Here is a 69796-nt window from a genome sequence, read left to right as displayed (position 1 = left end):
TATCCACAGCGCAGCCGACATCAACGGCTGGACCCAAAGCCCTTTGAAGGCACTGGAAGTTTTTCTGTTGTCCTCAGTGAGCTTTGGGTCAGGTCCTAATTGTCCTCTTTGTTGGCACTCTCAGCAGAGAGGTCAAAGACTGACTGGGCCATGGAGGCCAGGCTCCTTCCTCACCCCTCACTTCCTCCAGGGCAGGGCTGAGTCGCGTTTCCAGGGCCGGGGATGTCGAAGGAAAGACACCCCCACTGGCCTCTGTGGACTTCCCCGGCACAACACTCGCCGAAGCAAAAACAGCCACGTGGATTCCTTTTTTCTGTTCAGACCCTTTTATTTGAAAGGAATTTAAATAATCAAACCGTTCTGCTGGGTTGCAATAGAGTGAGTGGGGTGTGCGTGAGGCCCTGAGAGGGCAGCATCTGGCACATCTGGATCCCAGCAGTGCCAAACGTTTTCAAACAGGAGAGGGCAGGGGGTGGAAGAGTCTGAGGCCCGGTCTGCGCCTAAAACTTAGGTCGGTTTAGCTGCATTGCTCAAGGCTGTGAAAATTTCACACCCTGAGCACTGTAGTTGGGTCGACTTAACCCCCAGTGTAGGATTCTTCCGATGACCACTGGAAAGGTGGATTACCTACATCAACAGAAACCCCCCTTCTGTCGATATAGGAAGTGTCTACACTGCAGTGATGCAGTGCCATAGCCCAGCTGCTGTAGCAGCAAGAGTGTAGACATGGCTTCATATTTCCTAAATCAGTCTTCTAGATGTTTCCCACGAGCAGAACATTCTGGTCTCCCCAGGGGCTGGGGCAGCTGGATTTATAGGGACTAGAAGGTTTTCCCCATCTCCCATGTATATGACCATGTGAAATATATTTCACTGGGTTGCAGGGGGAATCTCTTCCCCAGGGGAGAAAAGTGTCTTTGAAGTCACGTGTGTTAAGCAAGTGGACGGCAGGTGAGGAAGGGAGCAGCTGGATGGGTTTCCTTCCTTCTTCCTGGCTAATTTCCCACTTGGGAGAGCTGATGGTAGAACATTGAGTGTCTGACAGAACTGTCCTCTCAGGTGATTCTTCTAGGGAGTGGGGGTGGGACTGCTTTTCATTGACGTCAATGGTAAAACTGCCAGTGACACCAACAGGGAGCAGGATTGGGCTGCAGGGGTGTGATAGTGAAACTTTAAAGTGCCACACGCACCATGGGGGGGAAAAAAAGTCATGCCAGGGAATAGTGGCGCAGTGGGAAGGGAACAACTCCCCCCCCCCCCCCCCGATGCGAATACCCTTGATTTATGGTGTGGGGGTTGAGCATCTGGACCCAAATGTTGCATTGTGGTTCGTACCTCTCTCTAAAATCATCTGGCGCACGTGTTTAAATGCAATGGCATGAGATATCTGTGGACGTGCCTTTGAGTTACAAGCAGCCTACCGCAGGGTTGCAGCCATCTGGCACTAGTCATGACGGGATTTAGTAGGAACCAGAATGAGCAATCTGATCTTCAAAGGAGCCTCAGCTGGCTCCTGTCTGAGTCAAAGGGCATTTTCTCACTGAATTAAGTGGGAGCAGGAGCAGGGTCGAAGTGTGGCCTTCTCACGCCAATGGTGCAAAAGTGCACCTTGCACGTCCTCTCTGAAGAGCCAAACCCAGCAGTGAGCTCGGGACCCTGCAAACAGCACTTCATTGTCCCAATGCCGGAGCAGACAGTGCAGTCAGAGGTGGGGTTTGGGATCTGGGGCCTGTAGGAGAAACAGCTGGAGCCAGAAACAGAGAGTCCCAGCTAGATAATCAAAACTACACTGCGCATTTTAACCGCTGCCTTGCACTGATTGTAAAGGACTCTTCAAGGTGCACTGGGACAGAGAGCAAAGGTGGCAAAGTCTCCAGCTGGGGGCAGATATGTTTGGTTTACTAGGATGAGTTCCTTTGGCATGACGAACTTTGGGCCAGCTCCTTAGCTGGTGTAAATCAATGGAGCTGTGTGAATTTACACCCTTTGAGGATCCCCCATATATTTTGGGGGAGGGGTGTCTAAAATAACTCGCAGGGTTTCTACCTCTAAAGCTGGATCAGGGCCTGAACCGGAGTCCCAGATCCAAACTGGCTTGGCTTTGAAGCTCAGAACCACCGCAGAACTCTGGCTGGTCTCTCGCTGCATTTGAAATATTTTGTATCCTGTGGAGTTTCTTAAGCATCTATAAAGCCACTGCATTGAGGCATTAAGAACATTGGACTGGCTCTTCCACTGGTCCCTTTGGCAGTCAGCGTGGCTATGCTGATTTCCATCCGCTGAAGCCTTGTATCTTGCGGCATGTGGGAAGCTGAGTTGCCCTATCACATGTGTGCAAGCAGTAGCCACTGGCTGGATGCACAGCCCTGCTGGGCACCCCTGAGCCAGGCGCTCTTCCAGAGGGTGCCGCTGTTTCACAAACAGTGGTGATGGGAAACAAAGTGATTTGACACGCGGAGGACAAATATGCCCCTTTAGGAGAACCAGCCCTTCAGACAGGTCATGCTGCTGTTGCTTCCACCGTGGGCATGCGGTCCGTCTTGTTCTCCTGATTGGACTGTTCATTGGAAAGTGCGCTTGCTGGCCTTGGTGCAAAGAGACTTGCTCCTTACAGCTCGGCTGGGCCTGCACCGGGGAGGCTCCCCTGTGCTGTAGGTGAAGGGTGCTTCTGATGCTCCCTTCCCCTGCCCCGCACCCCCATGACCTGTGGTTTTGAAATCTGTTGACTGGGGTTGAATTTTCTCCCAGTAAAGGCAGGGACTTTCTGCAGGTGGGGCGTTCCCCTGACAGGAAGGGGACCTGGTTCCCAGGGAGATGGGCAAAGAAGGAGGCAGGGAACCCAGGAAAGGATCAAAGATCCATGTTTCCAGTGGTTGAAGTAGATTGAAACTGGAGGGGTAGTTTCCTTGCCCCAGCCGTGGAGGAGGGGGAATGGGCAGGGAGTACTGCTCCCCCACGCCGAGGCAGCTCCCCTCTCTTTTAGCATGGGAAGGGTGCTGTGTTCCCTGTTGTTGTAACCCTTGCTGAGTGTTCTCTGGAGGGGAAGTGTCCCCTGGCCCCACTCACCAGGACCGGGGCGTTTTGTTTCTCTTCCACAGATCCGGCGGACTGGAGTCCAGGAAACGTCCAGAAGTGGATCTTATGGACCGAGCACCAGTACCGACTGCCCCAGATCGGGAAATCTTTCCAGGACCTGTCTGGGAAGGATCTGTGTGCCATGTCAGAGGAGCAGTTCCGTCAGCGCTCCCTGGTGTGCGGGGACGTGCTGCATGCTCACCTGGACATCTGGAAATCAGGTACATGCTGGCGGAGTTGGAGGAGGTGGGGTGAGCGTGGCAAAGTTTCCTCAACTGAAAAGCTTGGGGGCTGATGCCCAGTTAGCTGGGACCCATTCATGCTTCTTTGGGACATTTGTCTCTCTCCCCCCTTGTTACCCGTGGGAGTGAGCTTTGTAGTGGGTGGATTCTGTTCCCCTCGCGTGACGCTCGCGCCCTCTCTGACACCGACCGTGCTTCCCTTCCAGCTGCCTGGATGAAGGAGAAGGCTACGCCCGGAGAAGTGCGATACTGCGGTGAGTTCCCACCTTTGCCAAGGACAGGAAGTGAGGAGGGGTAGGAATGGTGGTGAGCGGGAGCCGGTTCGCGCGAACCGGTTGTTAAATTTTTCAGCCAGTTTAGAACCGGTTGTTAAATTTTGCAGCTGGTTGAGAAAAGGTTGTTAAAGGGGTGGGCAAACTCCTGTCCTGCCCGTCCCACCCGAGCTCTCGGCTCCCCCTGTGAATTTGTACTCACCCGGCGGCACTGGGCTCCTTCGGCGGCATTTCGGCGGTGGGCCCTTCAGTGCCGACGAAGACCCAGACCGAGTGAAGAACGTGCCGCCGAAGACCCGGAGTGACTGAAGGAACCGGATCTTCAGCTTCTGGCAGCTCATCACTGGGCAGGAGGGAAGCTGGGGGTCAGTGAACCTGTTTCTCTCTTACGATTCAGTGACTGGGCCTCCAGTTATTTCAGGGGTTGCTTCTCTCTTAATCAGGACCAATATGTTAATCATAATTAATTCTCAGAGTGGTAATTATAATACACTATTTATTAGTCAATAACAGCCTGGCTAATGAGTCAAAAATGAGTAAAAAGAAAAGGAGGACTTGTGGCACCTTAGAGAATAATCAATTTATTTGATCATAAGCTTTCGTGAGCTACAGCTCACTTCATCGGATGCATACTGTGGAAAGTGTAGAAGATCTTTTTATATACACACAAGGCATGAAAAAATACCTCCCACAACCCCACTCTTCTGCTGGTAATAGCTTATCTAAAGTGATCACTCTCCTTACAATGTGTATGATAATCAAGTTGGGCCATTTCCAACACAAATCCAGGTTTTCTCCCCCCCCCCGCCCCACACAAACAAACACACACACACACACACACACACACACACAAACCCACTCTCCTGCTGGTAATAGCTTATCTAAAGTGACCACTCTCCTTACAATGTGTATGATAATCGAGGTGGGCCATTTCCAGCACAAATCCACCCTGGATTTGTGCTGGAAATGGCCCACCTCGATTATCATACACGTTGTAAGGAGAGTGGTCACTTTAGATAAGCTATTACCAGCAGGAGAGTGGGGTGGGGGGAGGTATTTTTTCATGCTTTGTGTGTATATAAAAAGATCTTCTGCACTTTCCACAGTATGCATCCGATGAAGTGAGCTGTAGCTCACGAAAGCTTATGATCAAATAAATTGGTTAGTCTCTAAGGTGCCACAAGTACTCCTTTTCTTTTTGCGAATACAGACTAACACGGCTGCTACTCTGAAACCTGTCAAAAATGAGTCCGGTTAATAACAAGCCCAAAGGGGACATGACTATCAGATCTATCCCAGATACATATCCCTGATATTGGAGTGCCTGATAATCCGGTGTGTATTTATTATTAATGTATTATTACTGTGGCACTCAGGAGTCCCAGCCATGGACCAGCACCTCGCTGTGCTCGGCGCTGTACAAATACAGAACAAAAAGATGGTCCCTGCCCCAAAGGGCTGACAAACTCAGTCTTTACAACACTTCTGGGAGGCAGGGCAGGGCTATTATCCCCAGCTTACAGCTGGGGCACTGAGGCACAGAAAGGCTAAGTGACTTGCCAAGGGTCACACAGGGAGTCTGTGGCAGAGTAGGGAACTCAGCCTGAGATTCCCAAGTTGCAGGCTATTGCCCTGCCCACTGAACCATCCTTCCTCTCATCAGATGGCAGCAATTTTTGGCCAGTGATGAGTCGCAATGACTTGGGCAAGCTGAAGGGGAAAGACTCCCTCTGTTCCCAGTCTCCAGAGCCACTCGCTCCTGTGCTGATAGCGACTGACTAACAGCTGGCATGTGCTTCCTTTCTGCCGCAGCGGGTGACGAGAGCTGGACAGATAGCGAGGTGGACTCCTCCTGCTCGGGCCAGCCCATCCACCTCTGGCAGTTCCTCAAAGAGCTTTTGCTGAAGCCTCATCACTATGGTCGGTTCATTCGCTGGCTCAATAAGGAGAAAGGTGGGGGCCGTTGACTCCTCCTGGGGAACTCAAAGCCACTTTTTGTATCTGCGGCACAACCCCCGCCCCCCAGGCCCCACAGTGTCGAGTCTCATAGCACGAGTATTCACCCAGGCAGGTCCTCCGTCACAGAGCTCTCTGGGCCGGATTCTGCTGTCGTCATTCCGTCAATCCACAGGGCCAGATTTTCTGCTCTGCTCTTCTCTTTGCACCCAGAAAATCAAGCCCAGTGACTCCCAGTTTACACTGGTGTGAGCAAGATCAGAATCAGATGGTATGCTTGGGTGTCTCCCTGTCTGTATGACTAAGGTACCCATTGCCATAGATACAAATCTGAGTCTCCCATTATCTTTCCCAAACTCCATCCCTCAGTGGGTTTGTGGGAACCCAAGCTCTATTTTCCATTCCCTAAACTTCCCTCCTGGTGAAACTGGGCTCCTGATCCTGGATTCCTGTCGCGCCTAGATCAAAGCCCGAGCATGCTCAGCTCTGCACATGGCGGCTGTGTCTATCCAGCACACGGCAGCAAGCCTCTGAGCTCGGGTCGACAGGCGAACGCTCATGGGGCTCACCCTGCTGTAGACGTGTAGCTATGTAGACGTTGCAGCCTAGGATCTGACGCTTATGCCCCCTGCCCCAGGCGTCCGAGCCCGATGCTGAACGTCCTCCCAGCTGTTCTTAGCATGAACCCCGTGAGCCTGAGTTTGCTGAGCTGGGCTCAGAGGTTCACTGCCGCTGCCTGTGTTCGATGTGCCCACAGAGTCCCTGCCCCAAAGACTTTACAAGGCAGACGAAGGGTGAGAGGGGAAACAGCCACACGGAGAGTGGGAGTCACTTGTCAGCATCCCCCCAGTGGAGCGGTGTCAGACCTGGGACTAGAGCCCAAATTTCCCGAGTCCTGTGCTCTGCCCACTAGATTACGCGGCCTCTCAGTGACCTTGGGTCCTCATCCTGTATTTTTGCCTCCTTTTTCTCTGCATGTTCCTCTCTCAGGCATATTCAAGATCGAGGACTCTGCCCAGGTGGCTCGTTTATGGGGAATCCGGAAGAACCGGCCCGCCATGAACTATGACAAGCTGAGCCGCTCCATCCGGCAGTATTACAAGAAAGGGATCATCCGGAAACCTGACATCTCCCAGCGCCTGGTCTACCAGTTTGTACACCCCGTCTGAGAAGGGGGCAGGAGCAGGGGAACGGACTGACCTCCTGGTGGGATCCCTGTAACCACAGCACCTCCCACCCGCTTCCAAAAAGAGATCCACCTTTGATAATAAAGCTGAAGTCTAGGATTGTGCAAGAGGCTGGAAATGCATCAAACTTCCCGGATGAACTTCAGAGCTTCCAACCTCCCCCAGTCTACAAAGCGTGTGTGCTGGGGGGAAGAACCCCTGCCTAGCAATGGACTGCCTGTGAAATAGAGTGTATACATTTAATTCTGGGGCCAATGAGTTTGTGTAAAAAGCCCCTTTCTCCCTCTAAAGCTGCGGTGTGAGGGAATCAAGTGTGTGAGAGGAGGGTATAACAATTGGGTGGGGTGCAGGGGCTGAGGGGATGCTGCCTGCAAGCAACATCAAACCAATAGAAGTTACGTCTGGCTGTTGTGGATGAGGTTAAATTTCCCCCCGCAGCTTTTCAAGTCTTTGGCTGTGTGAGAGGCACCACCAGGCCAGATGCCACTTAGCAGAGATTTATGACACCCTGGAGGTCACGCAGCAAAGCAGCTGGGGGTAGCACCCAGGAGTCCTGCCCACAAGTCCCGCTGTGGGAACATAGGAGTTGTCATACTGCATCAGACCACTGGTCCTTGTTTCTGACCCTGGCTGGCCACCCCTGCTTTAGTGAAAGGTGCAGGTATCCCTGCAGTGATGGGTAACTTGCCCCCAGGGGAAGTTTATTCCTGATCCCCATCAGTTAAAGACAGTTGTGTGCCCTGAAGATTGATAAGAGACCCACCCCACACACATACCGCACAACATCTAGTGATAATCAGATTCAGTCTCCCTTCGGCAATGCTTTCCCCTTCCAGGTGGGGAGCTTGAGTTGTCCTGAAATATCCCAAGGATATTGTCATGGCAATTCTACTGGTCTTGCTTTTTCCTGGTCTAAAGCCGTTCTCTGGGCAGGGAGGAGAGGTAATCCCCTCCGCCCCTCCCGTCAGCCAGTCCAGAGCCTTTCTTTAATGGGACAACTCCCTCACTAATACCCTAACTGAAATCTGTTCCTTAAAGGGGTGATCTTCTATCCTTCTCTGAGCTAGAAAAGTAGCTGGTCAGTCTAATAATTAACTGGCAATCTCCCCCCACCCCCTTGCTGTATGCACGTGATCAACTAGGCAACGCCCCCCAGCCTTGTGGGGTGGTATAGGGATAACCCAGTGTGGAGGGGCGCTGCGAGCTGGCAGAGAGCCGCAATGCTCTGGTGTAGATGACTGCCAGAAGAACTGAGGGTTATTGCCTGGAGATGCTGCAGCTGAAGTATTCTCCTCCCTCGTGGGCTCGTTTGGAGGTGGGTCAGCAGTCGGAAGCAGTGGAATCGTCCTGTAGCGTGTGATGCTGGGTAGCAGCTGCATAACTGGCTGGGGTGTCCAAGAACCTCTCAACTGTCCTGCTTCTCTTCCTTACGGAAAAACAGTTCTGAAGCATGTGCCTTGCTATATCTGGAAAATCGCTCAGCCAAGTTCATTGTGTCCAACTGACCCCTGAGACATGCAGTGGGCTGCTTCCCTTTTTCTGGGTGCCTTATTCCTTAGCACCATTATCATACTTCAGAACTAGATTCTGAACTTACTTAGGCCGGTATACATCGGGAGTAACCCTCTGAACTTCAGCTGGGTTATTCTGGATTCACATTGGTGTAAATGAGATCAGAATCTGGCCCAAATGTTGTTTTGGAGTCAAGTTCTGCTACTACCTACCCCAGTTCATCTCCTGTTGCCTTTGGCAAAAGCAGCACCAGCTGTAAACCAAAGACAAGCATGGCTGATCACGGGGTGGGCTCTAACTCGGGGATTGCCTAACTGGGCCAAACCCCTGACACCCGACTTGGATCTGAAACGACTGAACTAGCCAGTTTGTGGTGTACACTTGAATGGCTGCAGTGACCATTTTCGGGCATTGTATGTGAAAGGACAAAGTCACCCATGTGCAGGATGTGAGAGAGGCTCATTTGAAAGGAAAGACAATAGGATCATACACAGCAGCCTTCTGCCAGGGCTCACGCTGACCCAAAGCTGGGACACCCTGGCACTTGGATGCATGAGAAGGCCATCTGGCTGAGCAGCAGGGTAACACCAAAAAGCTCTTCTGAGAAGCATGGAGTCAGCAGGCTGTGTAGTATGTTGCTTTGCCTGCTAGACAGGTTGCTCATTGGCCAATCTCCTAAGCAAGAGTAGACTGCAAACAGAGTGGGACCAGTGTATCTTGCACCCCTTCTGTGCTGCCCCACGGCGGGCAAAATAAAGGCCACTGGGCAGGGTTCCCTTCCTCCCCACAACTTGTGGCGTTTATGCCCCAGTTGTGCTGATTAGTTTCCTAGTGACACCACCAGCCTGTTTGTGAGAAATCTGCTGCCTACCCTGGGCAAGCAAAGACCGGAGAAAGACCCAGCCTGCTCTCGGAGCACAGAGTAATCAAAAGTGGGTAGAGTGCAGCACAACAACTGGGTTAACTTTTGGTGACCAGAGGTTCAGCTTGTTTTTACAGTAAGGCTGTATTCTGCCTCCTTAATCTGGCCGGTGATTAAGGGAATTCACTGGTGTTGAAAGGGGTTGGGGCAGACATCCTGAAGACTGACAGTATAGCCTGGGTATCAACAAGGCAAATTTTCCTACCCCCATACTTCCAGCTTCAGTCCCGATCTGGCAGTCCCCCTTCTAGCGTTGACTAAGGAAGTCATTCTCCATCCAATATGGGCTCAAGGCTGCAGACTTTGGATCCAGATTTCAAAGTCCCCAAGGTGTTTGAATCTGGGCTTTTTGATTCAGTGCATTATAAAGAATGGAGCCATTTGCAAAATTCAGATCAAGGTTTGCATTCCAACCTCCACCCCCAAAATAGCCAGCACTTTGGCTCAGCCTGTGTGTGATCTCTCTGCCCCAGTCAGTCTTTAATCTTTCTGCTCAGACTGCCAACTACGTATGGACATCTGTCGGCTAAGAACTAGACAGAGACCCACCAGCACTGCACAGGGCTTTCTTGACTGCCTTATTCTTGTACCTGTTTTTAAAGGGATTTTTCTTTTTTTTACACTTCCGCAGTTTACTCCCACAGGGAAACAAATCAACAGAAGATGACAAGATTATAGTACAATAGAATTTGGACAGAGGGTAGAGGATTGTTTAAACTGTACATTTCATAACAGGCCAAGTTACCTGGTAATGTTGATCTTTTATATTATAATTTTTTCATTTGTTTTCTTTTGGTTTTGGCTGCTGAGACGTTGTGGTCCAGGTTCAAATGAAGCATTTAGAAGGGAGACAAGGTTATCTGTCAAATCCTTTGTAAGAATTTAAAGAAAAATATACATACATGTTTTATTTTGTTTTTGTTTTTTTAACTTAAAAGAGCTGCCTGTGTTGGCTGCTGCCTTTGTATTTCCTTCTGATAATTTTGTATTGTTTACATGTCAGAGTAGGAGCTCAAGTGCTTAGATTCCCAGCATATGTTGTATCTCGTTGCCTTGAAGTTCTGATGCCTTGCGGGGGGTGGGGGTGGAGGGAGACAGCTTTGTGTCTTCTGAAAAACAGTGAAATTTGTGCCATGTGATTATTTGTGTGTGTAATGAAGAGGGGGAAAATTGATGTGAATCAAGTGGCTAATAGACCCCTCCCCTAGCCGAGGATCGATCCAGTAACCTCCTCTCTATTACAATGAACAATGGTCTAGTCTGTTTTGGGGTTGTTGTTTTTTTCAGTTTGCAGTGGAAAGGGTGTATGCGGATATGTGCAAAGTAAGTGTTTCCTTGCCTCTGTGTATGAGAACGTGTGTGTGCGTCCCTATATGTGTGCAGGGAACATGCACGGTCCAAGAGCGTATGTGTGTATGAAGGCTGCGGGGCAGTAGTAACAAACTCTAAGTGTAGGGAGCAGCTGCTGCTGTCCACCTTGATTTTTGCTATAGCAACGTGATGTCAAAGGCAAACAAAGCTGCCCTTCTGCCATCTGTCACCCCAGCCCTGCAACCTTTGGTGGTGTCTCAAGTTGGGAACCCATAATCACATGCCCGTTTGGTCCCTAGATCCTCCTTTGCTTTCCCCCATTCCTTTCCCTTATTGCTAGGGCAGAGGCACGTTCTTGCATGAGGCTGTGTGAAAATGTTCACTCTCGCCTAGGTGCTGCTTTTGCACAATCAGACCTCCTGTCCCCCTGGACTACTGTGCCTTTAAGGGAGCAGGTAAGGACACTGCCTAAAGAGGTGACCCAGTGATGCTTAACACCCCCAATAACAAGGCAAAACACACCGTGCATGAATAAAATAATCCTTTTTCTTTATTACTGTATTTTTAAAGTATTATCTGTTTTTTTCCTTTATGGAATAGGCAGCCTTGCGTGCCGGATACACATTCTCCTTCTCCTAGTGTAGCTTTGCTCACAGTAACACTGTTAATTACAGCCTCAAGATTGCCCCCCAAACCTCCAGGGCTCTAATGGGAAACGTTAAGCAAAGGCCATGCCCCCATTTCTGTCCTCTCCCTCGAGAGATACGTCTAGAGCTAGACAGACAGACAGTGGCGTTATCTCAACCACTGGAAACTCTGTGCCCTTCTATATGAGCCCTTGAAGTTTCCCTCGGCCATAAAGGGGCAGCCTCCAATTTTAAAGCCTCATAGGTCAGGTTTGCCTTCTCTTAACCCCGCTACTTTCTGGTGGTGATTCGGCCCTGTGGGGAAAGGCGGAGGGTGGAGTGCTTGCGACGTTCTTTTGCCAGGGTAAAGGCTTTGCCCTGCATGCTCTGCCCATCCCACAACCCTCCATCTAAATACAGAATTATTCTCCTGGGAGCAGTGTGTTTGCCCACTGTGAAAATCTTTCCGAATCTCCGTGATGGATTGGGTGACCGGAGGCTGCCCACTGAGAAGGTAATGGATTTAGGAGCTAACACCATTCAGTGGAGCAGTCAAGGGGAGGAAGTAGAGGACTTGCTCCATGTGGTGGATTAAATATTCTTAAACTGTGCTTGAGAGCCTGTCCTAAAAGTGACTCAGCTCAGTCCTATTAGGTTACAACCTACTCCGGGAAGCTATTGGGTAATGTAGGGACCACTCCTGCAGAGGGGCTTCCAAACTCCGGCCAAGCCTGGTCTGAATTCAGAGCACTCAGGATCTTGCAGGACTGCACTCTTACGTTGTGATTTACCCTAGTGTTTGGGTTGGATCTTGCTTGCTCCTTAGGGAGTCTCGGCATCAGGGGAAACTCTCCTTCAAAGGACCTTTAGTGAGAGAAGACGTATCCATCTCTGGTTATCGCTGGCTGGCTTGGGAGACAGGTCACGTGTCTTTCTAAAGAGAATGGGCCAAATTCCTCTTGGATGTGGCTCTGCTGACTTCACTGGAGCAACAAAAGAGATTTCTCCTTTGCACCTTACACTCAGTTCCATGTTTCCCATCCCCGGCGCCCTAAAGCAGAGGGAAGTTCCAATGCCTTCCATGCGGGACATGGCCAACTCCCATCTCTTTACCTACGGTGAAAACTTTCACCCACTTGACGTAAGGGCTGTTTCTTCTGTCCCAGCTGGACCAAGGCCCTGGAGTCACTGTGTTAGAGCTGTTCTAAGCTTGGCAAAAACTAAATAAAGCCTGAGTGTCCCTCTCCTGCCATTCCAAACTCAAAGTTCCTCTGACCTGGAGCTGCAGTGTGGAAAAGGCCCTGCCAAACATTCCTGAAACCGAACATCAGGAGGCGAGATGGGCCAAGGGGGTGGCTATGAGGATTGGGTTTCCCCTGCCCTTTCAGGCTTGGGTTTGAATTGGAACTTGGGTCTCGGGTTGGACAATGCTAAAATCCAATGCTGCATGATCGCAGCCTCGGCGGGAGGCAAACACACCCCCACAACTCGATCTGGAGAGACTCAAAATCTTGCAAGGATCTTGGCTTCGTCCTGACAGCAAAACTTTAGACCCCCCTCCCCTGCATCTGGCTTTGGATCTGACTTGGAAGCAAAGCCCTTGAGGCAGCATCAGGGATTTAATCCACTCCCTCCTCCCCATTAACAAAGGCTTCATGGTGGAGGTCCTGGCCCATCTCCTACGAGGAGCGATAACAGAGTTGGTCTTCGTTGCAAAGGGCCTTTTCCACCTGTTTCCTGAGCTCTGGCCTGCTCCTGCAACAGGCTCAGCTTCTCAGCACCTTGTAGGGATGTGTTTTGAGAACACTCAGGTCCTGGTGGTCAGAGGGACTGAGCCCCCACAACTCCAGATGAAGTCAGCAAGCGCTCAAGGCTTCTGAAAACCAGGCCCCCTGGTTCTTGAGCTTCTCTGGAGGAACACAACAGGGCCTGCCCAGCTGCTGTTATGCCTCCTTCAGGTGCAGCGATAACTCAGCGTGCAACGGGTGGAGGTGGAAGGCATGGGGGAGAGGAAGGCATCGAACTTCCTGTGCAGGATGTGGGGGGGAAGGCACAGCACCAAGTGCCCTCCTTCCCCCACCATGCTGGCGATTGAGAAATATCCCTGCTCTTACTCCCTACACCCACTGCCTGCTACAAACCAAACCCAAAAGTAATGCTCATCTGGTAAAGGTGACAGTTACATCTACACCAGGAGGTATTGGAGCACAAGAATCAAAGGAGGTTTTAAATCCATATAACAATTACATAGCTCAGTTACTCTTTTTGTTGTTTTTGTCGTATCCACAGTAATACAATCACAATATATATATCGATAGATCTTTTTTAAATTGCACAATGTACAAAAAACAGGTGCAGTGCTGAGACGACAGCATTTCCTTGACTTTTGTTGTTGTTAACTAATGGAAGAAACAGAGCTGAAGGTTGGAGAGGTCTTGTCTATGTTATCCAGTATGCAGCACATTTATTCGGGCAGGAAGAACTCTTGGTCACTGGAGTCAATAATTCATGAACTAAACAGATTGAGGAGGAGAGCGTGGAGGGGAGGCGGCTGATGAATTTGAAGATGATGGGGGATAAATAAGCAATGATCTGCGGCTTCCTGTGGAAAAATCAGGGGGAGCTTTTTTCCTGAACTGCTCAAGGGGTGAGGGTGAGGAATGGGAAATAACCTGTTACCCCCGTGGGCCATATGGAATTTGAATCCGCTTTTTAAAGTGTTCTCTGTAGTTTTTCTGCACCTCCAAGACACAAGCTGCCCCGGTGGAGGCTGTTTGAGGAGCACTGTAGCCAGATGCTGAGAGGAGGTGGAGCCTGCTGGAAATGGGGCGGGCAGGGTGAGCCAAGGGTCAGCTGTGACTCATGAAGGGCTGCTCTTGCGAGGTAGGGGCAATGGAGGCATCCAGCTGGTGCAGTGGTTCAAGTCCAGCTGCCCACGTTGTAGGACAAGTGGCTGGAAGGCCAGGGTGAGCCCAGCTGAGATGTCGGCTGGAAGAAGCCATTGAAGCTCAATGGAGGAAAACCATCTGCCAAGGGCTCACAATGGGTTATTTCATGCTGAGCTTTCCCACTCTCCGCAGGAAAAAAATAATCCTGCACAAACAAGCAAAGGAAGCTACGTTGCAAGGGGCAGGGCCAGGATGAAAAAGAGCCAGGTGGAGGCTGAATACCAATGGAGTGTTTAGCTCCATTCACTTACACTCAGGGCAGGAAGAGGCTTCTCAAGACCTGCCCCATGGGAGTTGTTAGATAAGTCTCTAGCACAAAAGTCTACCAGTCAATATCTTTTTGTCCTGAGTGGGCGGGAGGCCGGGGAGATGATGTCTTGCTAAATTCTGGCTAGGAATCTCCTGAACGGCTCGTCTTTGCATTCGGCATTGATGAAACCAGCCTGAGGCTCACCCAGGGATTAGGAAAGGAAATATGTGGTTGGATGAGAAGTGACTCAACTTCATTGCCAGCAGGAGGAAACAGCTTTGACAACTAGGCTTGCTTTTGCCAGCTTGTCTCCTGGGAAGATTTTGGGTTGGGTTATGTTGTGAGCCTAAGGAGCAACACCCTCCCATTGTGATCAGGAAAGCTGCTCCTTCCAGCGCGGGCTTTCTGGAAGGCCCCACTTACAAAGCATCCCAGGGCTATGAAATAATCAGTACAGATGGAGCTCAGACCTGCGTTGTTTGGACGTAGGGTTATAGGCTCAGGAGCGTGTCTAGTGCAACAGATACTGATGACAACATGAGTAGCTGTGTGGTGGTTTAGTCTTCTGGTGACCTCTCCCACAGACTACGGCCATCAGTGTTATCTCAGTCTTCAGGCCAAAGCCACTGGTGAATGGCCACCCCTTTGTTCCAGGGGAAACTTGACCCTTTGAACAGCTCCTGCCTGCTTGTCTCTAGCAAAACCTTCCAAGGAAGATGTTCTAAGGAAGATGTTCTATTTGCTATGGGATGCCAGCCAGTATTCACATCCCCGATCTGATTGAAGCAGAAGCAAAAGCAAATGTCCCTTTCTCCCACGGTCCTCACTTTGCTATCCTGGCTTGTGGGGGGTTAAAAAACTGAGATACCACAGCTCCATGTAGCGTTTGACTAAGGGATTGTTCTTTCATAGCCCTGGGATGCCACCTTTGTGCCCTTGTGGGGACCTTCCACCTGCCACTGATGGAAGAAGCCACAGGCATTCCCCAGGCGTGGTTAGCACTTGGAGGGCTGGGCGTGGCAAGGTCAGCTCCTTCTGCAAGAGCTACAGCAATGTAATGGCCCCTTTCCTCCATGGATCAGAGTAAACACCAATCCCTCCCCATTCTCTTTTATTCTCATCGAGGAGACCCTGGTTGTTTCACTCCAGACAGATTTTGCTTTGATGTTCTCTTCCATTTGGCATTTACTCTTTGGTTCCCAAACCATTGCCTTTAGGCCTGATGCTGATCTAAATCCAGAGTAAAACCTCTGGGACTCTGGCAGAGTCACTCCAGATTTACATCAGTGAAACTGAGATTGGAATTGGGCCCTACACACTTTACTTCCTTCTCTCGGGGCCGAGTGCCTCGTTCTGCCATGTTTCCAGCTGATGCAGAACACCCCGTTGCTATTATCGTGGCTCGGGAAAGTCTCAGGGTCCAATCCACCCCCGCTTAAGCTCACTGAGGTCAATGGAGTTGCACGGGGTGAATTGCGTGCTGCAGCACCCACACCTAGACTGCTGGCAAACAGAAGTGCAGGCTTGGCTTGGAAGTCAGGGGACAGGTCATATGTGATCAGCATGGCCTATGTGGTGAAAATGCCTTTCACGAGGAAGGTGCAGAGCAGCTGCTGGGGAATCCTATTCACAGTCCCTCCAGGGAGCTCACAACAGGACTCAGGGCCATGAATGGGACTGGAGGACACCTATTCTCACTAGGGAAGGGACACAGCAGCTTGCTTTATAGCTGTCTTTCCTCTGTGTTGCAGCTTCAGCACCTATCCCTACCCTTACACTGGTTGGGCTCCAGGCTTGGAATCCATTCCAAACGCACCAATCCAGTTCCACGGTCTCTCCTCTTGGAAGCTGTGTTCAGAGCCCATACCAGGTGCGCAAAGCTATCCAGATAAGAAGTTCTTAGCCTTGTTGCCACCACCTAAAGGAGGGGCCCTCTTCTGTCTGACACTAGTGCAGGCTTCATTTACTAAATGCTTCTCATCTGTGACTCTTCCACATGCGTCCTATGCAGGGCGGTGGCCTGGAGCATCTCCCATGCTACGCACCCAGTCAGAATGCCAGGCGACTCCTCTCCATGCCCCCTGCACCATCCATCAGGTGGCTGGGGGAGAGAGCCTGCACATATAAAGGGAATCTCCTGCACACATCCACATCGGGTTGGAATAAATATAAATCTCTACCACATTCCAGTGCAAAGAACGGGACAGTGAAGTGTGGTCCCACCTTAGTTCAGTGTCAGAAAAATAGTCCCTCTGATGGTCCCTGGTGAGATTCCTTTCCTAGGAAGGAGGTCTTGATCCAGGCCTAAGATTCATCCCAGCCTGGCACCCTGTATCACCCCAGCTCCTGTCACTGTTACGAAGAGGTTTCCAACAGCGGTGAAGCAGCGGTGCAAATCTCCAAAGAATCTAATGGAAGAGGTGATGCATTTCAAGGCCTGGTTCGCTCCCTCCCAGAGTGCAGGCCTCCATTAGCTTTCACAGGCCTACACTGCTCTCCACATCACAGCAGTGTACCAAGCATCCCGTGAAGAGGGAGCAGGAGTCTGCATTGTGGTTCAGGGTCCCCAGGTGCCTTTGCTCCAGCGTGCCCAGGTTTTGCCAGACGCAGAGGCATTCCTGTCTCAGACCGGAGAACTTGTACAGCCCTGCTGGGAACCTGGATTGAGGAAGTGATGCAATGTCACTGAAGAGCATTGAAAGGAAGCCTTTGCTGAGTCCAGGATGACAATAGGATACCAGCGACCACACCATAGTGATGTCTGATTGGAGGAGGAAGAGGGGAAGACCATACTCTTTTTTTTTTTTTTTTTTTTTTAAAGGGGGGGGGGGAAGGTCCCCAAAGCTTTCACTGAGATGAGGAATCTTCCTTTAATTTACAGGCACCCATTCCTCCTTGCAAGACATCAATAAGCCCTAATCCTTGCCCAACTCCAAGACTCAGGGTGGTCAGCTGGATGGGAGATGTACAGTCCATGGACGTGGTTTGGGATGAATGGGAGAGGGCAAGGGATAGGTAGGGAGATTCCCTCCCCCCTTCCTTCCCCAAGGACGGAGAAACTGGAGAGACAATGAATAGGGAGGGTGAGTATAAAAATCTGTACATAAATAAAAGGGGATAAATTCCATTCTCCCATTTTAATTTGGTTATGTTCCAATAGGGCAAATTTGACCGGTCCCAGCAGTTGACGCGCCATGAGTTTCAGAACAGTTCCAGCCAATGGGAAGGCGGCTTATGATTACAATGGCCTTAAAAACCAACCAATCAGAAGCCCTGGAAATGTTCTCATTGGTTGGGCTTTAAAATCTTGAGGTATTGGCTTTTTGCTTTGGAGAAAAAAAAAAAAAAAAGACGGACAACGTCGACCTTTCGCTTCACATTATCTTAAAAGAAGAAGAGGAAGAAAAGCCAGTAGGCAAAATACTCTTCAGAGACGGCTCTTAAAAAAATAAAAGCTTGGTTGGAAAATATGCTTGAATCTCTAACGGTGCAGAGTGAGTGACCAGACGGCAAGATGGCTGGTTGGCTGATGCAGAGAAATGACGACGATGGAGGGTTTATTTTCTGACAGCAAAGACGAGAACACCACGAGGTTAGATTGACTCCACATAGTTGGCTGGGTAAAGGCCGAGTTGCCCATTGTCTAGACGCCCTTTGCACCATCCTTGTTCATCTTCTTCACCTAATTTGGTTAATTCGTCGCCTGAGGCAAAAAGCAGAAATGAAGAATTCACTGCCAGTCCGCCATCTGTGGCCCTCTAACCCTCAATGCACACACCATGGATGGTTAGAGGGGCCCGAACCTTGAATTTCCAGTCTGGCTCTCTACTACTTGAGCTGAAGGAGTAACTCCACTGGCTGATAGCAGTGGAAGGTACTTATCCAGCTACCGCAAGGGGACATGTAACAGAGATTGAAAAAGTGGATTCTATGGATCTGTGTGTTGTGTCCCAACTTCCCTTCTGCACTACCCTAGTTAACTCATACCGTTCCCAAAGTTACTCCCACTGGATGGACGTGTTCCAGGCTCAGGCCATGAGGGAGGGGTTTCTGCAAAGTTGGAGCCAAACCAGCCATGCCTTGTTTGTGTTATATAAGTGTGTGAGGAGCCAAAAACTTCCCCCCTGTCCTCTATGTTCAAGGTAAACACTGGGGGGCTTGGATAATTCAGACATGGCACCACTGCGTTAACTCAAACTTTCACAAAACAACAAAATCCCTCTTATGTAGCCCCAGACCCCTGGCTGGGCAGAAGTCTCTTAAAAGGGCAAGCTTCCCACCCCCACCCCCTGCCCTAACCTCTGCTGTGCCAGGGTGCTAGAGCCAGCTGCCGGGCGTGCCCTGTGCCATACCCGCTTTGAAGCTCAGCTCATCCTGCTCCTGCCCGTCGTAGTCATATAGAGCCCGCACACGCATTCCTTTCCCCGCCGGCTCCTCCTCAAAGGGGTTGGTGCCGCCGTTGGCCTCGCTGGCGCTGAGGGAGTTGCCGCCCTCGTCGTCCGACCACTCAGTAGTGTAGGGCTGGCTGCGCTCGTAGCTGCTCACGCTGGGAACACAAAGCAGGTAGAAAGTGCTGTGAAGAGAGGGAGGGAGGGAGGCCCGGACGCAGGGGGCAGGAGTGTGTGGGTCCCAGCAGAAGAGGGAATGTAAGCTGTCAGGGCCTTCCCCAGACACAGAGAGAGCTGGGGCCTCAACAGCTGGATTTCACCTGACAAGGGGCGGAGTCACACTGGCACTCAGATCGCTGCCCCAGAGCCAGACGTTACAGGACTGGCACCAAAGACCCTCGGCTGTATCGCGGCGTATCCCCCAGGAACCGCCCGCAGTGGAAATAAATTGTATGAGAGGGCTTCTAAACAAAGAATAACAGATGTATGTTCCCTGCTTCCCGCTCCCCCCGACCTCCACTGTGTCTCTGCAGCCCTCCCCATCCCTCCCTGTGGACTGGAAATCGGAGGGCCCCCTCTCGCAGCTTGGGCGCTGTCACCTGCCGCGGTCCCCGGCCACTGCTGCTGACTCGCTCACTGCAGTGGCGTTGGTCAGGGTCACCCCTTCGTTCTTCTTAATCTTCTCTCGCCTTGTTATCGTGTGCGTGATGTCCAGGTTCCACTCCTGGAGACACAAAGCAACATGTGCCCCTGTGCGCCTGCCAGGCTCTCTTCACCCACCTGCCCACCACGGTCCCCTCCCCATGCCCAGTGCAAACCCCTCCCTGTCCCCTCCCCATTTACGGCAGCCGGAACGGGGCAGGCGGGAGCCTCACCTCAAACTGGGGCCAGTTCATAGGCATCCCCGGGCCGCTGGTGCCGCGGAACCACCTGAGGTCCTCCTGCGCGTCCGCCATGCGGATGGTTTGCTCCAGCTCGCGGTAGACGGTGGTGTAGCTGAGGGAGGTCACAAGCAAAGCAGAAGTGAGGAGCCCCGGGTGCCCCCTGCGCTCACGGACGACAGAAGCTCCTTCGAGCTGAGCCGGGGAAGGACTGTGGACGCTTACTGGCAGAGAAGGCAGCGGTCGGGGGCGGTTATGGGGGGACGGATCGGAACTACGGGGCAAGTGGGACTCCCAAGCGAACTCAGAACTGGCATTCCTCCTGATGGCCACAGGAGGGAGCCAGGCCACTGCACAAATCCGCCTGGCCTGGCCATTGATCCAGGGATATCCCTAGATGTGGCTGGAGTCACTGCTTCCAGCCCTGTGCCCTCCATCTGCCCTTAGCGTGACTGGGTCTGACTGGCCTTTGGGAGCCTCATCCAGCATCCTCTGGGGCCTGGTTCATGGCAGCCCGGCCAGTCAAATCACTGGAGATTCCTCTAGTTCCTATACGCTGCTGCCCTCGCTCTCCCCACCACCCCCGTGGACGTGGTTACCTGCTGCTCTCGGCCAGGTTCAGGTGCCGCTTGATGTCCAGCAGCACCTCCTTCAGGAAAATGAGCCTCTTCTCCTCGAACTGCTGGCACTGCTCAAACACCTGCTCCATGCTCTCCATGTACTGCGGGGTGCACTTGTTCAGCTCCTCCAGCACCTTCTCGTACTTCTCTTGGGTCTGCGGGCACAACCCGGGGCCAAGGCTAAAGCCCAGGCCCCCAGAGCTCCTTGCCTGGGCCCTGGCAGAGCCTCTCCCCACCCCGTGTCCAGCTTGTGATGAACCCATCTCCGTTTCTGTGAGGGCAGGGAACCTAGACCGTCAGCTGGGACAAATCAGCTGAAGCCCTGACGTCAATGGAGCTGTGATTTATGCTACCTGGGGACCTGACTCCCCTGGAGAGACACTCATTTACACCGGGTGGGGGTCTGACTCCCTTGGAGTGATGCTGCTTTGTGCCAGCAGGGGAGCGGGCCTTCTCTCCCCTAACTGTTGCTTCCGCTGCACCCGCAGCCCCACCAGCTGCACCTGCTGCACCCAGACGCCAGTTGTTTGGGGTTGGCTCAGGGGCTGAGATCCTTTGTGGAAGGGGAGATGGGAGAAGCAGCTGTATCGCCAGAGCCCCTCTTTCAAGGACAAAAAAGGCCAGTAGCCTCTGATAACCTGGTAAGGCCTCTTCCTGGAGGAGACAGAGAGTGGGGTTCCAGGCAGGTTCTCCCGTCTCTCCTGGTTCTAAGTGCCAGTGCAATGTGTCCTGGCTGCCCTGGAGGCTGGAACTATGTAGCCACAGAGCCCTGGCAGCGAGGCAAGTTTCCCACAGGCTGCTCTGCCAGCATGAGTCACCATAGACCCGTAGGGAGCTGGGCGTGTGTCTGGCCCCCCTCCCCCTTCCCTCAAGGGCAGCAGCTTGCACCTTTTGCACATCTTGCTTGCACTTTTCCACCTTGTCCTGGAGCTTCTTCTGCTGGTCTGCAGTGATGGACTGCTCCGCCTTGCTGTTGGCTTCCCGGGTCATGGCCAGCTTCTCCTCTTTGCACGCCAGGTGATAAGCTTTCTTGGCCGTCTCCACCTGTTGACAGGAGGTGGGGTGGGGGAGGGAAGGAACCCAGGGCAGATGTTTGCAGATGTTCAACCCGTAACCCTTATCCCTTCCCCTAAACATCTCTGTGCTCTAATTGGGCTTCCACCCTGCCTTTGTGCTGTCTCTCCCCAACCCTGCGAATGGAGACTTGGGCATGGTTTTGTCTCATTCCACCTTTGCCCAAGTGCAATGGTGTGTTCGGAACTGAGTTCCTCTGGGGTCGGTGGCCGAAGAACGGGCAGGTACAAATTATTATCGTGTGTACTGCAGTAGCACCTAGGAGCCCCAGTCCTGGGCCGGGACCCCCCTGTGCTAGGCGCTGCACAGACACCGAACAAAAAGAGGGTCCCCTGATCCTGTTCCTGCTTCCTACGTTCAGCCCTTGGGAACTTGGCCAGCTTCTCAGGAACAGTGCAAGAGGTGCTGAATGGGGAACTCCACGGGCAAAACAGGCATTTGTCTACCGCCCCTTGAGGAATGACTGGTTCTCCCAATGGCACAACAGGTACCAGTCCTGGTGCCCCATCAGAGATGGGGATCCCCTGGACACTATGCGCCCCGCACCCCTGCAAGCTGTGACTGGTGCCTCTGTGGTTACACCAGGCATCTTCCTCCTAACTGCTCCCAAGGTACAACCAATACCTCTGGCCATACAGCTGCACCTTCTCCCCCGCCCCGCCACGTGCTCTGGTGCCCGTGTGAGTGGCTTGGGCACCTGGCCCCCATCCCAGCGGCCCTGTGGGTACAGTAGGTGGGCTCTTTCCTCCCTGACCTCATCAGGCTCTCAGTGGTTCACCTCTCCATCAGCAGGCCCGCTCCACCCTGTCCCGCCTCCTACCTCCTTCATTTTCTTGGCCCAGGGTTTCTGTGCTTTCCGGAAGCCATCGTCTGCCTCCTTGGCCTCCTTGAAGCCTCCCATGATCTGCTTGTGGTAGGCGTCCTTCTGCCAGTTCTTCACCTTCTCAAAGTCCTCGTTCAGCAGGCTGTTCTTCACGTCCTGATGCAGCTCGCTCACCTTGTCCGCCTCCGTCATCATGGCTCCCCAAGCCCTCTCCAAGCTGCCGTACTGCGGGCCTGGGGGATGGGGCTGAGGTAAGTAATCGATGTCATGGCAATGCCCAGCCCTTCTCTAGTGGCTCCTGTCCATGAGTCCCGCAAAGTGCCCATTTCATGGCTGGGGAAACTGAGGCACAGAGCAGGTGGAGGGGTGGTGATTTGTTAAAGGAAGTGCAGCAAGTCAGGGGTCGAGTCAGGAATGGAATCCAGGAGTCCTGTTTCCTTGTCCCTAGTTCTAACCCATAGGCCATGCTGCTGCCCCTTGTGAGGTCTGAAATACCCCTGACTGGCATATTTATGACTGGGAGACTGATGGGGTTGAAACCAAACAAGTTGATTCTTTGAATCTGGACAGCCTGCTGAATTGGATGCTAATTCGGGGCTGGCAGCAAGCCCACAGCTGTTACCTGGTGGGACTTCACAGCAACAGAGGGCGGGGAGAGAATTGAGATCCTCCAGCTCCAAAAAAACCAGGCCCCTGCTGCATGAGCTAGAGGAGAATCTCCATTAGCAGTGTGGGACCTATGCCACACAATCAAGCAGTTCTGATTCCATCCAGAAAAGGGCAGTAGGGCATGCACCACCAGCCAACTTGCTCTAGTTATTAGAGGACATCAAAATATAGATCTAAAGAATTTGCAGGGGGTAAATGTATGAGCTCCGTTCCCATTCTGGGGTTTCTCCCTGGTGGGATGAATGCTGCAGTGCCCCCACACCATGAAGGGCTGGGGACAGAGGCAGAGCCGCGATACCTTTCTCGATCAGCTGCTTCCACCTCTTGGACCAGTCGGTCAGCTGCTGGGCGTAGGCCTTCTCGATCTTGGCCCGCTCGTGGATGCAGTTCATCAGGTCATTGCAGAGCCGGTGCCCGTCGTCAATCCGCTTCACCGTCCGCTTGTAGTTCCCCACCTGCCGGAGAGATGGACAGCTGGCTGGGAACAGCAGCCAGCTGTGGCCAAGCCCTGCCCACTCTGGAGACAGGAGGGAATGGTGAGCGCCGGCCCCAGGCCGAACTGAACCGGGGGCTGGGTGGAGAGGGCTGGGGGTGAAATCAGCCATTTCTGGAGTGAGTGGTGCTAGACTGGCTCAGGAGAGGAGTGGGCGGGTGAGAGGTTGGAGACTGAAGCTGGTCTATTTTAATTCACGTTGCTTCCCAGTAGCCCTCCTCTCCCCCCGCCCCCCGTTGTCTCGCGCTGTGGCTGGATGGGATTAGGCCAAAACCAGGTGATTTCCCTTCACGCGTGACTTGCGACAGGACTGAAACGCTGCTCTCCAGAGAGGAGAGGCCTGTGCCCTGCCAGGCTGCGTTTCAGAGGGTCACATTCAAAAGAAAGAAAGAGAACACCGCATTCTCTCCATAACTCACTCCCCCGTGCAAGGTCGCTGAGCTTCCGAGGCACCCTACGGCGGTGGCCGAGCCCCGAGCTGGATGCTGAACCGGGAACACACGCAGGGCTTCTGCTGCTCAGGCCCTGAGAGCGCAGTGACTGCAGCTGTAATTCCAACGCAACCGGCATTCGATGCTCCGCGACAGCTCGTGCCGCCTGGGGCAGGAGACTGGGTTCCAGTGAGCCGTCAAGCCGCCGGGGGTTGTCCCTGGCTCTGACGATCACGGGGAGCTCAGCCTCTTGCAGGGGTGGTCAGGCGGGGCGGATGAGGGTCTCTGCTGGGCCCAGCCAGCAGGGGGAGCTTCCCGTTGGTATGGTTTTGCCACCTCGGTTTGAAAACGTGGCTGCTTGAGGAGGTCGATGGCGCCCTCTAGCGGCGAGTTTGCTCAGAAAAGAGAGCAGAGCAAACCCTAGCGAGCAGAGATGCCACCCTCCAGGGCTGTGGGAGCACCTGACTATTCCACCAGCAGAGCCCACCCAGGCACCAGGGGAGGCAACAGGTACAATCTGTTGCTCCTCCCTGCTTGCTCAATGTCTCTCAGGGGGCCTCGGTGGGGGAACTCACCTCCCAGAAGCTGTCGGTTATTTCCTCCGCAGCCGCTGCAGACTCATCGTAGGAGCCCGACATGGTTCCCGTTCCTCAGGGTTTAATGCACACAGTCGGCCGCTCTCCGGGAAGCACCAGACCGCATGCACTGGTTGGAGGAAGGACAGGGTTCAGAGGGGGAGAATGCACCATTCAGAGCCCAGCCCTGCCAGCTGCTGCCAGGCATTGCCAAAGCCCATTATAGGGAGCCCCCGCTGAAAATTTCCCAGTTAAAAAAACCAACAGAAAATTGATCTCCACCTTTTAAAAAATAAATAAATAAACCAACGCTGTAAAATATTTGGTCTTGGGTAAAAATGTTCAGGTTTTTTTTCCTGAAAATTTCTAGTGAAACTCAACTTTTCCAGACACACACAAATTGGATTAAAAATCCATTTTTCCATAAAAAACGAGTTTACCGGGAAAAGCCCAACTCCGCTTTTCCAAACTACACCCCATATCACCCATTTTGCTCACAAGTGAAATTATCATCATGCAATAATTAGATTACAGTAACCCACAGAAACCCCACGGAGGCCGTGTTCCTGTTGTAATAATACTCAGCTCCTATATGGCACGTTTTGTCAGTAGATCTCAAAGAGCTTTACAGAGGAGGTCATGAGCATTACCCCATTTTACAGATGGGCAAACTGAGGCACAGAGTGGGAAAGTGACTTGCCAAAGGTCACACAGACAGCCAGGAATAGAATCCAAGTCCTAGTCCAATGCTATATCCACTAGGCCACACTGCCTAGATGTACTAGATGCTTTACACAAAGCAAAGTTATGGTCCCTCCCCCAAAAAGTTTACAATCTGAGAAGCCAAGTGACATATGAAGGATGGGGGAGAAGGACCAAATCAAATAAAGACCAATTTTTAAGAATACATTTGTCATTTTTAGAAATAAATGAAGAAAGACAGTGCCAGCTAATCCTGCCTGCCCCGCCAGCCATCATTTATTGGCTGGTTTCTCACAGGTATCAAGACTTAGAGGGATTTGAAAGAGAAGAGAATAATGCCCCTACAGATCAGTCAGGGAGGCTGTTCTGTACATAAAAAGTGGCCATTTCTGGGGTGGCGGGGGGGAGGAATGTAACAGCCACTTAACAGACTAGAGCAACCCTGAAGAAAACTTTGGGTTTGCAGGGGTGGGGGAGGGTGCAGGGAGAGAGGGGAATGAAAAGCACTGCATCCAGTTGAAAAGGAAAAGGGAGTTTTGCCAGGTAGGCTATAAGTCCCCAATTCAGCCAGGGCCAACAATGAGCTTTGGAATGCTGAATTCATGATCCTAAAAATACTCATCTTTACTACACCATCTTTTCTTAGGACAGCCCTGAACCCAGCAGCTAGGTACTGAAGAATTGAAAAGCACTCACTTGGATTTTGTACCCCAAAACCACTCCGCATTTATTAAAGCAAAGACAAGGCATGCATGGACTGACAGAGATCAAAACAGCTGCTTGACCGGCTCAGCAGCCAGCTCTCTCCTCTGAACAGGTCAGAAAAACCATTTCTTTCCACATCTCTAGCTTCAGAGTCAGCCATACTCAAATTTAATTAGACTAGCAGGTGAAGGCTAGAACGCTGGTTGCAACAATGTGACCTATTTTGCAAGTTCCCAAGTCTTTGAAATCCATGGGAATGCAGTAGCTCCCAGAGAATCTAGCATAGTCCTCATGTGTGTATATTGTGAAGTAAATAACCCTTTACATACTGGACTAAAATAAACCATAAGTAAGTCGGACTGGTACAAGTTCCATATTACACTGGTGCAGCCCATGTACACTGGGGAGTGCCCTAGGCTAGCTTCATCATACAGCCATAGAGACAGGCCCTTTTAGACCACACTCCTGTATTAAAAGTCTCCTCTCCTGGCATGGGAGAGGAATCTATATGTCCATCCATTTCTTGGCTTCTCTGACACTGGTCCAGAAGCAAGACCCTGCCCTGCCCTTGGGACCAGTTCAGGGCCAGCTCAGCCCCCTTGCAGCCCTGCATGTAAGTCTATCACATGCAGAGAGCAAGAGCTGGGCAGCTTGGCATCTTGCTGCTACTGTCACAGTCTCGGGTCACGTGAGCGGTCGAGCAATGTTATTCAAGTCAATAACTTCTACAATGGGAGGTGTCTGTACTCGAAACCACTGCAGAGGGATGGGCTGGGATAAGGCGCCTCGGGAGCCTGGCCTCCCCTGGTCCCAGCTGCGCCACCCTTCCCTTTCGCATTCAGATCCTGGCTGCATTAAAACAGAGGGAGAATAACATCGGAAGTGGCTGGAGGCTTCTTCGTCTCTCAGCAGGGGCGGGATAATGCCGACCCCCAACAGCTCCCTCTGTCCTCCAGTACACTCAGATACCAGCAGCACTAGGTTATGTGCGTCCCCTCCATCCATTATAACCACTCCATGCCACCCTCCGCACCGTATTTAAATCTCTACCCCCAAGAGCAGTCCTGCTCCATTCCACAGGTTTACTATCTGGAAAGACGTCCCCGTCGCAGATCCCGAATGAACTATGAATAGCCCACGCAAGGCTCCGGGCAACGAGGAGGAAATAACCCATGGACCGCTTAGCAGAAGAATCGTCCCCTTACCCAGATTTCTTCATGCCCTGCTGCATATCCCTGCTGGACTGAGTGGCACATGAGAGGGGGGTGGAGGGGGATAGGAAGCTGGGTTGCGGTGGTTGTTGGGGAGGGTGGGGGACAGGGGGAGTCAAGCAACAGAAAATTCTCCTCCTGATATTTCAACCTAATCCCCTCTGATCTTCTGAAAAACGGCATCCCCAGAGAGTCATGTGAGCCAGCCAAGCCACTTAACCCTTTGCCGCTTTGCTAAAGGAGGGAAGAGCTGGCATCAGAACAAGGCAGAGAGGCAGCTCTGGCCAGGGAAGGCCAAGCTGGTGCCCAGCAGAACGCTCATCTGCACCAGGTGCTTCCAAGTGGAAGGTGGAACTGGAGAGGCCGCGAACTTGCCTATGGTCAGCTCTCTTGTACCTGTTCTCTACGGTGCCTCCTGCTGGGAGAAACTGGGAGTGGAGTGGCAGCGAGCTCCCTCTAAAATAGTGTTGATACAGTTTATACAGCACAGAGGAGGACAACTAGCCTTTACAGGTCTGAGAGGATGGAGAAGGTGAGGCATGCAGCGCCTTCAGGGCTCTCCCTGGCCGTAGATGCAGCCTTAGAGAAGATTCCAGGATCTTTTGCTTCTCAGGCAAACTGTTTTTTAGGAAACTTTTTCATCGAATCCCCTGAAAACCTCATCAACTATAATGAAAGCATCGAAGCTGGGGCTGAACCCAACCCCTGGGTCTGAGACACTTGCGGTTTGAAATCTGGACCCAGATCCCAGTTTTCTAGAGGGCCAAAGCAAAGTCCCAGAACTCTGGGCACTGAAGGGACAGATCTGGACCCAAATTTTGCTGCTTGACAGCTGGCAGTTGTTTTGCCTGCACTCTCTCCAAACTAGTCAGGGAGCTCACGGTCTTGTCTCACCAAAGCCTCCCCCTGGTAGCACTGACCGGAAAGCCCTGCTGTTTGTGGATGCAGCATCAACTCTTGTTAGTTTGTTCTTAGCATGCTGACCTTCCCAATTAGCTGATGGATTATCTCCTCCAGGTGACTGTAACCCCTCACCTCCCGAAGCCAGCCTCAGGGGCAGGCGAAGTGTCTCAGGGGAGTTAATTACTAACAGCGGGTCATCTTGCTCCTGGATTGTCTGCAGCACTCTGGCATGGGAAGCTCTCTGTGAAGGCTGGAAACCCCACCACAGGTACTTACAGGGTATGCAACAGAATTTATCAGATGAATGTCTCTGGCCGTTAGTTTGACTCTGGCAAAGGCTGAGCCGGAAACCGAATAGGGCTGTTACTCAAGATTCCAGGGTTCCTCTCCCAGGTCTCTAGGAGGGAGTGTGCTCTAGTGGGGAGAGCAGGGGACTCTTGGGGCTAGTGGGGTGAGCTGCAGTCTGCTTTCATCACTGCTCACTGGCTGACCTTGGATAAATCGCTTCCTCTCTCTATGCTTTGGGTTCCCCGTCTATAAAACAAAGACCGTGATCTGGATTCTCCATTGTGCAGCGCTTTGAGATCGAGGGATGGAAAAGAGCGACATTCTGTGCTATTTTATGTGCATCCATCCAGCCCTCTGGCCACATGGACAGTGTAAAAAAAATTTCAGCGACATTTCAGATCAAGCGTGTGAATCCAATAACAAATTCCCCCAATGACTCCTGGCTCTTTCCCACCCTCCCCACCTCCAGCTTCTCATCCCTCCTCCAGAAAAGCCAGGGGGAACAAACAGGCCTTGTAACTTGACCTGGAGCCCCGCAAACTCAGATTCTGGCAAACTGAAGCCTAAAGTAAATTCTCCAGCCAAGGAGCCCTCCCCAAATATGCCCTCTCCTCTGGCCCCTTGCGATTAAACCATTGGGGGCATTACCCTGAATGCCTGGCAGAGAAAGGGGTCCCTGAGGAACCCATGAGCCACACCTTTTAGGGCTTTAGGAGTGTAAATGAGCAGCTGGAAGGGAACGGGCAGCCGGTGTGGCTTCTGGTGCCATAACGCACAGGCTGCCGCACTGGGCACTAAGGGAGGCCGGAGTGCTCGCAAGGGTGCAACCCCATGTGGGCCCTACAGCAATCCAGCCCAGCCGTGACCAGGGCCTATCTCGCTGTGCAGGGTTCAGTGCTATAGCCTGGTTGTCCTGTGAGAGACACAGCAACTTGGGAACAGGAGCCGAGGGGGCTTTTCCACTGGATGGTGCAGCAGCGGGGACCACTGGCAGCCACAGCCCTCTGTGCTGAAAGGGTCGCCGGAGCGAGCGCCTGAGCTCATCGTTAAGAGGCGGAGTTGTAGGGCTCAGTGCAATGGAAATAACAGAGCCTTGAAGGGATTTAGTGATATAACCAAGGAACCCACCAATCCTGCCCTGTGTTTTAGGGTTGGCTATAAATAAATGCCTGACTCTGTCCCTCACAGGCAGTCCGAGGGATGTATGTATGTATGCACATACACAATGTAACACACAGCAACATACAGCATACACACAAAGCACACACAACACACAGATATACACTGTAGCAAACAGCAACCCGCACAGCAGTGGCCAGCAATACACAGAGCAATGCACACATACACATACAGAGCAACACGCCCATGCACAACACATACAACAACACAGAGAGACACATGCACACAGACAACATGCAGACAGAGCAATATCTGCATAACACCAGAGCACCACACTCTCAGTAACACACTCAGCTGTGCAAATGCACCCCCACAAAACCAAATATCATGTCATTGCAAGGTACGCACATACATACATACACACAAACACAACCTGCATGCTCACGTCCCCAAATGTACATTGAAATACACATTCACGCAAATGTACATTCTACCCACAAGTGTATGCGCTCAGACCAACACTGTTGTCTACACACAAACACACACACACATACTCCCTGACGTCTGCTGCCGTGTGTTACTGTCCACTGCTGTCAGCTGTTTTATTGTAGGGCTTTATAGACAGACACACACACGTACACTTTGTTGTGTATATTAGTCTGTTGTTTTGTTGTGGTGCTATGCACACACGTGCGCACACACACTATTGCTGTCAATTGTTTTGTTGTGGGGCTACACACAGACACTGCTGTTTGCTGCTGAATATATTGTTGCATCTTGCTCTGTTTTGTTGTGGTGCTATGCACACACACACATTCCCTGCTGTTTGTTGTGCATGTTACTGTCGTTTTTTGTGCTAAACCTCCCCCGCCCACACACCCACCTTCTCCCTCGCCCCGCACTCCCAGCCCCATGTAGAACACTCACTCTCTTATCAAGTTCCCGCAGATCCTAAGAGATCAGCAAGGCAACAAGATGAGCAGCAGAAAAGGGTTGAGCATTATCAAGCCAATTTTACACATATTGCACTGGGGTTAAAACATATCAAGGGGAGAAAATGAAACTGCTTTAGTGACACCTCTGCCTGGGAGTCAAGTTTCTCTCTGCCAGCCACAGAGAATGCGCTGTGTCAAAGGGGTGAATGTAGGGACGCTGAGACCCTCGTGAAATTCTGCCTTTGCCATGCTGCAGTAGTTAGCAGTGCCAGGGAGGGAAGAATGGTGGTATCCCCGTGGTTTAGACCCGGGCACATTGTAGCCCAGTGCTAGGGGGGAGTGAGAACAAGGTACCAATGCAAACCGAGCCAGGAGTATGCCGGCACTGTCAGGTGACGCAAGCATGCCAGAAGACCTGGGGTCAAGGAGAAGGAAGGGACGTGACTGATCTGTTGGACTTGTGTTAACTAGTTTTCTTTTGAAGAACTGAAACCAAAGCCCTGAAGGAAAGGGATTGGAATCCTGTGGGTGGAAAGTGTTCTCTGTGCAGGGGCTGGCAAGTTAACCCCCTGGCTTATAGTGCGGGTGTGTTTACAACTTCACTGCAGTTGTGTTTAGGGTTACCTATCGGGTAATGAAGTGAAATGAATGCAAGAGACATGCAATCCTCTGCACTCCACATAGATCCCTACTGAGCTTTTTTAAAAGAGAACCCGTTCAAGAAATATAGGGGTGGGTTAACTCTGGTGTACTGGCCACCCTGCCTCATGAACAAGTAGCTATGGTGTGCTTCCTTAAAATCCTCCTGGAGACAGTATTCTTTTATGACTAATTATTGTCTGCATTACAGTAACACCCACAATGTGCCAGGTGCTGTCCAGATGTACCCCCACTCTTCACGTCCTGTCCGAAACACTGGAGTGTTGTGGTGTGCTGCTGTGCTTCCCCCCAGAAGTGGCTGCAAAATGCTGCATCGCTCTGCACCTACAGTCCAAAACGCTAGTGATTCGTTTTGTGTCACTGCAGGATTTTAGTTCAAACCCTGGGTCACAGCAATAACGTGGTTAGTGTCCAGAGCAAGGTGAACTATTACATAGAGGACCGCAGGGTTGTGAAGATGAACTGTTTGTACCTCTATAGCATTTTCCATCCAAGCTCTTCCAAATTCAGCCTCTTAGTTCCCCTCCATATCCTATGAAGGAGGTGTCCTTATCCCCATTTTACAGATGGGAAAACTGAGACACAGTCTGGGGAAGCGTCATGCAGAGGGTCAGCAGCACAGCCAGCATTACAAGGTCTCTTCACTCCTAGAGCTGGGCTTTAGCTGGAAGACCATCCCTCCCCTCTTTTTAGTAAGAGTGAATGAAGTGACTCTTGTATTATAGATGAGCCTGGCTGGAAACACCCGTGAGCGTTGGGAATGGCTGGATCCAGATCCTACCCAACCGTAGCTGCTCAGACCCACCTAGGGCCTAATTCCTTCCTGGGATGAATATGGAGGACTGTTGTTGATGAGAGGCTATGGTGGAAAGCTGTGATAATGATACTGTACTTAGCTCTTATTCAGGCACTTATCCATGCGCTTTACGCAGGAAGGTCAGTATCATTATCCCCATTTTACACCTGGGGAAACTGAGGCACGGACCAGGGATGTGACTTGCCCAGGGCCTGGGGCGATGGCCATAGTTTGTAAACAGCAGCCAGGAGTCCCGTGAAGGAAGCGGCTGACCTGTCGCGTGCAGACACGTGTCGCGTGTAATGAGGATATTTGTTAAACAGGTTTCCACGGCATGCAGGGTGTTTTTTTAATCCATGTTAATTTATTCTCAAAGGTGTTGCCGCCTGGCTTTGTGCCGCCACCCAGGCTGTTTGAACGTGTCCCTGTTATAAAGACAGGCCTGGGCGGAAGAGCTGCTTTCAGAGCCTGATGCCACCACTGTTGCTTGCTGCACTGCGTCGGATGGATGGGAAGGGGAGGAGAACTTGGGAATCCAGCAGGGCCCAGCAGCCCAGTGATGATCTTGCAATGGGCTATGGGAGTGAAAATGGGAGGCGGGTAACTCTTCTTTGCCTTAGTTATGTGACTGGAACCAGTCCTGACCTGCAGCCCCCTCATCCCAGTCCTGGGCTCTGCACACGCGGCTCTGTGAGTCCCCTCCAATCCTCTCCTGCCCTGCCATCCCTCTGCGATTCCAGTCCTGGCAGCTCTGCCTGTGCACCGTGATCGTGCCCTGCTGCAGCCTCTGCTGTTTTGATCCTTGGCCTTTAGATCATGCTGCTGCTGCTGCATCACAATCTGGACCTGGAGCATCCACTGCTTTTTCACTCCCGGGGCCACTAATTGCTCTGCAGATGCTCACTCCTGACCTGTAATGCCCGCTGCTATCCCAGTCTTGAGCCTTTGCACATACAAGCCTGCTAAACACCTCGGTTCCAAACTGCAGCACCCCTCGCTACTCTAGTCCTGCCCCCCTCACACACCTCTGCCAATGCACCTCAATCCTGACTTCCAGACATGCCAAACCCGCGGGAAAAATGCAGAAATTGGCCTTGTTTTTGGCTTAATTGGCTTGTGAGTTGCTTGTTGGCTAGTTTTGGCTTGTAGCTTGTTGTTTCTCTTTTTTGATCGGCTCCCGGCAAGCAGGGGCAAGGGGGGAGAGAGTCAGGGGTGCACAGCCGGCCCACCACAGTCCCAGACTGCACGCCGGGGGGATCTAGTCACATAGAGTATTGGGGTTCTTAGGAAGTGGCTTGTTTTGGCCTTGTTTTGAAATGGGATTAGCTTGATTTTTGGCTTATTGTGAAAATCGAGGTGCTTATTTACCACGTGAAAGTTGGCAATTATGGCCCTCACCAGTCCAATCCAGGGTCTCTCCTTAGCAGCTGCCAGTCACACCTCACTACAGCCCCCAGTGCAAGTTGCCAGAGTGGACTGCATTGACGCATTGGCAGGCCCGGGGTCTCCATGTTAATCTGCAGCCTGCATTCTAACGACTGCCCATGGTGCACTTCCTTTAGCTGCCAGGTATCCGCAGTGCCTCAGAACCCACGGGGACCAAGCCAACGCTGCTGACGCTGCTTGCAAACTGGCCAGTGCTGCCATGGGGAGACTAGAGATGTAGCCTTCCCTGGGATGCCTAGCTCCAAAACATGGCTTGGAGCAGCCTCAGAACAGGTACCAGGAGCAGTGCCATGTGACCAGGATGGCTGTCAGAAGAGCTTCTGCCCATCAAACCTTTGTACTGGAGGGATATCCTTGGGCTCCCCACAGCTCTGCCCGTGCACCTCAAGCCTGACCTGCAGCCCTGCTTGCTATTCCAGCCCTGCCCAGCAAGGAGGCAGGGTGGGAAGAAATGCCATGTTCGTGGCCAAGCGTTATCCACAGGAGCTGGCGATCAATGAACCGGTTAGCTCCCTCTGACTGCCCCATGCCATGTTGCTGAGCCAGCAAACAGCAGGCAGGGGAGGGTGTCATTTTAGAAACCCTCTGGGTGGATTGGCTTTGTTAGCAACTGATCTCTGCAAGGAGACCCAGACCAGGCAAAAGGCTCTGAGAGTCAGGCACAGAGAGGCCTGGTGTAATAACTAGCTCCTGGCTGCGCCTCTCTCTCGTCTTGTGTAGCTCGGTGGGTCCTGGGTTTTTGTCTCCGAATTCTATTGCCGTTAACATGGCCATCTATTCCCTGGTACGTGAATACACGCGCACACATGCATGCTGTAAACCAGCCTTGTTTTCCTTTGAAATGCATTTCAGTGCTGAGTGGTCATAAAAGTGTCTTGCTTCTCCCTCTCTCTCTAGCCCGGAGTCTGGGCTCTCCCTGAGTTACCGCGACTGTCCCTCTTCTGAGGTGAGAAGGAAAGGCAACTCCGGCCGGTGTCTGTTCAGTCTCAGGCTTCTCCATCCCTCCTCCACCCAGTGTCCTCAGCCCCGGTGACAGAGAGCAGCTTGCTTCCTTGTGCATTCAGTGCTGGGCTTCTCCAGGGGTGAGTGGCACGGTGAGTACCTTCTGCTGCTCCTGCTGCTTCTCTGCAGCCTGCTTTGTCTCGCCCCATTCCCTCTTGCCCTCTGCCCAAATCAGTGGTCCCTGGGAGGCTGTGGCAGCCCCAGCCATGCCAGCTAAGGTGCCACTGAGATACTGGAGGAAGTCCTGAGCAATGCCCCAGTCATGCAGCTCTGCTTGTTGGTTGTCAGCCTATTTCTGAGTCAACTGGAGCACGTGTTCCCCCAAAACACTAGCAAAGTTGGCATCAGTTGCATCCCGGGGGCCTGACCTTCCATCGCCCTGCCCCATGTGCAGTCATTTACCCTGGTGCAAAGGGGCGGTTCAGTGCCGCCAGGCTGATGCGGTACCACTCCCTTTGCACTGGTGCTGCCAGCACAGGACGCTGGAGAATCTGGGCCCCTCGCGGCAGAGCCTGAGCTCCCGCCGCACCAAGCTGTGGTCTTCCCAGCTCTGGGGGAAGCACGTTGTCGGTGAAGCTTATCCTACCCCTGTCCAAGCGGCCCCTGCTGCGTGGAGGGGGAGTGTCCAGCACTAGAGCGGCCGATGCAGCGTCTTTCCCAGCACCAGGTCGTTACAAACACCACAGGTAGCTGAGCAACAGCCCCCTGCTTCCAAGCAGACATGAGCTATGGGGGCTGTTATCTGGTCCATCATATTTATGTTACAGTAGCACCGAGAGGCCCCCACTGAGCCCATGCCCCATCGTGCTAAGTGCTGTACGGACACCTAGGAAGAGACAGCCCCTGCTCCTCCGAGCTTACAGCCTAGACAGACAAAGCAGAATTCTTACCCCCATTTTACAGGTGGGGAACTCAGGCCCAGAAAAACTAAGGGCCCGAGTTTTAAAGATATCTAGGCACCTAAAGGTGCAGGTCGGGCCCAAGCAGGGATTTCAAAAGGGTTTTGAAATCAATGGGAGTTAGATGCCTAACCTGCGCAGGCGCATTGAAAATCCCACGAGGCACCAGTCTGCATCTTTAGGCACCCACATACCTCTGTAGATGTGCCCAAGGTCACACAGGGAATCTGTGCCAGAGCAAGGAAGCCTGAGCCCCCGGCTAGTGCACTAACCGCTGGGTCTTGCTATCTTCCTTTTTGCCTCTGGGGCACAGGCTGACTAAGGCCTGAGCTGACTTGAGCTGCCATAAACTTTGCCCTACAATGGATCTCTGGCCAGGCCCACCCTGAAGTTAATGGGGGTTTTGGCATTGCAATGCAGGCTGAGTACATTCCTGGTTCATTATCTCCCTGCTCCTTCTGTTCTCCTCTGTGTTGTTTTCTTCAGGAAGGAAAGCAGGAGGAGCTGTTAATTGGATGTGCTATCCTCCTTAGCATCTGCACATTAGGTGCGTGAGTTTCCCCACTGCGGTACAGTGCCCCAGTGAGCACCAATTTGCTGTGTGCTGGCTGCCGGGTGCAATCTTTATGGCAACATGATTCATCTGCAAGTGAGAAGGAGGGAGGGAGAGAGAGAAGCAGCAGCGCAGGGGAGGAAGAGGAGGAAGTGAGGGCGGCCAGGGGAATCGTGTGACTACATCCCTGCCTCCTACACTCAACATTAGCCCCTTGGCCAGAAGGAAGGAGTGAAGAAACAAAAGAGTGAGGAAACACCGAGAGGGAGATGGGAAGGAACCAGGAGACAGAGAGTCAAGCTACGTCACGTCTACACTGCAGGGCATGTATAGCTACACGCTGCAGGGGAAAACTGGCTGTGTCCACACTGCGGTGTGTAGCTACCCGTGTCAGTGAAAGGCTCTGGTGAGGAGAGGCAGAGGGGGAAGGCTCCAGTAGCCAGGAGGCAGCAGGACCCTACAAGGCTAAATGGATGGGGAGGCACGGCTCGGGTGAGTAATGAGCCATATAGGGTATATACCTGGGTACATACCCACAGGCTTCAGGCATGTCGTTACTCACCTAAGCCGTGCCTCGCCACCAACACGGCTATTTATACCCAGGCTGGGGGGCTACCTGTCTACACACACCTACACAGCACACTTCTTTCAGTGGTATCTTCAGAGAGACATGGACAGATACTGCAATAGCATCCCATATGAATTAGCCACAAGCAGCCTTAGCTGAGGTATCTGATCTGAGTCTTCGTTGCCTTCAGTGGGAATAAACCCGGCTTTCCTACAGCAAGGGTTATCAGAGGAGACTGGTAGGAACCGGCACCAGGACCCAGACCAGGCCACAGCTCATACAAGTCAGAGATGGGAGGAAATGACTAGATGATTATTATAATGATTTGTTCTGGGGCAGCACCTAGGAGCCCCAGTCATGGTCCATGATCCCATGGAATGAGGTCCTGTACAAACGCAGAACAAACCCATACCCAGTTCTCTGACCCACTTATGTGTGTGTCCCTAGCAATGGAGTCCCCTCCACCCCACCCCAGAAGACCAGACCACGTTCTCATAGATGTTCCTAGTCTTTCTCTTCTAAGATCTAGCCTCATTTTCCCCTTCTCTTCATTCCATCCTGTGAGTCCTAGTGACTCTCCCTTTAATCTCCCCTTCTCACCGTTGACCCGTTTCCTATAGACGGTTATGTTTCTCCATTAGCCAAGCTGTACGTATTGAGTCAAATCCATGTCTGCTGTAAGCCCATTAGAGCTGCATCAGAGATGAATTTGGCTCATTTAGCTTCACAGGGACAGGGACAGATCCTTGGCTGGTGTGACTCAGCAAAAATCCACTGACTTTAACAGAGCTACTATACCGATTTACATCAGCTGAGGACCTGGCCCTTCATCTCTGCTCATCACGATTCCCCACCACCACCACCCACTCATTGGTTGCTCTTCTCTGAACTCACTTTCATCTTGGCTGGTTCTGCAGCTTGATAACTGAACACAACATTACAGGGGCAGCCTCATCAGAGACATATACCAAGGAGCTCCTTCGGTACCTTCTGTCCCCTGGCATGATGCCCCTGCACATGCAGCCCACAAGGAGTCCATGTTGCATTACAAGATCATGTCTACTACACTGTCCACTATCATCCTTATGTCTCCTTCAGCCTCTCCACTTACAGGCTTCTCCCTCCTTTTTCGTCTCCTTTCTGTGTTTGTTCAGCGCCCGGCACAATGGGACCCTGATCCTGACCGGGGCCCTCGGGCACTACTGCTTCCGTTTATCGCCCCACGTGGACTAGTTCTTGCGTTTTCCAAGTTGAACCTCACCATATTTCCTGCCTTTATTTCTCTATTCTGTATCCTGTCCTCCTTGGGGCATGTATCTTCTCCCAGAGCCCGATGCTGCAGTTGCTATTGCCATTGTGCGTACTACGGTAGCATCTAGAGGTCCCAGCCGAGATCAGGGCTCCATTGTGTTAGGTTCTGTACATACACATAGTAAGAGACTGAAGAACTTACCGTCTAAAGAGACAAGAAAAGTTGTCACCCCCATTTTACGGATGGGGAGCTGAGGCTCAGAGAGATTGCCCAGGGCTGTAATGGGAGGCTGTAGCAGACCTGGGATCTGTGTGAAGGTTTGGTGTCAGAAAGAGGGCTGCATATTGAAGCGGGAGTCTATAAGGAGCCTGGCTTTCTAGGAGAGGGAGCAGCGCTTGTCTCCGGGTGGCCGTGAGAGATGGCAGCTCTGCAAGGCTTCTCTGTTTCCGAGCTCTATGAATTATTCATCCGCAGACGACGCAGAGGATCAAGCAGAGCTGCCTTGATTCAAACCGATGGCCTATGTTTCTGTGGCGGATGCGACTTTGCAGGCTGCGTTGTCTGCCAGGGCAGCCTGGAGGGGAACGTGGCCCGAGCACTGTCAAGTCGCGCCGTGGCAGACATCGCTCGAGGGGCACTGGCATTCCCGCTGCCGCAGCGCTCGCTGCCAGCGCGGGGAGGGGAGAGGCTTGTGCAAGGGGCTCTGCCCAAGCCAGGTGGGAGCACCACCCGCTTGTCTGGGGGAGCTCCTGTGTGTGTGTGTGCGCGTTTTGGGGGGGATGTGTGTTGGCAGAAACACTCTAATGAGCCCTGTGCTTAGCCAGGCACTGTAGCACCCAGCTTGCCATGGGCAGTGCGTGGGTACCACAGCTCACATGCTTGGATACAGCCCCTCCCTCCCCCTCAGAGACCTCAAGGGGCAGCTCCCCAGCACAAGGAAGCTGGGGCATTTGTGTGAGCAGGCCTGGCACACTTCACTCACAAGAGAGCAGCTCCACGCAGACATGTCACTGCAGTGCTCTGCGTGCAATGCATCCCTTCGCTGGTGCAAAGCCTGGGGTGGGAATGAAGGGAGGGAAAAGATGGATTGCTCCCTCCCCGGGATCCTGTGGCTGCGGGGGCCTACCTGAGCCCTGACCTGGTGTGTACGCGAATGTGTAGCGTGGGCACACCAGCTTCCTCTCCTTGTGCAATTGCGTTCAGCTGCCCCAGGACCCTGCAGCAACCAGGGTAGAGCAGAGGTGCCTGATTCGCCGGTCATATCCCTTCCCACCCGGATAGCTCCCTCCACCCCACACACAGCCTGGAATGCCCCCTGCAACTGGAGGTTCTTTGCTGGGGGCGTTTCCCTGTGGACAGGTTGTTTGTCTGCTCTATGCCGGTGTCCCATGGCCAGAAGCACAACCATGGCCACAAGGAGATGTGACAGCTATTGCTTGTCCCCCTCTGAGCTTGCATTGCCTGTACAGCGCTTTGCATCCCCACACCACAGCTGTTGCCGGCGTTTTACAAGTGCTGGCTGCAATGCCTGGGATGGGGTCGTCAACTCTAAAGAAACTGCCCCTTCTGCAAAGTGGTTTCACCTAGCTGTCCTGACTCCCTCTCACCAGGCAGCACCTGGCATGTGGAAATCAGCCCTGCTCTCAGAAACAGCAGTGGGCACTGCAGGAGATGGTGTGTCGGGGTTCCCCCACAATGGACTGGAGCTGGTGCCAGGGTGGAAGCCAGCATTTCATGCCACTGCTGTCCCTGTGGAGGGCCTGATCCTGTGAGGTGCTGCGTGGCCTCAACTCCCACTGAAGTGCAAAGGAGGCAGGCGAGCTGGGCCCTCCTGCTGTCCCTGGACCGTCCTCACTGAGAACGACAAAGCCCAGTGCTCACAGTCAACTTTGAGCTCTCCCCTTTGTGGGACTCTCTCCTCCCAGTGTCTGGGGAAGGAGCAGTCACGGCCTCCAGTACTGGCCACCCCGTCCCAGCCAGGCATCGGGGAGCAACAGAGACCCTCTGAAGGGAACTGGAGCAGAGGAAAGCAAGGGGAGAGGAGTGGGAGTAGCCTCTGGCTCTGTCGCTAGGGAAATCCACCTTGAACTGCCAGAGAGAGCAGCTGTGAATGATACAGACAAGGAGCAAGCCCATGCACTGCAAGCCCTACGCTCCCTGGGCCAAACAAGGAGCTGGAGTAAGTGTTGCCAGTTTAGGGTGCTTGGGCCCTAGAAGTCCTGTTGCCGAGCTCTGAGGGGAGCCAGTCCAGCCCTGCCCTGCCCTGCCCTGCCCCGGGAGGTTGGTGCTCTGTAGTCGGGAAGGCTCTCCAATTACTTTGCAAATGGTTGCCTAGCGAGGTCGGGGAACAGGGAAGGATCCTTATTCCCATTTTACAAAGTGGGAAACTGAAGGTTGCAGAGCTAGAAACAGGTCCCAGGATCCTGACTAACAGGCTCCTGCTCTCACCACTTCCCCTCCTCGAAACAGGAAGAGACCCCAGTTATCCTGGTGTCTGTTCCTTACACAAGCCACCAGAGCCAGGAAAAGAACCCAGGAGTCTGGACCGTAACCAGTCCCATACCCTAACCTCTTGGCACAAGTTTCAACCAGACCATATCAAAATTCACGAACACAAAGGGCGTGGTGACCAGTGACCATGTCCAGCTGTCAGCGACACCAGGGCACACCTGGAGTGATTGCACGGACGGCAAGGGAGTTAGTGGGGGTTCACACTGGTGTATGTGGGAGCAGGATCTGCTCCCGGCTCTCATGGGGGAGCTGCAATTTTTCTCTCCCTCTTGGCTCTTCCCGCGCTGCCAATTCTTTAATCGAATCATCAGTTTAGGGAATTGGGGCAGAATCTCTGTGTGAGATTAGTGTCCCCGCAGCTCATAGTAGCAGAGTCCTGTCTGCACCCCAGCCACTCTGCATCAGGCCCCTTTATGACCCCGCTCAGCCAGGCCAGGAGGAGGGGGTATGGCCCCAGGGCAGACCCCTCAGGGCCACGTATTAGAGAGGCAAAGCTCAACGCCAGCTTTGGAGGGGGACTTTGTGCTGGAAAGAGTTCACTGGGGGTTGAGGGGATTGGGATGGGGGGGCTGTACAGAGCTCAGTGCCATGGTGCCCCCTAAGCCCAGTCCCCTCTGGGCCTACAGATCCACTCTCACCCAGCCCTGGGGGAAAGCAGGTGTTAGTACATTGGGCCTGTGAGTGCTTGTGATGCTGCCCAGCCCTATGCAACCCTCTATGGGGCAGAGATTCAGCCAGGCTGCTCTCCCAAGTCTTCTCCAAACCTTTGGGGCCAGGTTGCCTCCAAGGTTCGCGGGGCCCTACATGAACTAACCAGTGCAGAGGCCCATCCAGTCCTTCCCTGCTTATCCAGCGCCAGCCACTCTGCACACCTTGCGCCCTGCCCCCAGGTCCTGCCTGCCACCCCCTCCGACTCCACGACATGGGTTCCCCCAGCCTCCAAATGGACCAGGAAGACAGGAGAGGGAGCTTAGCCTTGATTTGCCAAGCCGGGTAATCTCTGGGGAGGCCAACTGACCGGGACAGAAGGCGGGAAGTCGGGTTTTCCTGCCTGGCTCCAGAAGCTGGGGCACAGGAATGCCTGGGCCTCCCTGCTATACTGCTGCAAGGAGGCAGCAGGGCAGGGGTGACTCCCCCACCTTGTCTTAGGGTGAGAGAGAAGCTCATTACAAAAACCCCTGCAGTGGCCCAGCATGGCCCTTGAGGCTCCAAGGAAGAACCAACCTCTGGAAGAATGAGTCTGTCTCACCCGTGGGCCGTGTACCCCGTAGGGGAATGAGGAAAGAAAGGAGAAGAGGGCTGCACGGATGGAGGATGGTTATTGCGTGGGGCCCTGGGTTGGAAGCAGAAACGCAGCCACCGTGCACGTGAGGGTGCACGATTTTTAATGCCTTGGGGAGGGGGGCAGGGCAGAGCAGTTGCTTATGGGGACTGGCAGGTTTCTAAGCTCTTCAAGCCTTTTAATCCCCTGCTTGATCACTAGTTAAATGCACCCACTGGGTTTGAGATCATAGCGTGTTCGCTACGAGGTCTCGGGCCAGCTTGTTTGCTAGTGGGGCTGTGACTGAAGCACGTTTGCTGTTGGGTTTGTGATCACAGCATGTTTGTTACTGGTTTGCCATCAGGGTCTGTTATGCGTTATGTGATTTAGCATTCGCTGCTGGGTCATTACTGAGCCTGTGATTTACCCTGTCTTCCTTAACGGGTTACCATCAGCACTGTGATTATAATGTGTCGCTGTTGAGACATAGCTGCAGTACAGGCTTGGGGTGTGTGTGTGTCTGTGTGTGTGCAAATGTCAGCTTGCCAGCGCTATCGCTGAAGAGAGGGAGTGCGGTTTAGCTGGAAGGATCCTGGTGCTGTGTCTTCTACATGTGACCGGGTGGCTGAGACTCAGGGATGGAGGGCATTCAGCAGCGTCAGCGAGAGGCTTTAAAAGCAAATGAATGGGGCAGGGGACTGATTGAAAGAGGCAGTCCTCTGCCTACGCCTCTCTCCTGCCTGCGGGCACAGCTGTGCTCCAGGGGGGATGTTCGCAAGGCTGGCACCACCCAGGTGACGATGTGCCCTGCCCGCAGAGCCCTTGTGTTGTCTGTATCACACACGGAATGACTCGCCCCTGTGGGGCGGATGAGCCGGGAGCTCCCAGGGGCGGGTTGTGCTAACTGTGCCGGGGAGCAGAGACTCCCCATCTCGGTTAGCAGAGAACCAGCCTTGGGGGTGCCTGGGGAGATGCCTGCTTGAGATCCCTGTGGCTGCTGCAGAGGGCGCGGGAATTCTGGGTCCTCTCCAGTTTCTGGTGGAAGAAGCACTTGGTGTGACGGGTTCCCAGCAGTCTACGGGCAATCCTGCTGCGGTGGGACGAGTTCATGTTATGGGGGCGGGATCCCCACTGGAAAATGGGGTTCCTCCCAGCCCAGGAGGTTGGCAGGCCAGGGATGAGGTACCCAGAGCTAGTGGGGAAAGGGAAGGGCAGGAGGAGGAGTTTGGGGTATTAACAGCCCACACACAGATCGCTGGGTGAAGGCTACTGACCCCCATCGATTAACTACGGGCCCAACAGCTCTTCCAGCTCCATTTCCTGTGTAGCAGGCTGGGTGGGATGGGCCAGAACCAGCGATAAATAAACCCCCGGGAGCCAAATGGTGGGGCATCTCCCCTAATTTACAGGTGCTGCCTCTCTGCCTGTCTTGGGTGTCTGAAGAAACAATCAGATCTTGCTTCTGATGCTCTCACAGCATCCTCAGCTGAGATTGGCAGAAACCGCCAGCCAATTCTGCTGAGACTTCCACTCCCAAATCAGGTTTCAGAGTAGCAGCCGTGTTAGTCTGTATTTGCAAAAAGAAAAGGGATACTAACGCTATTAACCTTCTGGCACACGCTGGGCTGAAGGGGCTGCAAAGCCTCCCAAAGGCAAAGTGAAGACCCTCCCCCTGCAGAGCGCTCTGCCAGCTAGAACAGTGCATAAGAGACTGTGCCATGGGGCTTCCCCCCGGCCCCGCCCCAATGGAGGGGGAACGCATGCAGAGCAGGGGGAAGAGTGCAGATCAAGCCTATGCTATTGGGCCCAGCTTCCTGGCTGGAATACACTAGCCTGAGTGGAATGGGGTAGCACCAGCCTCTGACTGGCTCCTAGGAAAAGTCTCAACGTAGCCTCCTCCAAGGAAAGTAGTTTGTCCCTGCTGTGCAGGGAGGAGCCATGAGCCTGGTTGAAGGGGGCAGCAGCATGTTCCTGCAGATTGAGGCAGAGCATGGGGCCAAGCTTTCTGCCTGGGGAGAAGGCACCACAGGCACAGATACCCTTCAACCTGCGTATGGGGGTTCTAATGCAATGGGATCTGGACCTGAGCCCTTCCCCACTCCAGTCCTCATGCTTCAGGGCACAAGAGGATCACTGACAAGGGTCAGGAAGAAACTCCCACCCTTTCCAGGCACTCTGGGGAGCTTATGCTTTTCTCCGGCACTGTCTGGGAGGTAAGAACAGATGGATAGTTCTTGAGTTCCCGCTAGAGATGGGCTCGGCCCACAAACTCTGCAGGTATCACCAAGCAAGGGAGGATAGATGTGCACAGATCACAGTCAGTGCTGCAGGGCAAGATGGGCAGCAACAGCCCAGCAGTGGGGCATTGACCCCAACTGCTCCCATCAAATCACAAGCAATTATAAGCACCCCAACGTTCAGTGTTGGGATTATTACTATTATTTATTATGTCCAGTAGAGCCCCGGAGCCCCAATCACGGCCAAGGACCCCACTGTGCTAGGCGCTGTCCAAACACAGAACAAAAAGACGTCCCCACAGAGCTTACAATCTAAATATAAAACAAGAGACGACAAATAGACATGGGATTTAGCTCAGGCCCATCTCTAGTTCTACCTGATTATGTGACTATTAAATTGGGAAGGGCAGAATGGGAAGCAGTAACTTGTGACCCAAGAGTAGGGACATGGAGGAACGTCTGACCCTTGTAACGGGGGAGGCAAGCAAGGGAGAGTGAGTGTGACAGTGGTTCCCCAGCTAAGTAGTGGTAAGGACCACGGTCAGGAATCAATACCTGCAGCACAGCCAGTCGCTAACGAACACGGCTGGCCAGTACTAGGCTGTCTGATTGGCTAAACCACCTGATTGGTTGGAAGAGTCAACAGACCATCTCTTAAGCACTAGCCCAGCAGCAGTGCCCTAGTTGCTTAAAGCATCTAGCTGCTCATGCCTGCGATAGCTCCTGGACGTGCCAGTTCAGCCTTGCTTCGCTCCAGGTAACGTAGTCCTGACCCTTGGTTCTGATTCCTGACTTTGGCTCTGGCATCTGACTCTGGTTAAGATCCTTGACTCTAATGCAGGACTTCTGACTCTAAACCTTAGGCATGACTGCCTATGTCCCAGTCACTGACACCCCCTGTAACAAACTGCTTTATAAGCCACAACTACACATGGACATGGGAGTAGAACCTGGTCCTTCTGCTCCAAAAACACAAGCCTGTACCATCTGAGATCTCTTAGATTGTACCATGTGGTCCACCCAGTCACTAGATACCAACATCATGCATTTATATACACAACTAGTGCATTACAGTCCCCTGTGCCAGTACCCTACTTTCCCTTCCCATCACCCCAGCCCCCCCTTGTTTGGTCCTCACAATATTTAATCCTGCAGATCACTAGCAAGACCTCCACACAGTCATGATATATGGAGTAGCAGATCTCCTTAAATAGATGGTGTTTATTAGAGAAAACTGCAACAGACATGAACAGGCTTCCACACAGCTTGAGCTCCAGCTCAGTCTGTGTTGTTTACTAGAATCTGCACTCCATGGGGCGCTCTAGCCAGCACATGGTGACATCTAGTGGCTTCCATATATAATTGCACATAAACACATAACAGAGACCACAGAGAACCTCCGCTAATGAGGCTTCCTTGTTGAAAACTGAAATAAACCCTTAAGTTTTACCCACTGGTTAAACTCAAAACATCACACAGACAAATTGTGGTGATGACCCCAGTGCCTGCGACTTGGCTATATGGGATCCAAATACTTCATTTGTTAGTTAAATATATGAACTCAAGAAGAAATGCTAATTTGCTCCATGCTGTTGCCTTTTAGTTACTTGGTAGTTCCCAGCAGGATCCTCATTAAGAGCTTTGGAAATTAGAAACAAACAATTGTCTTAAGGAACAAGTGAAAAATGGTCCTTGCCAGATAGTTTGTCTTGGATTTAGGCTTTGTAAAATGATACCGTTTTGTTGGGCTTTAATATTACATAGAAACATTTGAATTACTTTAACTGAAAACTGGGTGTACGTATACGTACGTACACTACGGCATTGGGTTAGCCTACAAGCAGCAGAGAGGAAGGATGAGCTTTGTGGTTAAAACACTGGATTGGGACTCAGGAGATCTAGTTTCAATTCCTAGCTCTGCCACAGCCTCCGTGGGCAAGTTATTTGGGGCTGGACTTTCAAAAGAGTGGAGTATGCCGGGTGCTAAGCAAGTGGAAATCTGGCCCTAAATCTTTGTGCCTGTTCCCCATCTTTAAAATGGTGCTAATATTTCCTTTCTCCCACCCTCTGTCTGTTTTGTCCACTTAGACTGGAAACTCTTCAGTCAGGGACTGTCTCACGATGTGTATGTACAGAACCTAGCGCGATGAGGTCCTGATCTCAGTCGTGTGGCCTCTAGATGCTACTGTAATACAAACAATACGGAAAGAAAGTGAAGTTGACAAGAAACAAAGGCGAAACTGATCAGCTGAGTTAAATGGTTCAACTGAGTGAGGCGCAGAAAACAGGCAAACAGCACAACTGGTTAAAAAGTCCATTGGCCTCTTTGAACACTCAGAGGGGTTCTTGGTAACACAGGGCAGGGTGAAAGTCACTATGGCACTCTGAAAAACTGTACCTGTAGCTCTAAACGTGATTTTTATCCTGTTTAAATACAGGCTGTCTCAGAAAGAAACCAGCAGGCGTATTCATGAATAAAACCCACTTCCAACTCATGTTGTACAGGTGCAAACATACAACATGGGTTAACCTCAACCGTGTGGGCGCGCACTCCTGTGTTTCTTGTCGCTCTGTGTCAACAGATGGAAAGGCATCCGTGGGTGAGATAATGATACTAACAAGGGTGGTGGCAGGGTTTGTAGGCACCCAGAAGATGCTCAACAGTGAAGGATTTTGACTAGGGATAGGCTGATTCAGATTAAAGTAGCAGCAGCTCCGTTCTCCATCTAAAATTCAAACTGACTCACCTAAGGGTGGGAAAGGTTGGGTCAGTCCTTGCTATTTCCCCTGCTCCCTGCTGCCGCACTTCCTGGTTCTCGTGGGACTTCTTGATGCAGTGTTGCAGACCCTGGAGATTCCTATCAAACACCTGGGTCCAATCACCCTGTCAAGTCGGGGGGGTGGCGGGGGGTGGGAGGCACAAATGCAGAGGTCTGGGCTGGAATCTGCCGTGACTGTGGCACAGAGAGGCAATGCCAACCCTGAGAAGGGGATAAGCTTTTGCGAGCTACAGCTGAGCTGTAGCTCGCAAAAGCTTATGCTCAAATAAATTTGTTCGTCTCTAAGGTGCCACAAGTCCTCCTTTTCTTTTTGAGAATACAGACTAACATGGCTGCTACTCTGAAACGTGAGAAGGGGAGACACTGGCAACCAGTGCAGAGGCATCTGCTGGGAGCAGGGCTTGTAGCCATTCGCCCTGGGCTCATGGCCTAGGGAGCACTGAGTCATGCCAGAGTTGGCCGTCCAGTATTCCTAGGCGTTAGGCTGTGCCCATGGCCCTGCTGTACACCCATCTCTTGGCTTGCTGTCCAGGACTCCTCTGGGTTCTGGGATTCCTGCTGGGCTTTCCCCTCATCACTGTTCCAATGGCTACTGGAACCCTAGCTCCAGCTCTTAGCACTCTTCCCTTGGGAGGAGTATCACTATGGTTCACAGCTGCTTGACTCTGAGTGACCTGCCTGGTAAAACAGGTAGGTTGGAATTATAGCCCTGTTCCCTTCCTCACTTCCCAAGGCCACCTTGTCTGTTTGGCTCCCCACATACTGGTGCTGCGTATCAGGTGGCCTGGAGCCCAAGCCCATTGAGGGCCGTGGACTCTGGATCAGGAACAGTTAGGGGCTCATCTAAACCCACAGGAGGTTTGCTCAGCACTGGCTTTGGCCCTCCATTTTCATATTTCAGTGTGGGACTCTTCAGTCTTACGGCATTATCCACAGCCTAATGAAAGCAATGGGCTGTGATGCAGGTCCTTTAGGAGCAAAGAGATGCACTGCCCGGTCTAGTCTCCCCAAAGACTCTCGTGGTGAGAGACTGCCCATGCCAGCATCTCTGCCTTTCTGAGAACTCCCCGCCTGGGCTCACGAAGCCAGGGAAGAGCTGTGTGTCAGCGGTTCCGTCATGCTGGCTGACAGCTGGCAAATGAGCTAAATGGCCCTATGTGTAGTGACTTCCACAAGACGAAACCTAAATCTGAGCAGTGAAATGGCACGAGCAATGGGAGGGGGAGAGAGCCCAAGAGGGCAGCGGAGAATAAAACAGGGAAAGAGGAAGATGGAGGCTGGGAGTTAAAGGTTAAGTCAACCCCACTGTCCCATTCTCCCTCCCCCACCTCTGGCCATCTGCTTCTAGTGCGCAGAGCCTGCTCTGAAGCTGCCAGGCTGAGCAGAGAGCCATGGGCTTCAATGTGGGGTAGAAACAGCACACAGTACCCTGTGCACGGAGTCAGTAGTGAGCCCCCTGCCCCAGCATGATGCTGTGCTGCTCGGAGTTCATTCTGAACCCAGGGCTCCACAAGGTCCTAGAGGATACTGAACTGCTGGAGGTATCCCAAAAACAAGTCCTGGCCCCTTGTCTCTATGCCATTTTCAAGAGCAGGGTTAACCTGGCATCCTGGTCCCTTTCCAGTGTGTTCAATGATCTACATTCTCCCTCCAGTTTCAAATGGGCAGATCATTCTTGGCCCCTCCCTATGTACTGTTGTGTGGTGTTGCTGTGTCCTGTTAAACAGCTGCTGTGCCCCACCCCAGAGGTGGGTGACAGATTCCTACATGTATGGTCATTCCTGCAGCTGATCGTCTCTAAGTCTATGGGAATTCTGTGTGTACAACAATTTCAGGATTGGGATTGCAGTTGCCCAGGTCCCTGGAGATCCTTCTGGTGAAGGGTGCTCTATTAATACAAAGGGGTTTATAACAAGCTGGCTGAGTCATCCTATCCTTTTAGCAGGCATTGATCGTGTTGGGAAAAGATTTAGTGGGTCGGCTGACACAGAGGCAGGTGGCTCTATATGCCACTTGTATATAAGGCAGGTAGAAGAGGGTCTCTGAGAGAGGGGACCTAGGATGTGGGCTGAGTAACCTCAAGAGAGAAGCAACCAAGCCTGGGTGAAGGTCTGAGCAGAGCTTTTCCATCTAACTGCTAATTAAGCCAAAGCCTAGGAAGGAGGTGAGTTTGGACGCTATGTACCATGAAGGATTTGCTTTGGAGCAGGTTGGGAAAGGGACCTGCTCACAGTTGTATCCCTGGGACCCAACCTGCTCCTTTTGGAGTTAATGGAAAAACTTCCCCTACCTTCAATAACGGCAGGATTTGGCCCTGTTATTACTATACATGCACACTAGTGAAAACTGTCCCAATGTTAGGGGCAGGGCGGGGGAGAAGCAGGGTGTGGAAATCCACTGAGGTACCATGCATTTCTCTGAAGAGAGTTCACATAGTGAAAATATATAGGGCCAGATTCTGGGGTGGTGCAAATCACCATCATTCCACAGAAGTCAATGGAGCTAGGCTGACTTACACCATGTGTTCCTTGGAAGCTATGCAGATGTCAGCAAAGAGCAGTGAAAACAAGCCTGATTTACAAGGCACTGAATGTGGGAGACTTGGCAAAGGTTGGGCTTTGTTCTCCAGGCCAGGGCTCTCGGTTTGATTAGCTAAATGAAAAACCTAGAGGGAGGGGGGGCAGAGTTATAACCACCGGAGTGATCAACATGGACTGGCAAGGAAGGGGCTTGAGGTGCAGCTTTTCTGTTAATGGGATTAATTCACGAGCATCCCCAGAGCATCCCTTCTCCCCTATCACCCTAAGTGAATTTCAATGGCCAGACTGCGGCTGGTTTCTTTGGTGTGATTTTCCTTTTTATGCTGGTGAAAGCCTGGAGGGTCGGATTCTCCCATCACAGAACCAGGTACAGCATGGGCAGCATCAGGGCACGCTTCCCCGGTGCGGCCTTGCCAATGCACTTTGACTTGAAAGGGATCACCAGGGTCAATCTGCTGAAACTGGTGACAAAGAGGCTAATTAAAGTTAAATGATGGCAGGGTTTGTGAGGCACAGAGAATTCCCTAAGCTATAGCCCTCTCCAAAGAGATTTCCAGCTGTTTCCATGAACCGCCTTTAGAGATCCATGTACCCTAGTTCCAGGTGGGAAGATTGTGACATTAAATCTCGTGTTTGTGCATTCACACACACCCACCCCACACTCTGCATCACTGGAAGCAATGCCACAAACTCAGCATGGTAACAACAAGCATTTTCTTAAACTCCTGGAGGCCACAAAACATTTTTACTTTTTGCACACTCTAAAAGAAGATCAATCTTCTCCTTGCTCTCCCCAGGGTTAAGCATTATTGTTGAGAACACAGGAGACCTACCACCGCTTTCTTCCAGGGATCTCAGAGCTCTTTGCAATCTTTCCATAAATGTGCATGGCACTTCACAGATCAAAGAAAGACAAGGTCTCTGTCCAGAGGAACTTACAGTCTAAGTGATGATGAGATGCACCAGAGATGTGCATAGACACTAGGGACGAGGGCTGTAGAGAAATGAAGTAGTATTGCCAAACCCAAACATGAGTCAGGCCCCCCAAAAATGAGACCGACTTAAAAATCACAAGATTTAGGAAAACAAATATGTGGTTTCTGGTTATTTGTCTTCTGGTTTCTGAGACTTTAAGGGTCATGTTTTCAAGCTTTTCTCGGCAACCAGGAGGGCTAAACACTTACTTTTCATTGTAAAATAAGCTAAGAGTTTCAAGAAATCATATGACTCCAGCAGCTGGGGGTTTTAAATCAATCACCAAATACCATGAAACTTGTGATAAAATTGAGAGTTGGCAACACTGTGGTGGTTCTGGATGTATAATAATAATACCTAGCTCTTGTACTGTGCTTTTTTCGTTAGTAAATCTCAAAGCACTTTACAAAGTATCAGTTTCCCCATTTTCCAGATAGGGAAACTGAGGCCTGGGGATGGGACTTGCTCAAGGTCACCCAGCAGGTTAGTGGCAGACCAAGGGATAGAGTGAAGGTCTCCTGAGGCCCCGTCCAATGCTTTATCCACTAGGCCACATTATCACAGCTTGGAGATTCTCTTTTTACCTTCCTTCATGCACACAGACTCAGAGGGTTTGGTGTCCCCACCAGGAAAGTGTGCCTGACTCTGCTCTCGCTGCCCCCAGTGGAGACCTGTGGCCTCACTCCTCATTTACACCAGCGTAAGGGTGAGGGGAATCAGGCCCACTATTTCAAAGAGAGATTGGAGGCACGGCAGATCAAGTCAGGAAGGGGAGGTGGGTGCCCAGGAGCAGGGGGACAGGTGGAAGATGGTGCTGAGGTGGGCGGAAGGAGAATACTGCGGGATGGTTAATTTAGCTGCTTTTCTGTGGAGTGAAAGGATCAAATGGGGAGTCGAAGGAGACCAGGTTGGGGAGTCAAAGGAGACGAGGTCAGGGAGTGAGAAGGGGATGCATACTGTTGGGCTTTGCAGGTGAGGACAAGGACCATGGTGAGGGGAAAGCAGTGTAAGGATTTGAGATGGGGCTGGAAGTTGTCAGAACTGCCTTCCAGATGGGCTGGGGTTGGGAAAGCCAGGGCAGGCAGGAGGCTGCAGTAGTGGAGGTGAAAGACGGATCAGGGCTTGGACTAGGGTTTTGCTTGACAAAGCCTGGGCAGGACGGGATTTTGTGTAGGAATCTGGTGCTGATGGTGTTAGTGTGGGAGGGGAAGGGGGGGAAAGGTGAAGAGTGCTGTGAGTCTGAAGGAGCAGGGATGATGGTAGCGTTGCTAGTAGAGATGGGGAAGGAGGGGCAGGTTTAGGGGCCAGGGTTCGGTTAATCCTCACAAACCCCTGTGACAGAGGGAAGTATCTCTGTTTTATAGATGGGGAAACTGAGGCACCGAGCAGTGACATGACTGGCCCGTGGTCACACAGCGAGTCAGTGGCAGGGCAAGAAGCAGCTTGAGAGGATCCCAGCTTGCTCTCACCACCCTTCCAGACCCGTGAATTGGAGCCCGGAGACCCCCCTCTGTAAGCACCTGGCCTATTCCCTCCTCTGTAGGATGCCGCAGTCAGGACAGGCCCCCCGTTCCGATTAGTCCATCCCAGGGATTTCCCTTCTCTGTGTGGCGCGGGAATGAACATGGTCACTGTAATGGGGACCTTCCATCTGTTCAGCTTCAGTGCAGCAGGCTGAACAGCCAGGGCCTTCTGGGTAACACTGTGTCCTGCCCTCTGGGCTTCACACCAGCTCCCCTTCCCAGATGTGGCCTCTTGCTCCCTGGGCCAGCCTGGCAAGGGCTGGGAAGTGCTGTTGGCAGAGCCAGCCCGCTCTGCCCTGGCAGGGGACCTCACTACTCACTGCAACCCCTGCTGGCTGCTTGAGGGGTGACGACCAGCTCAGAGAGGGCTGCTACCAAACCTTCCTTGGCCAGAGGCTGCTGGCTGGGATGGGTTCAGAGAGGATTGAGGGGCATGGTTAAAAGGAAGGCAGGGTGCAGGAAGAGCTGTAAGAGATGGAGGTAACTGCGGGGGTGTGTGTGGAAATGAAGGAGGGATGTGTCTTCTACAAAAGATAGTGCAGCGAGAGCCTGAGTAGAGAGATCAGTATCGGAGCAAAATATTTATCATTATAATTGGGAATACCAGCCACTGCACCACCCACCCTCAGGGAGAGAAACCAGGAGCCCTCCGAGCATCTTCCTACCAGGTGCCAGACCAGATCCCCCCTCCCCAGGGCTGCAAGCTGCTCCATCTCCTCTTAGGACCCGCTCTCCCCCATCCCTTCCCCGGCAACCCGCGTTTGGGAAGCTGAGCGGGGCGCGGGGGGGGGGGGGGGGGAATCTGACCATAGCAGGTTTCCTTGCCCAGCCCTTCCCCCGCGATGCCTGAACCGCAGCCTGGCCACCGCTCCTGTGATGCAGGTAGAAACCGGCAGGTGGGAACCAGGCGCGTGGCTCTCCCCAGCCGTAGGGAGCGGGAGGGCGACGGAGATGCAGCATCCCTTTTGCAAAACTACCACCCAAGCAGGGAGGTCGCTCCAGGCGAAAGCCCAAGCCTTGCCCCCTCCAATCTCCAGTTTGGGGGGGGGGGGGAGGAGGAGAAAGGTGCCCAGCTGCAGCACAGCGGGTCCTGTCTGCACGGGGACAGCTCCCCCCCCCGAGTCCCGCCTGCAGCGAGCACCGCAGGGACCTTTGCTCCCCTGGCCAGCAGCCCGGCGCGCGGGGGGGGGGGGGGGGCGGTGCATTTCCCTGCCGGCGGCCAGGCGCTTACCTGGGGCGTCCCCGTCCGTGCACAGAGCAGCCGCCCCGCGCTGAAAGGTGCAAGGCGGGAGCGAGGCTCCTGCGTCCGCCGGCGGAGCTCGCAGTGAAGCAGCCGCGCCAGGACTGCGGGCGGGGCGCGCGCTCCCTGCCGCCTCCCGCAGCCGCCCACCTCCGCCTGCCGCTGGTTTCCATGGCAACTGGGTAATGCTCAGTACCTCCAGCCCCCCCCCCCGCGGCGGGCACAGGTGCCATCCGCCGTGCGCACCCCCGCGTCCCTGGGCACTGTCACGAGTGCGGCGGAGACCCTCACACTGGCGGGCGTGCACTCGCGTGTGACCCTCCTGCTCACACCCGCCCACGCCTGTGTGAAGTGTATCCTCACATGAGCACGGGTCGGTGCACAGCCCTCAAGCGTGCACCGGTGTGTGTGTCTGTGTGACCACGCTCACCCTGCCCTGCCCCCCCCCCCCACGCGCCACCTTCACACTCACCTGGGCTTGCGCGTGGGCAGACACAGGAGTTACAGGTGAAACGCCCTCGGGCAATCACAGCGGCAAAGGGAGGGGGATGGAGTGAGGGGTTCTGACCTGTTTGGGTTTATTGGGCCGCACTAATCAGCTGAATGTTCGAGCCCTGGTAAGGAAGGGATGAATGGCTCGCCGGGTACGGCCAGGTGCTCTGCACATTTCCCTTTACGCAGCTCTACCCATGCACCTCCTTGAACATCTGGACAGACAGGGAGCTCTGCCTATGCACATTATTCATGACCCCTGCTCCCCCCTGACATTCTGGCCTCCCTACTCAACGTCTGTCCTGAGCTGCTGTACCAGTCCTGGGCCCGCACAGCCACCTTAATGCTGACTCTCAGCATCCTCTGCTATTCCAACCATGGGCCTATTCTGCCCAGAGACTGCCGGCTTTGCCCAGTTATCCCAGAGGGCATCGTAGTTCTTGTGATCTAGCCAAAGGCTCACGGAGGGCGAGGCTGAGACCCACCAAATGCCTTTCACCTGTGACCGAAGGCATTTTAACAAATGGCTCCACGGAGAAAGCACAGTGAACTGATCCAGTGCCTCGTCTGACCCCGGTCATCACTTTATTTCATGATCCTCATGGTGCATCAGCATTGCTAAATATATATGCGATCGGCCTTAAAAAGGGGGGAGCTTGGACCTCACACCAGTGAGACGATTTAGAAACCCTGCTGTGTGCCTCAGCATTTTGGGAGCACCCCAACTCTGCCTGACCATGGCTGTTAGCGTTAAGACCTAGTCAACGGCTTCTGCGGTTTGAAGGCACTGCAGCATCAGGTTAGTTTTGTCCCAGGCGCACGTTCTCCAGGGAGAGTGCAGGCATTGCTCGTGCCCTATTTACAGTCGGTGCTGGGAATCCCAAGTGCACATGTGCTAGGCACCAGGCAATAGGGCTGAACAGGCACCTGGGCTCCTTGTTTAATGCTGGTAGGCCAGAACTCTCTTCTCGCCAGAGAGCTCGCTCAGTGACAATCTGCCCTGTTTCTGTGTCTGGCTTGCAGTTCTAATCAGATCTTGCCGGGAAGGGAGCAGAGAGGGATAAACTCTCTCCAGGGGTAGGGATTCCATCTTAAAGTCTTCCATGTGGGAAGCCAGACGAGTGGAAATGGAGCATCAAGTGGTGCATCCTCACTGTCAGCGGGTGACATCCCCTCTGCCTGTTCCTTCCTTTGGGGCTACCCAGATTGGAGCGAAAGGGCCAGTGTCAATATTTGTAGAGGGAGCCTCCCTCAATAAATAAAATCCGCTTTAAACAGAGTTGGGCCTGGATCCAAGCTTCCCCAAAGTGCAGGGATGTCCGAGTTGAGGGCCTGTCTCCAATCCTGTCTGGAGACTGGGTGCTGAGTGCATTGGGGCTGCATTTCTTTCGATTACTGGAACAGGTGCCAGAGAAAACCATGTTCCTTTCTTCCCTGAATTGTTCTGCAGGGATTTTTCCCTCCCCAGCCTAGAGAAGCTTAATATACAGTCACTGGGGAACCCCAGAGCCCTGTGACTGAGGATCCTCAACATGCTTGTTTCTCCATGTGTTTCTCTCTTTACCTTCAATCCCCATTGTGCCCTCCCTCCAAAGCACCTAGGAAAGACAAGAATGGGTTCTGTGCCACTGGGGTTTGCATCTAGCAGAGCTATTAGATCCCAGCATTACATCCCATCAGAATGGCCGCATGGACCACCTAGCATGAATTCTGTTCCCAGGAGAGCCAACGTCCCAGGGACAGCATTCCTGGCATACCCTTAGAACCCTGGGAGTGGCTAAGTCATTATGCAAGGTAGCCTATCTCCCCTTGTTTTTTTCCTACAACCCCCCCCCAAGACGTTCTGGTTAAACTTGGATTATTGCTGTGCACATTGTAAGATGAGCTATTGCCAGCAGGAGAGTGAGTTTGTATGTGTGGTTTTTGGAGGGGGGTGTGTGTGTTGGGGGGGGGGGGGGTGAGAAAACCTGGATTAGTGCTGGAAATGACCCACCTTGATTATCATGCGCATTATAAAGAGAGGTTTCAAAGAGGGATGGGCTATTACCAGCAGGAGAGTGAGTTTGTATGTGTGTCTGTGGGGGGGGGGGGGGGGAGGGAAGGGTGAGAAAACCTGGATTTGTGCTGGAAATGGCCCTCCTTGATGATCACTTTAGATAAGCTGTTACCAGCAGGAGAGTGGGGTGGGAGGAAGTTTTGTTTCATGGTCTCTGTGTGTATATAATGTCTTCTGCAGTTTCCACGATATGCTATGCATCCGATGAAGTGAGCTGTAGCTCACGAAAGCTCATGCTCAAATAAACTGGTTAGTCTCTAAGGTGCCACAAGTACTTCTTTTCTTTTTTCTCCTTAGAACCCTCCACTCCCTGTAGTGCATGCTCTCTCTTGGTTTCTCCAAGCAGATCCAGCATGGTTCCTGTTACAGTGTAAAAAGAAAAGGAGTACTTGTGGCACCTTAGAGACTAACCAATTTATTTGAGCATAGGCTTTCGTGAGCTACAGCTCACTTCATCGGATGCATAAAAGTGGAAAATGCGGTGAGGATATTTTTATACATACAGACCATGAAAAAATGGGTGTTTATCACTTCAAAAGGTTTTCTCTCCCCCCCACCCCACTCTCCTGCTGGTAATAGCTTATCTAAAGTGATCACTCTCCTTACAATGTGTATGATAATCAAGGTGGGCCATTTTACCTTGATTATCATACACATTGTAAGGAGAGTGATCACTTTAGATAAACTATTACCAGCAGGAGAATGGGGTGGGGGGAGAGAAAACCTTTTGTAGTGATAAACACCCATTTTTTCATGGTCTGTGTGTATAAAAACATCTTCTGTATTTTCCACAGTATGCATCTGATGAAGTGAGCTGTAGCTCATGAAAGCTTATGCTCAAATAAATTGGTTAGTCTCTAAGGTGCCACAAGTACTCCTTTTCTTTTTGCAAATACAGACTAACATGGCTGCTACTCTGAAACCTGTTACAGTGTAGATTGTGAATAGGGATCATATCACCTACTGCATGGGAATCAGCAGCCAGGCTGCAGGAGGAGCCTTATTCAGTGGGCAGCCCTGTGTTTGCTGCAGATATAAAGACCCATCAGATGCCTTCAAAGCGCTGCTGAGGGAGACCCAAACCGGAGCCATCCTTTTGGAGAATCTGATGCAGCCTCATCACTGATGTCACTTATCTGCGTTAAGGCATGCTAATGTATGCAGGAAACAACAGCCCCTCCTGTGAATAACCTGGTACATGTGCCAGAGGAAGCAACACTGGTTCCTCTTCCCCAGGCCCGGGCAGGTGAAAAGGGGCCTGCATAGCTCAGGGGATTGGTAATAGGCTGGAGAAAATTTTGTCTCTTTAAATCGCAAGTGTGAATCCAGATCAAGCTGGTATTGAGGAAATTTTTATGACCATCTGATCACTGCTTGGTAGCCTGTGTGAAGTGAGGTTGGTGGTTCTGAGTCCTGATCCCAATGCATGGGTGCCCCGATCATCACATCCGGTCCTCTAGCCAGTCTCTGAGATGATGGTGATGAGCTCTAGAGATGGTTCCTTCAGGCCAGCACACGAGCAGGGGGTGCCGCTGGGGAAGCTTGCCCTGCTGCTGCCCATGCTGAACCTACTCTGTGGATAAGCAGAGGCATCCAGGGATGTCAAGCCAGCCCACTTCACCAGCCAAAGGAGAGGGGCCCACAGAGGGGCCGAGAGGCACAAAAGAGAAGCAAGGAGACTCAGCCAGAAGCCTACAGAATTCATCTTCCAAACAAGGAGCCAGTACACCAGGCTGGGATTGGGCCATAGGGGCTAACCCTAGTGGCAGGGTGAATCCTGGCGAGAGGGGCTGAGACCCATGCAGGGAAGATATTCTGCTGGAGACAGGAGCTGGGACAATGTCCCCTCTGCTCTAAAGCTGCTTTAATGCCTCTCTCTCATGTTCCTGCCTGGCTAACGGGAGGTACGGAGGAAATTAAAGCCAGTAAGAGGCTGGCCTTTTAGGCTGAGCAATAGAACCTGCCATAATGAAGCTGTTCAGATGGCCAGGGTTGTTTTGTTGTTCAGGAGCTTTAAGATCAAGCTGTCCTAAGAACATAAACCGGGTCCTGTGTGGCTCCTCTCTCAATCGCAGTCTCATCTTTCTTCCGAAGAGCACATTTGACTTCCTAATGAGCGGTCCTCTCTGTCTTCAGCACCCTTCAGCTGGCCTGCTGCTTCCCACCCTCCTTATTTCCACTGAGACACTCAGGCTGTCATCCACTCAACACACACACAACACCAAATGCAGACAAGCTGGTGTCCTTGACTTGCACTTGCCCCCAGCTGTTACTCTCCTCCCCAGAGGTGGTTGCATTTCAGCAGCACTCGGCATATAGCGAATCTCAAGTTGAGGATCTTTCAGGATGAAAGGTGCTTTAGAAATGTAAAATGCCATTATTCCAAGGAATCTGTTTAGCTTAGGGTTTCATACTGCTGCCCATAACTGTAGAATCTGGACAGCAATAGTGAAGTCCCTGGTGGGCATGAGGTGATGTTGCAAACTTGACAGCGTGTGGGTTCACCGGTCAATTACAGATCTGGGTTAGAGACCCAAGGTTAGCGAGATTTAACAAATTCTTTAACAAACTCCACCAGGTTCTATTTGCCTCTCCCGCCGTCACCAGCCATGGAGATTCTGAAATGAGAAGTTATCGGCTAGTTCGAGACAGGAGGCAAAGTAGAATGGAGTTCCCTTGCCCATAGGTGGGTTGCTTAGGCCGGCAAATGCTCCGTTGGATCAGCAGAGCCAGAAGATCTGAGACGAAGGTACAAGACAAAGAGCAGTGCTGGGCAGAAGAGGCTACTTGTATACCGTCACTTTCCTGGGGAATGTCACTGCTCAGGCCACGCAGGGTTTGCTCGGAGCTTTCTCCTCACTGATTGGATCCTCAGTCCACCTCCCTGTGCTAGACTCTTCGTATTCACTCTCCATGTCTCCACTTGGAACTGTCAGGCCTAGGGGCTGCACACCTCGCTGCCTTTTGGCCACACAGCTGCCACTTCGTTCCACAGGCTCTGGCTTGGGAGACTGCACCTTGCTGTCGGGTGACTCCGGCTTCATGGATTTAACCTTCTGCGGGGAGGAGGCCCGAGGGTTGGCAGCAGAAGTCTGTCACCTCGTCAGGAAGCAGGAGGAGAACTTAGGGTTGGGTGATGAGCCTTCTCAGAGCAGGCTTTCCTCTCCTGGGTATTGCTGTGGCCCAGTTCCCTTCTCCCAGAGGATGCCTTCCCAGTCTACAACCCTTGGCACTTAGGGCCCGAGACTGGCTTAGGAAGGGCTGCTGCAGGGCAGGAGTGAGGTGTGTTGGCAGATCTGTTGGGGAGGGGATTCTGGAACTGGCCTTGCAGGGGCGCTGCAGCTCAAGACAGCAAAGAACTGTATGGGACGCCTTCACTGCACCTGTTGAATTGTATGAGTAAATCCTGGCGTCCACAAAGGCAGGGGTCCAGCACTGCCATATTGCCAGAGCTTTGGCAACTTGCAAAAGCTCAGGCAAAACTAGCTGCTCCTAGGGGTGCTCAGGTTACGAACATATGGCTGGCTGGGGCAGGGGCTGCCACATAATGGAACCTACTTAATGAAGGTGGAATTCAGGCACCAAAGGGGTGGGGACAGGTTTGTTCTGTTTGCCAACAGTGACTCATGCACAACTTCCTCCTTAGCCCTGTCACTGGGTCAGCTTCCCAAGAAGACAGGATAGGAGAGGGAGAAGGGGAGGGGGAGGTTCATACTCCAGCTTCTGAGACCCGTGGCCCACAGGGAACGCCAGCCCAGTGGCAGGCCCTGATCTGTAAGGCAACCCCCAGTTTAACATTGGTGGTCAGGCTCTGCTGGCTGTCTGGGTGCATGGATCAGGGAGGGAAGAAGGGAAGGAGTGATGAGGACACCAAATAATGAACCTTGCATGGTCTCTCTAACACCTGTCTGATTTATTCTTCAAACGTGCCATCCTAGAATGTCTAAGAGATGCATGATCTGGACATCAGTGAGAGATGATCTGGGCTGACTCTTTCCCCATCTCTGCTACCCTCAGCTCTGGCTCCCATTTAATCCTGCAGGCAGGAGACAAGAGAACACAGCCCAGGGCTTGCCATAAATCCAAGGGCGAAGGCTGCGCAAGCTCTGTACTGCACCCAGGTCAGGGGCAGATCACGCTGTGGGTGACTCTCGGGCCCCTTGGGTTATTCTGGGACATTGCTGCCCTTCTCCCCGAGCCCCCTCCATCTTCCAGCCAAGGATGTGCACAGCCAGCCAGCTGCCAATCCCAAGAGCCCTCTCCCTCTTGCAGCAAAAATGCAAACGCAGGGCTATTTGCATCTCTAATTAGGAACAGTGGATAATTGGGCCCACTGCAGCAATTACTCAGAAAGCGAGCCATTGTGAAGGGCTCCGGCGCTGTGCAGGTGCTGCCAGAAGCCTGGCTCCCACCAAAACAATCTGCCTTTTGTTTGCTAATAACCGGCCCTAAAGGCATCCTCCAGAGCTCCTTCCGGGGAAGGGGCACGGCCTGGGACATAAAGGACTCGATTTTTCTGGCAAACTGGCTGGCTGCACAATGCTCTGTGGAATGCTCTGTGTTTGTGACTGCTGGAAAAGAAATTCCCTTATTGCCCAAGATCTCAGCTCTGCTACCGATTCCCGCTGGGGGGGCCCTAGGCTCAGGTTCTGTTGGCCTGGGCCTTGTGCAGTGATGTCCACCAGAATGGCAGCGTTTTGCACACTCTTTGCAGTGGTGAAAATGATTGCCGAAGGTGCAGGGCAATGGTAAACTGAGCCCTTGGTTTGCAAACTGCTTGCTTCTTAAGGGGTCAGGTTGACAAAGGTATTTAGCACCTAAAGATGCAAGTTGGTGCCTCGTGGCCAAAGCACGTTAGGGGCCTGACTGCCATTTGAAGTTTGCATGTGTTTATTTCCAGCAAAAGTTTTTTGTTTTTTTTTAATCCTTTGAATGCAAAATTAGCACAGAGAAATTAATCACAGAAGCAGCAGGGCATTCTCAGTTAACCTTAACTCTGCCCTCTTACCCCCACCTCCTATCTGCTTTCTATAACAGGCTGCCATTCTTGCCCTGTCAAACTTAATTGTGCCCTCAGTAATAATACGTAGCACTTCTATGGGTGCTTTCGAGCTGTAGATCAGCAAGCATAGAAGGAGAAATATAGGCACCGAGGTAAAGGAACTCACCAGGCACCAGACAGTGTAGCAGGGCTAGAGGTGGGTTTCCTGACTTCTGGGTTTATGCACTATCCACTAGACTGCACTGCTGCCCCAGGCTGCCCACTCCCATTTCCACACAAACATAAACTCTCTCCCTTTACCCATGCTGTATAATACTCAGATCGGATGCTCCTGGGGCCAGGGACTGTCTTTTTGTACAGCGCCTAGCACAATGGGGTCCTGGTCCATGACTGGGACTCCTAGGCAGTACCGCAATATAAATAAATCATAATTAATAACTTCCACCTCCCCTCCTGGCCCATATATGGCAATTGAGCAACAGGCACACAGGGTGGGGGAAGATAGGGGTGTCTGTCCTATGTATGAGGATGGGCAGGATACCTTGCTGTTGAGTTGCGATTATAATGAAAGTTTTTAGCACATTTTATAGCATCTCTCTTCCAAGGATCTCTAAGCACTTAGCAGTTTAGTCTCATAACTCCCTTGTGAAACAAGTGAGGGATATAGAAGGCACTTCATTCCCCACCGAAATGCAGCCACCTCTGGGGTGGGATGCAGAGCCTTTTTAACCACATATAGCAATACAGATCGCCAGTTTAGCACATGCAGTGAGATCATGCTGTCCATTACGGGAAGCAGAGCGGGATGGCCTGAACTGGAATTTGAGTGGCATGCTGGGATTAGCACTCGTACTCCTGCAGAAAGTGCCACGGGATCTTTAATGATCACGGGCAGTCACGACACCGTTTTATGTGCTGTCCAAAAGCAGCTCCGGGCACCAGGCTGACCTAGGTCAGTACCGATCCAAAGAGGCAAGGGGCTGGCAGATTCGCCAATGCCTGTCTTATAGCGCCACGGTCCTGCCCTCCCACAAACCAACAGGTTCCAGCCTCACTTTGCAAAAAATGCTGCCAACATGGCTGCAGTCGGACTTTTCAGCTTGAAGTTCGCTGTGAACTAAGGCCCCGCTGCCAGTGGCAGAAGCGAGGGGGGGAGAAATCCCTGCGTGTTGGGACGCAGAGGGGTGCTGAGGGACAGTGCTAACATTTCAGCTGTCAAAGCCTGGGTTAGATCACACGTGCAATGAGTTTGGAAGTCTCAGTCTGGAGCGAGATCGTAAACATTATCTCCCCAGTACCACAAACCATCTGGCCCTGGCATCCCATGGCCTGTGTGTCAGAGTGGCTGATGGGAATAAAATGAACTCCGTCACGCTCCAGCAGCGTTTATACTTGCAAAGCGCAGAATGCCAGTGCAGTGCAGATCCTCGCAGCGCCCGTCAGTGAGACAATGGGCCCTGCGTATACAAGGCCTTACAGCTGGGTACAGCTTCTCCTGTGTTCCGAAGGGACTCTTGGTCAAATGCCTGGGCCAAAATCCAGGCCCCTCATGTTAGTGATGTTAGGAAGCAAGATTTGTTCCAGCGCCCCTTGTGTTATTACAGGCTTTCCCCAGAGGACTAAGGCTAAGCATTGCTGAAAGTGGCCTCTGATTTTGGGTGCTGGTTTTGAGTGCCCAACGTGAGGCACTGTGGGCATGGTGCTCAGAGGCAACATGGGGCGCCCACAGCTCCTCTTGATGCCCAGTGGAGTTAGGTGCTTGGTACTTCTGAAATTCAGGTACAAAGGCCCAGAGCTGGGAATGCCGAGCTGGGGATGCTTGCAGGCCTGGGCATAGTTGTGGGGGAATGGAAGCCTCGGGCAGACGTGGAATTTGCACACCCCCGCCACGTGTGGCCGCATTGGCCTGGCTGGCTCTGCCCTCCCCCGCCCAATATAGAAGTCAAACTACGCCTATACTTGCAGGTCAGGCTTGATGAGCTTATTTCAGGGCAATGGGCCTCACCTCTGATCTGAAAGGACCAATGCTAGAGGGCAGGTCAATCCCCTTCCTTGATCTGTCTGCTGGGACTGCCAACAAAGAGGTCAGTCAGTCCTGAAGGCAGAGACTTGTTTAGCCATGGGAACTTTTGTCCCACTCAGAGCTGGACAGAGACTCCCCAAACTTTTTTCCCACAGGCCACCAAGCAATCGCATGCTGGGCTTGGCTGCCGCAGCTGATCCAGAGCTGCGATTTCATTTCACGAAGGAAAGGAAAGCGGCGGTGGACAGAGGGACACGCACGGCGGGCAGTTCGTTCCAGTTTGACGAACTCCCCAGTTTAGCATGGGAATCACAGGTCTGCTTTTCAGCTCGTTCTTCTCTACCCTCTCTCCCATGAAGGGTCCCTGCCGGTCTCCGGATATCAAGCGAGCGGAGGAGGTGGTGCCTCGGCAACGGTAACCACGAGACCTCTCCATGTCCCACCGCTCCCCTGGTGCATGGGGCAGGTTGCTATTTATGATGCATGCTTTATGCAGTCCCTGCAGCAGGCTGGCCACCAAGCTGCTTGGCTGCTCTAAGCCACGCACCTATTGCAGGTGAAGTGAGAGGCACAGTCAGTACCCGGCGCGGACAGCACAGTGATCACAGGTGCGTGGTGGAGTCAGCGTAGAGGAATTTGTCCAGCCGCCTGCCTGTGCTGTATCAGCTCTGTGGGCAGGGGACTCTGATCTTCAGGGCTGCTAATCTGGCCCATTTCCTAAGTGTTTCATCCTGCCCTCAGCAGAGCTTCCATTGGCTTGAATGGGGCAGGAAGAAGGCCTTACATTTGCACACTCCAAGCCCTGGTTGTCTGCTGTGTGGCAATGCAGGTCGCCGGGTTGGTCAGGAAAGCGTTTCCTTCCAGGCTGGGACAAGCCAACTCCCGGCTCTGCCTGCTTCGCTCGCACCTGACCTTACAGCGTGGCAAAGGAGCACTTAGCATCCTGCGAAGCTGCTGAAATATGGCTCTGTTCACTGAGACATACAGGGGGTGCTGCACCGCGCACCTTTCTGAGGAGCAGAGAACCTCGCTCGGTTGCTCCCAGATCTGTGTCCATGGCATGGCTGGGCCCTGTGCTGCACATGTCATGCCTTTCCCAGCTAGCATGGTTCACTAGCCACCTTTCCACACATAGGAGAAACCTAAAGGTAGCCTATGCTGCCGGAGAATTGGTTAGTGATTCCTCTCACACCCAGATGCCCTTAGGGCTTTCGGAGAGCACTGCTGGGCTGAAAACTCTGCTCCAAGATGCTAAGCATGCAAGGGTCATGCTTCTTGGAGTGAAAATTGAGCCTTTCTTTCTTCTTCCGGGCCTGACTGTGTTATTTAAAGGGGCACAGCACCAAACCACTGGAGCACCTTGATCTCCGTCCTGACCCTTGTATTGGCACACAACAGCTGTCGTAGGCATTTCACAAATGGCAGTTGTATTTGCTGGTTGCAACACCTGGGACAAAGTCTTTAGATTAGATCTGGCACAGACAGTGCTGTCTACAAAGTTTTCTTCCTAGTGTGCACATGGAGCTAGGCGCATTCCAGTTGCCCTGGCTCAGCCAGTTCTCCCAGCTCCATCCTACAATGCCTTGCCTTCCACCTGGAAACTACATCGGATCCCTTGTGCTCTGCCAGCGTTTCTCAACCTTTTTGATACAAGGGACCAGCCTGCTACCTTCCTAAACGGAGTCAGGGAGATCTCAGGGACTGGTGCCGGTCCTGAGACTGGCCCTTGAGAAACACTGCTGCGAAGCAACATCAGGTGCTGTGGGAGAGGTTCTTCGGGAGTCTGAAAATGCACTGGGAACAGCCATGGCTGGCAGGTGCATGGTGTGTGGATGTGCCAAAATGATTCTGTGAGGGGACGAGCTGGAGAGGTTCAGGAACCAGCCACTTAGGGCCATCAATGTCTCAGCAGCGGTCTCCACCTAGGGCTAAATTCAGACCTGGTGCAATTCCAGGCTCTTAGTGTAGACACATCTTCTCTGTGTCTTTCTCATTCTCTCTATCCCTCTGCTGCTCTCCCCCTACCTTTCTCTCTTCTTCTGTTACTCACTCATTCTTTCTCTCTCACACATGAAGCTAACTGATAGTTTCCCACAATTCACAGCAACCACCTGGCCTGCATTTCTCAATGCTTTTACTATTAAGTCTATCCTGCCTCCCTGGGCAGCTTTCATCAGCACTAGCCACCCATTAATCACCAGTTCTCCAGGAAACAAGGCACATGAAAAAGATCAGGTGGGCTGGCCTGACTCGGTGTGACAGGCACCTGTCAACTGGAGGCGACAGCTCAGATAAGGGACAGGAAGATCCCAGCCCAGCAAGGTGGTCAGCACTATTTCACCAGGCTGAGCTGATGATCTTGTTGCTTTAATCTGCCTCCGAGGTCTCTTCTTCTCCCTTTTCCAGTTCCCAGCCATGGCGCTGCCTCAGCAAGCCATCTCCTCGGGCAGCAGGGAGGTGGGGCCTGAATCGGCTGTCCCAGAGGGCTGTGTTCACTGAAGCTACACTTAGATGGATCCAGTGCCTGGAAACTCAGATGAAGGCAATGTAAATGGGGAGTGGCTGCTATTTCAGACAACACTGCATCCTGCCTGTCTCTGCCCAGCTCCACTGAATTTCCCTGCACAACGCCCATTTGCCTGGAGTCTGCGTACAAGTGAAGGAAGCACGGCCCAGGGGTTAGGGCAATTGCCTGGGTTTGGGGAGACCCAGTTTATAGGCCCCCTGTGTGACCTTGGGCAAGTCATTCAGTCTCTGTGCCTCAGTTCCCGATCTGTACTGTGCAGACAATAGCCCTGCTCTGCTTGCAGGGGTTAGGAGCATAATTATACTAAAGGCTGGGAGGTGCGCAGGTATTCCAGCGATGGGGCCAGGTAAGTACCAGAGGTAGAGAGGCGACCAGGACGACTCGGCAAAGACGTAACCCCAAAGGCCAGTCCAGGTAGTGTCCTCAGACGCCACCAGCATCTCTCTATTTGAGAGCTATCACATTTCTATAGCCACAGCGGTAGCATCAATAACAGAGCACATGGATAATCTTTGCCATGAATAGGTGGAAGTGACAGGCATTCGTGAAGCAAAGTAGCTAAAGAAGTGTGTGCAGGTGCCTTTCCCAACCTGCGTCAAGTACAAACTCACCCTCTGCCTGGGCTTTGGCTTTATTCGTGAAGAAAGTAACAGTAATAGAATATCAAGATCAGCCCAGACCTTCTCCCCAAGCCTGCCTGCTCCCAGGGCTCCTCCATTAGGATGGCTCAGCCCGCACCCTAGATCCTGCTCTCTCCTCAGAGAGCCACACCCACCTCCCTTGTATCCACTGAGGTAACTACCCGCAATAGTGAGTCAGTAGAACCTGCTTAGCCCTTTCCCAATAGGCATGTTACCTGGGAAGGGTATTGCAGGAGATCACTGCCAGCCTCTTACAAACAGGACAGAGCAGGTGACTGGGCAGCACCATGTGTGGCCAGCGACTCGGAGAACGTAAAGGCCTAGCAGCACTGCCACTGGCCAGCGAGCCCCCAGCACAGTGGCACGGAGAGCTCTCCTCGCTCCGCACACCTGCTGTGTGTGCACGGAGAGACCCTGACGACTCCTCTACCGGCTCCAGCTCCACACAGATATCCCAGATCAAACGCTGTGGCGGTGGCGGTGTGAAGGGAGAGCGAGCGATAATGGCTCCCCTTGGTTACGCCTGCCACCGAGGACAGCTGCTAATACTATCTGCACTTGCAGCCTGTGTGTGTCAAGCACGGGTCAGTGGCACAGAGCTGGGATATGTGATACAGGCCCAGTGAGAGCCCATGGATACTAAGCAGCAGCCAGTAACGCACCCTGGAGCCTCTGATCCAGGCTGCAGCCTGGACACGCAGCCTGACGTGTCACTGGAGAAGCCAGTTCAGGTTACAGCCAGAGCCTGCACCGGCATTCAGCTAACATGTCTAGGCCGTAGAGTCTCTCGACAACAATTGTCAGGGGATGGGCTTTTCTGACACAGGAAACAGAGATCGAATACCAAAGCCAGTCTAGGGAGACCAGCCAGCCAAAGACAGCCTGTCACGGGAGCCTGGGATGATCATACCTGCTGCAGCTGCCTAGGGTGAGGAGTGATGGAGATTTTCTGCTGATCTCTTTTGTGCCATCTCCCTCCACTGCTGGCACAGCTGGGGAATTTCCTAGTCTATTGGGTTGTTTAATGTCTTCCAGTTGTTTGCCTCAGCAGAGCTGTTCTACCCTGGATATTTCAATTCTGCTCACTTAACTGCAGTGCTTAATTTGTGATGAAAGAGATGCCAGGGCTCAAGCAATTTTTTTACATTCATAATGCATGCAGCAAGCCCAGAGGTGGCAGGGCTCAGCTCTGTCAAGCCCTGGCCCAAAATAAGCACTGCTGCACCATCCGTAAGTGATCAGAGACACTGAGCCTGACTCCCATCTCATGCCTATTCTTCCTCCAGTGTAACCCCAGTGACTCCAGAGGAGTTACTGGTGGTTTGCACTCGTGAAAGAGAGAGCACAGTTCAACCTACTGGGTCCAGGCCTCAAACTCAGGCTGCAGAGAAAGGTGCCTAAATTCTGCATTTAGAGTCTCAAATGCTTCAAAATACCAGTCCGAATCCAGATTTTGGGAGGGGCTAATTTTAGGCTCCCAAAAGCCTTAGTATGGGACTTTCTGTCTGATTCAGAAATCAGGGGCCCAATTCAATGGTCTCTTACACCTAGTGCCAGAGCCTCAGTTCAGGTTGAATCCCCTCTGTGTGGCTCCAGCTTCATGCAATCTACTTCCTCCAATCCACATAGGGGGCAGGCCAGGGAAGGGACAGAGCATCAAACGAATGCAAGCAGGGCTGGATTGTGGCAATGCTGAGATGGTGGAATGGGCTCTTCAAGCTAGCAGAATTTAGTGCAGCCCTGGGGCTTCACTAATGTATATTAAGGGCCGGTTTAGCCTCTGGGCAGCCCCAGAATCCTGGGATGCAGAAAGGTGGCGCAACTGAGCATTAAGCCCCAGGTGTACAATTTACACCAGGGTGTAAGTGGCAAGTAGTGTAGCTTGAACTGATCTGGCATGAAGCAGGCATGCAAAACAAGTGCAGAACAGATGCCAACAAGGCCTAACGCAAACTGAAGGAACTTTCAAAATCTATATACTCGTCACTATCAGTACTGTTTGTTTCCTGTGTGCTTCACTGAACTGTGACAGGGACCCAGCCTGGTCAGTTTCACGTTTTTGTTTCTAGTCTGTTTCCTATGTTCTGTGTGACCTCATCAGAAATGGCTGGGAATGTAAATTGGCAGCAACCTGAGAGTGAGCGCGCCAGATTCTGGAATGCTCAGGGGTGCCTACTTCCTAACTGCAGAACAGCTGATCACTAAACGGGGCCAGCTTTTCGCCTCTGAGATGGCTCCCAGGAGAAGGTTGAGAGCAAACCCTAATCACAGCCATCCAAAAAGGGGGGGGGGGGGTTGGATGCCACCCGTGCAGTACTATGGACCAAAGGTCCTATGCAAAACGGCCCCATAACAAGTGCATGTGTCTGCTGCAAGATCAGCATTTGGGTGCGCCTGTATCCCAGCCAGCAACAGCCCCTTCCCCCGGAATAATCTGAGCAAGGGCTGTGTGCATGGGCTGTTGATGGATTAGGGGCATAGTCACATAAACATGCAGATCCTTCCCCGTGATCCCATGTTCTGCCCTTCTGCTCTTGTCACAGTGGGGATGTGCAGAGGGGTCTCTGCAGGGGAAGCCATAATAGGGACAGTCCCATCCCATCCTTGAGTCCCTGAGGTTGGTGTGTGGGGTTTTCTAACCAGCACCTTCCAGAATTTGACAGTAGGTAACATTTTACAGGCTCCATGTGTGATTCATGGTGCATAATATACAGTCCAGTGTTCTGACCACACACTATATAATACTGTCCATGGTAAATATTACATACTACATACGCTCTCTACTCCTTCTACAATCATTACAGGCCTGATGCTGCCAGGCGCTGAGGGCATACAGCTCCTACTGAAGTCCTGCAAGTGTCTTATAGATGTAGCCCCTATGACAACACATCCCTCACTGTCATTTTCTGTCTTTGGCCCCTTTATTGAAGTGTTACAATGTTCCATATCTATCTGAGCCTCGGGGCCTTAGATCATTCTCAGGCCAGCAAAGACTCTGGGAGGCCACAAAGGAGGTAAGGTAAATGGCCTCTGAGCTGAGCAGCCCCAAGCAATTTCAGACAACAGAGCAGGAAATCCCCTGATGCACAGGCGTGTGTAGAGGAAACACAACAAGTTGAGCTGCCCCCATGTGTCTTAATCCTGCACTCACCTGCGTGGATAGGAATGAAATGCCAGCTGCCCCATGATTAGGAGCAGGACCTGACCCCGTGTAACGGCTCTCCGCAGCCACCTGACACCAGCCCATCCCAGTGGAAAGTTACCGGCCTCCCTTCGCCTCCTCTCTCCCTTCCCAGGCGTTTGCTAGGGCGAGTGGCAGAGCAGGTCGACTGGAGGAATGTGCGAGCCACACACACCCCGCCAATCCTGGCCCCTCATCCCAGCCAAGATTAGCGTGGCATGACAGTGTAGTCACCGGTTAAAAAGCCTGACATGCAGCCCCAAACCCCGGTCCTATCCCGCTGCCCACAAGGGATCAGAGCGCAGCCCATGACGTACCTGTGAGGAGTGACAGCGGGGACCATGGGAGGCTGGTGGAAAGGCAAGGTCCCAGCACCTGTCAGGCAGAAGGCCCTGCAGGCTGGCTGCCTCCCCTGCTGTATAGGATCCAGCTGCCAGGGACGCCTACTGGGTCCTTCTCACGCTCTGCACATTGGCAGGAAGGTCACAGCAGATGGGGAGGAGGGGGGGTAAAGATCAGCACGGAGATTAGAGAGGCATTTTTAGCCAGCCAATCCCCGCCTGGGCCGTGCATGATGACTCGCCCGGCAGCACAAGGTGAAAACAGGACTGCAGAAAAGGCAGTGAATAAGCTTCCAGCCGCACTCTGCCTTCCCTGGGTGGGACGGTCCCCCCTCCCTCCCTTCTCTCTCTCTCACATCCAGTTCCCTTTCACTATCTCTCTCTCTCACTTTCTCTCTCCTTCCTGCTGCTCCCTTTTCCCTTTCCCTCGCTCTTTGTCCTCACATACTTTTACTTTCCTTTTTTCCCCATCGCCCTCCCTGCATTTCCTCGCTCACACTCTCCTTCCCCATCACTGTCTCGCCTTTCCCCTCCCGTTCCCTGATTTCCCATTACCCCACCCTGCTCCCTCTCCCACGCTCATCGCCCCCCATCTCTCACTCCCTTCCCGTGGTCAGAGGCTCAGCTCCCAGACCAGAGGAAGCCTCCCTCCAGTCCCCTCTGTGCAGGCAGAGGGAGAATGGATGGGACGTGGCCACCCCTTCCAATTCCACTCATTCTGCTGGTCTAGAACTTGGGACCCCAAACATTTGCTGTCATTCCTCATCCTTAAGGCTGGCCCTCTTAGCCCCACTACGCTGCTTTCCGAGCCATGCACAGGTCTCTCCCTTGCTTACAGAGATTTCTCTGTTCCTGGGGCTACTGTAATATATACAGTGTAAATCGACCCTGTTCCCCCTTAGTGCTACTCTGCCTTGTAGGGGTGGTGGATACAGAGCCAGAGAGCAGCTCTCATCCTCCCTTCATCCCCTGGGGTCAGACCTCGCTCTGTCACACCCGGAACTGGCGTTATCTCCCTTGCATCAGTGTCAGTTGTTTGGGTCAGGAATTCTGGACCATGAATCAAATGTTATGGACAATAAGCAGGGGCTAGGCCAAATTCTGCTCTCACTTGCTCCGATGCAGCCCAGGGAAATCAATAGGGTTGTGTTAGCTGACTGAGTGCACAATGT

At 52.6% G+C, this 69796-nt stretch overlaps 2 protein-coding genes across 3 annotated transcripts in view; one reads left to right on the top strand and one right to left on the bottom strand.

The window, feature by feature from the left end:
• Nucleotides 1–6877, top strand: part of SPDEF (SAM pointed domain containing ETS transcription factor) — an 8048-nt gene extending 1171 nt beyond the window's left edge. The window contains exons 2-5 of the mRNA XM_074936246.1: nucleotides 3099–3296; nucleotides 3524–3571; nucleotides 5402–5542; nucleotides 6536–6877. Of these exons, the coding sequence (XP_074792347.1) occupies nucleotides 3099–3296; nucleotides 3524–3571; nucleotides 5402–5542; nucleotides 6536–6714 (566 nt within the window). The 3' untranslated portion in view covers nucleotides 6715–6877. The remainder of the gene's footprint in view (nucleotides 1–3098; nucleotides 3297–3523; nucleotides 3572–5401; nucleotides 5543–6535) is intronic.
• Nucleotides 6878–17628: 10751 nt separating this feature from the next.
• PACSIN1 (protein kinase C and casein kinase substrate in neurons 1) lies at nucleotides 17629–68750 on the bottom strand. 2 transcript variants are annotated; one of them, XM_074936320.1, is made up of 10 exons: nucleotides 68601–68750; nucleotides 24256–24385; nucleotides 23055–23211; nucleotides 22085–22320; nucleotides 21079–21234; nucleotides 20170–20345; nucleotides 19565–19685; nucleotides 19289–19413; nucleotides 18654–18847; nucleotides 17629–18004 (listed from the first exon to the last, which is right to left on the bottom strand). In XM_074936320.1, exons 2-10 carry the CDS (start codon nucleotides 24316–24318, stop codon nucleotides 17895–17897), a joined length of 1338 nt encoding a protein of 445 aa, XP_074792421.1. In that variant the 5' UTR covers nucleotides 24319–24385; nucleotides 68601–68750; the 3' UTR covers nucleotides 17629–17894. The 2 variants fall into 2 exon arrangements, with proteins under 2 accessions (XP_074792421.1, XP_074792420.1); XM_074936319.1 differs by lacking the exon at nucleotides 68601–68750 and adding an exon at nucleotides 52353–52489.
• Nucleotides 68751–69796: the final 1046 nt, after the last annotated feature.

This window comes from Natator depressus, chromosome 21, assembly GCF_965152275.1.
Source record: "Natator depressus isolate rNatDep1 chromosome 21, rNatDep2.hap1, whole genome shotgun sequence".
Lineage (NCBI taxonomy): Eukaryota > Metazoa > Chordata > Testudines > Cheloniidae > Natator > Natator depressus.
This window is presented reverse-complemented; position numbering and strand designations above follow the sequence as displayed.

Bases quoted from the DNA above. Each gene is read 5' to 3' on its own strand.
- PACSIN1 (XM_074936320.1), bottom strand. From the start codon at position 24,318: ATGTCGGGCTCCTACGATGAGTCTGCAGCGGCTGCGGAGGAAATAACC. The intron at 21,235-22,084 runs GTAGGAGGCGGG...TCCTGTCAACAG, and splicing joins GGGCCAAGAAAATGAAGGAG to GTGGAGACGGCCAAGAAAGC. The intron at 19,686-20,169 runs GTAACCACGTCC...GACCTCCCTCAG, and splicing joins AACCTGGCCGAGAGCAGCAG to CTACACCACCGTCTACCGCG.